The following is a 72,089-nucleotide window of genomic DNA, read 5'->3' as shown; positions in this document are numbered from 1 at the left end:
CCTTAATTACAGCATGCAACAACCTTCATTTAATCTTCTTCTCTCAATGGTCGCATGCACACATAAATCTGCTACTTTTGGGCGTTATGCCCTGGTTTATATGTAAATCTCTAAATGTACAGTCTTTCACGGACGTAGGGAGTAGGTTGAGCACTTGAGCGTGAGCGTGTGTGTTGCGTCGCGTGCTGTGTGCGGCATGGGTGCGTGAGTGTTGCGTGCGTCCATGTGTACGTGTGAGTGTTGCATGTTGCATGCATGCATGCATGAGGCTTTTACTCCCTCCCATTGACATGTTCAAATTTCAAGCTTTCTCTCTTTCCTCCATATTGTGATACTCCCTCTGTTCTCAAATACGGAGTAAAAGCCTCCCTCTGTTTCCACGGAGTATTTGTCTCTCTAGAGATTTCAACAAGTGACTACGTACGGAGCAAAATGAGTGAATCTACACTCTAAAATATGTCTACATACATCCGTATGTTGTATTCCATTTGAATGTCTAAAAAGACAATATTTAGGAACAGAGGGAGTAGCAAATAAACATTAAGTTCTCTTGTTTTCCCCTCCTTGGTCACGGTGCACAACCAAAGATGACTCATCTGGATGGAGGGAGTAGATGGTCAAAGTTTGACAAAAAATTAATGCATTGCTAAACATAATTTTTTGAGGAAAACGAGTGCATTAATTGAGCGTTTTTGCAAACTACAAAAATTATTCCACCACTCATCATCTACCTTGGTTGATGAGATTTTTGAATTGAGCCCTATAAACCGGAAAGGAGGTAGTACTAGTACTCCTACATTATTGGTGTCGGGTGCCTTGGCCAATGTTTCATCTTGTTGGACAGGATGCATCGATGCTTACATGGGGTGCTAAGCACATTAAAAACTTTAGCAACTAAAGCTCCCAATGCTTACATGTACAGGTTCTTAACTTGTTGGTGCTAAGCATCCTTTATTTAATGATTTTGTAACTAAAGTTCTTCATGTGGTGGGATTATTCCATTTAAGTCTTTTGTCTAGGTTCTCGCGCTTAGTACTGGGGTCACCACACTTATCTCTCCTCTTAATTACCTTGCCACATCAGACTTTTTGCCTACATGGCAGCCTTAGCGCCTGTACAATGCGGAGCATTGGGAGGGGACCGGGCGTACAGCATAGGGACACTGTAGATAGGAAGTCTTCGCGATCCATTACTCCCCATCTCGGTCAGAGAGAACTATTCAACTAGTCTTCACAGTGAAGTGACAATACACGCTGCAGCAGATGGGACACTTGATTAATAAGCTGAACCAGTGTGTTGGTGTTACTAAATCAACCTTACCCAGTACTGCCATCATGTTTGCCAGTGGAGCACGCTTCCGCAAATACGACTACGCACCTCTCTCCTCCATTAACTGACATATGGGCCCTCTTGAGGTAGACCCACATGTCATTGGCGTAACTATTTACACTCCGAAGGACGGTATATCCTGGTAGTAGTAGTAGAATTGAGATTTAATGCACTTTCTTCCCCGTTTTTCACTCTTCTTCCTCCTCTCTTCCCCATTGTCGGCCGCACACCATTTCCCCCCGCTCACTGCTCGCCCGCCCGCGCCATCTTCCTTAGTAGCTCGCGCGTACCATACCCCCCGCTCACTGCTCGGCCACACACGCCATCTTCTTCGCTCGCCCGCCTGAATCCACTTCCCCGCTGGCTTGCCGGCACCGAAAACCCCAGTCACTCAGTGCCCTAAAAAACCCTATGGCAGAACCGACTGACACGCAGAGCCGCGATTGGAATTCCCTCCCCGATGTTCTCTTGGAGCAGATCTGTAATCGTATGGACCTGCTCAGCACCGTCCGTCTGGCCGGATGCTCGGTGTCTTTGTACCGTCTACTCATCTGCAACCGGCCGGCTCTTTTCAAGACACCCTGCTTGCTGATGCCCGATCCTCGCAGGTGGCCCAGACACTGACTTGACGATCCTACGGAGGTTGCCGTGGTGCCCCTCGACATGCTACCACTACCCGTCCACCTGTCCTTCATGCACGGCCACTACTAGGTGGGCATGAAGGCCAACTGGATCGTCCTCATCCACCAATCCGGTAGTCCGTGGCATCTCGTTGATATCTACACCCAGCGAGAGATCACCCTTCCATCGTTGGATACCGCCGCCATCGAGCCTCGCGGCCCGTCGGACACTCCTGCCTACTACACATGAGACGCGTCGAGCTTTTGGCTCGACCTCTGTTTGCTGAAGGTTGTAATCTGCGAAGTGCCCACACCATCACAAGACTACATGGATTACAAGCTCATTGCCGTGTTCAACATGGGATTAGTCTATCTGGAATCCGGTCGCCATACTGGTTATGGCTCATCGTCGATCCTCTTCACCCAACATTTCTGTCTGATGCTATAGTGCATGATGGCATCGTTTATGCGGTCGACGCACAGATTGGCTGCCTATACTAGTGGAATCAATCATCGTGTAATTGTTCTATCTCATCTCATCTTTACCTTAAGAATACGGCTGCCTGTTCATTGTTACAAATTTAGAATATATAGTATGTCTATAACCATATCATTGCTATATGTTCCTCTCATTTCCTAGATTTTTATGACCACACATGTTATTATTAGAGTTGATATGAGAATAATTGGCATCTAATGATTGTTAGAATAGATATTATGAGTATAACCTCATGATTGCTATATATTACTATCATTTCCAGGATTTTTATAACAACGCATGTTATTGCTTAGAGTTGATATGATAACTGTAGTAAGTGCTATGGTAGAAAATGAGTAGGCCCTGTCATATCTGTTTTCCTCAAATTGTTACATGATGTTTGAACCATGATATATTGCTAGAATATGAAAGCCATTGGCTTATTTTTTTAACTTGGGGTATGATTATGACCACGACATTGCAATTCTCTCTCTATGATATGTGGCACTATTATAATAATCTTAATTCCACACATACTCTAAACATGATTGTTTATTTTTGTCCTTTTAGTCTCCAGTTTGAATTGTTGCAGCAGACACAAACGCGCTGGCCTTCATGATTCCAGGACCTGGAATCAAACCAGCCGATGCGTGGTGGTTTATCGCTTGTTCAGCTGACGGCGGTCATTTGATGCTCATTTGCACATACCAAATTGACCAAACCATTTCATCAAACCACATGCAGTACAATGCCTGGGGCGTTCGTGACATTGATGGCTATGGCTCCTTCGTGTTCGAGAAAGATCCCAGCTCCGTTGGGCCAGGCGTATTCAATTGGAGGCGGGTTTACAGCCTCGGCAACCACTCCATGTTCCTCGGGCCCAATTATCCGACCATCCAACCAATCATCGATCATATCACCGGTGATGATTACCGTGCCATGCAACTTTCATTCGCCAGGGGGAACTGTGTTTACACATCATACCATGGGTTTCATGAATCACCATATCCAGAGATTCGTTGACACAGCTTGTTGCCAGATAATCTTCAGTGTGTGAAAGGCATCAAGCTTCCATGCGATGGATGGCTTTTGCAAACCCGACATGCCGCGATGTGGTTTATGCCAACAGCAAATATGCACAACTTGATTCGTACTGATATCTAGACTGAGCCATGTGTCCTGCTGTTGTAGCATGACCCTCTTTTGTTGGATAGACCCTCTTTTGTTGGATATTATGTACTGTTGTTAGTTTGGAGCACTCCTCTGGTTAGAAGAAAAGATACCTTTCTGGGATCAAGTGCATCCTAACTCACCTGCGTAGGATGTACTGATAATGATGATGGAGATACTGTGCAGAAGCCATTATTCTAATCCCAGGATCAAAATAACTATTTGGATCACGGCTCTCTATATATAGATAGGGCCCGAAGAGGCGTTCCGAACTCTCGAAGCCACGGAGAAAAATAAAAGAAAACCCACCCAGTCCCGCACCTCCCGCGCCGCCCCCTCCCCTCCCCCGTGAACCAGCCACCGGGCCGCCACCGGTCCTAAATCCGGCCGCCTCCCTGGGACCCGGCCGCCGCGACACCACCTCCCCGGATCCGGCCACCGGACCGCCTCCTTCCCCCGGATCCGGCCGGGATTGATCCCACCGCCGCCTGCCGCCACCAAGCACTGGCGTGCGACCCCGACGCCGCCTCCCTCCATGAAGCGCCGGCGCCCGACCCTGTCACCTACCTCTGGTACGCCGTCGCGCCTCCGCTGCCACCTAGGGTGCCCCTGACGTCGCCCAGCTCCTCCTCACGCGACGACCCCCTGCGACGCACGCCTCCTCATGTTCTGCCCCGGACACGGGCGCCTCCCCGTCCACCCTCCGGCGACCGAAACCAGCTCCGCCCGCCGTAGCAGAGGACAGGCCCCGTTCGTGGCCTCCCCACCCCTCCGCCCGGGTGCGACCTTCCCTGCGCTCTGGCGTGGCCTGCCCTCCCCTCTGGTGTGACCTGCTCTCTGGTACGGCCCGCCCTCCTCCAGCGCGCCTGCACTCTGCTCCGTCGGCGCAACGACCGAGCACCAGACCTCCCTCCTCTCTCCCACTAGGACGGCAGTGCAGGTGGCTAGTGTCTAAAGTTCAGTTGTATATTCATTGTCGTGGATGACGTTTTCTGTTGTAGTAGTGTAGCCGTGGCCTACATTTAACAATAGTAGATATGTATGTACTGATCGTGCGCTAGTAGTGACCCAGATTTACTTTGTTCTATCTCCCTTTGAGGGATGAAACTGCAGAGATATATTACATTTGCTTGGAGTTCTCTGAAAATGTTCTTTGAAATGCTCTCTGAAAATGTTGTTACTTTTCCTTGCTGCTTCCTTTTACTAGACTGCGCTGAAACAATATTAGTAGTAGTATATTGTCATAGTATACGTTCAGATTTAGGCAAAAGAAATATGGTCATTTCTGCTACTGTCCTTGGGAGTGTATTTCCTCCATACCTCAAAACATGTTCATTTCTGTTCTGTATGGCACATTTGCACACCTCTCTTCATGGCACAAAATTTAAATTGTGCTTGTCTTGTATATTTGCTTGCATGCTTGTGTAAACAAAGTGAGTAGTACATGTGACCATAGATGATAAATACACATATCCTATAAGCTAAATTGAATCTTGCTACTTGTGTATGATCAGCTATAAACATGTAAACGTCCCCTCGGGCACCTGAAGAGGTAGCCAATATCGCCATGTTGTTATGATCTGCTTTGTTTGTATTGTATCTGCAATTTACATTGATCTTGTTGTCAAAGTTGGAAGTTCAGAACTTAGAATTCCATTTTTGTTTGTTGTACTCTCAAACCAGTATATTGTACGCAATATATCAAGTAAAATTCTACTCTTTTTCTACCATTATTAGAAAATATACAATTCGCTACTGTCGCCATTATAGCTTACAAACTGCAGTTTCCATTGATGACTGTTTACATGTACAGCATGAGACCATTTCTCATGTTAGTTTGCAGGAAAAATAAAAGAAACCGCTTTCTACATGCAAAAGGGCATCAAATTTTGGAAGAAGTATGGCGTTGAATGAAAAAATGAGGAAAAAAAGGATCCTCAAGCAAATCAAGCAATGGAAATCTTCCTTGGTGGAGCTAGTAATGCAAAGCTGCAAAGCTTCAGTTTTATGTAATCTTGGCTAAATTGTGATAATTTTATGTTGTTGTGAACCTCTGCTGTATTGTTAATATTGAACTTTTCACAAAGTCCTATGTTGAAGCTCCTCCTTCTGTTTTTCATTTATGTGTACTTCTATGGTTCAATTTAATGCAAACCATTTTTGTATGTGTGAACATCAAAGGTTCAGTGTTATATTCTTGCTCATTTTGGTGCTGGTAAGGATTTCATCTCAAAATCCTAGTGCCAGCCAAACATGAAATTTGGATTTGGAATTTGGATTCAGGCAAATGAAATCTTGATGGAGATTTCATTTCATTTCCACCAAATGAAATGAAATCAGGGGAGCCAAACGAGCTGTAACAGTAAAAGTTCAAGTGTGAATGTATGAGTCCTTGCATTGCATGTCCCTCCATTAGTGTGTTTCTTCTATATAAAGTGCAGTGAGCAGCTGAGTTAACTCAATCATTCATCGGCATATACGTACAGACAACTTATGCATCAACATGAGGTAAGTTGGTAGGTGTAGCCCTTTGCACTCTGTTACAGTGCGCATGTGCACTTGTTTCTTCTTCTTTTGGAGCCATGTACACGATGAAACCATTTTTGTGTTCTTCAGCACCTCAGCCTTCCCATGGATCCTGCTGTCTTGTTCTCTTCCTTTTGGTGTGAGTTTGGAATTAAAGTTCAGACATAACACCGGAAGAAAAACTTCAGAGAATTCTTTGCATGTTGTTAGATCATGATGGACTTTTCATACATGTTTATGCTAGTTCGTACTCTCTTTTGTGTTTCAAGCCTTGTGTTTCATGAAGAGAGATAGAGACATTTGTTGGCGACGATAGAACGCAAAAGTCATTATACATAGAACGCAAAAAAGGTTATGAAATACCAATGATAGAAGTTCATGTATATGAAGGTTGATGCTTCGCGTGTTGTGTGTATACACGGGAGCTCACAAGAAATCATGTTGTGCCATCATTCAGTAGCAGTTCAATAAGAAAACCTGCAGTAGTTCTATTAGTATTATTCCATCAGAAAAAATCAAGTTATGCTACTTGATGTTGACAACAACAAAAAATGCCATTTTTTGCGGCAAAATTATGCAAAAAATTACAGTGGAATACGGTGCTCTCAAAAAGTGTTAGTGGTGTCCATAAGACGCAACATTTTTTCTATTTTCCTTTCCTTTTTTGTATATATAAGAATGCATAAAACTTGAGCCGGTCAGGGACATATCGTCGAGAAGTTCATGTATAAATGGACTTGTTAACTCTGAAAGTTTAAAATTAATAAAATGGAGAGGTTAAAGAAAATGAAAAACAAAAAAGTTCAAACAATTTCCATGGATTTCAATGGATCTTTCTGATATATAAAGAAAACCAGAAGTTCAAATTAAAATAGATGAGCGGTTCTATGTTTATTACAAACCTAGAAATTTTTCCATTACTAAAAGAACTAAAATGAAGAAGTTCAAATTTTAAAAATGGAGCAGTTAGATATTATATTTGAAAACTCAGATTTTTCTGGTTACTAAAGAAAAAACCAATAAGTTCAATTCAAAATAACAAAGAAGTTCAATTGGGAAAAGCATAGCAGTTTGATATTTACTTAAAAACTCGGATTTTCTGATCACTAAAGAATAAAACCAACAGGTTCAATTGAAAATAACGAAGAAGTTCGATGTTTCTAACAAAACTCCAATTTTCCATTTCTAAAAATACACAATGAAGTTCAAATAAAAGAAAGTAGAGCGCTTCAATGTAAAACTCGGATATTTTCACGTAATCGAGAGAAGTTCAGATTGATAACTGCTAGAAGTTCACGTACTACACGGTGTGCATTTTGTATTAAAAGATAATAAAAAAGCAAAATGCTAAAAAAAAATGTTGCTAGAAGTTCAAGTGCTCGACTCGAGAAAGTTCAAAAATTCTTGTGAGAGAGGTTGAACAAAAATACGTGACAGAAGTTTAAGGTGAAAATAGCGGGGAGTTCAACTACTACACAGAATGCGTTTCAGATAAGAATATAGAAGTAGAAAACTAAAAGCTTAAAAGGTTTGTTGCAAGAAGTTCACGTGCTCCTCCTAGCATAGTTCAAAAATTCATGTGCGAGACGTCCATCGTTCATTTACATATGTCTACGGCAACGAATTTGTAACAAATGTCTACATGAAAAACTTGCCGCTATTCATAAGCTTTCCACCAGGTATATTATGTGCCACATTTCGATGAACGATTTAAAATTTTCTTGTATGCCATTTAAAACACATTTTTATGTATTCAAAAAATTCTTATCTGTTGAAAGAAGTTCATAGTGAAAACAACGAGAAGTTTAAGTACTGCAAGGAATGCATTTCACGTGATAATAAAAGTATAGAAAAATAAAAGCTTAAAAGTTTTGTTGAAATAAGTTCAAGTGCTCTGTTCGGAGAAGTTCAAAATTTCTTGCGAGAGAGGTTCACCTTGTATTTCCATGTTCGATTTTTTCCGTATAAAATCGAATACAATTTTTTACTCAAAATATAAAAAGGTGATGTTCAAATTGAAATAACAGAGAAGTTCAGAGTTTATTAAAACCTAGGACTTACCTGTTCAAAAAATAAAAAGCACAACGCCATTTTTTTGCATTTAAAGACAACTCATAAACGAAAAAATGGTTGCTAGAAGTTCAAGTGCTCGGCGAGGAAAAGTTAAAAAACTTCTTGTGAGAGAGGTTCACCGTGTATTTAGATGTCCAAAATACATAAAAAGATGTTGTTTTTTGTGTTTTCAAATAATTCGCTCAAACTAGAGAGAAGTTCCAAGTGATAACAACCGGAAGTTCACGTACTACATGGTGTGTATTTCATATAAGAAAAATACAATAAAGTGAAACAGAGTGAAGTTCAAACAGACATGCCCGAGAAGTTCAACTACTTCACGCAGTGTGTTTCCATTCGCAATGAAGGCAGAAATCATGATCTCGTCATTTCTCTAATTTACTTCAAAACGACAGGAATATCATTTGTGTAAGTTCAAGTCCTCGATCGGAAAAAGTTAAAAAAAATTGTGAGAGAGGTTTGTACAAAAAGAATATCATTTGTGTAACACTGACGAAATGGATGAGAAAATTACAAACGAAAATACGTCACAGAAGTTCAACGTGAAAACAACACGAAGTTCGACTACTATAGTGAATGAATTTGAGATGAAAAACTTTTAAAATTGTCGCGAGTATGAAAAAACGATCAACACGGGAAAGTTGTGTGTTTACAGCAGCTTTCCATCGGTATATCGCTTGCTTAATTCCGGTGAGTGGATGGAGAGCTACGAGCAGTGCATGGAGATCTACGAGCAAAAAAAGCACGTGAAAAACAGAGTGAAGTTCAAGTAGACATGCCGAGAAGTACAGGTTCTTCACGTGGTGCATTTTCGAAGGATCTGTTTCGCGATAAAGGCAGAAGAAATGATCTCGCCATTTTTGAAATTACTTTCAAACAGTTGGGAATCACAGAAAACCATCAACATGAAAAAGTTTCGCATTTTCCTTAGCTTTTCAATGGTATATTATTTGCCCCATTCCAATAAAGTTGGTAGAAATTACGGCGAAAGTACGGTTTTAGCCATTTTCAAAATTGACATAAAACAGTAAGGAATTGGGAGAAATAATATATACTAAAGAGTTTCGCATTTCCTGAAGCTTTCCAACGCCATATCATTTGCTGCATTCGGACATACGGTTAAAAAAATAGATCGAAAATACGAACTCGGTGGAACTTGTACCATTTTCTAAATTACTCTTGTGCCGTTCAAAATTTGAAAAAACTTTCTACATGAAAAAATAGCGCATTTTCATAAGCTTTCCAACGCCATATCATTTGCCTCAATTGGTTTAGCCGTTTAGAAATAATATCGAAAATACGAACTCGGCTGTTCGGTTTACGAAATTTTACGATTTTCCAAATTACACTTTAACCGTAGGGAATTAGAGAAAACTTTCAACATGTTGAAGGAGCGGTTTTGTAGCAGATTTCCAATGCCATATTATTTGCTTCATTCCGATAAACGGTTTAGAAATACGATCGAAAATACGATTCATATTTTTGTATGAAGAAAAACGGTTTTCAAAACTGCTCTTAAACCGCTTACATTTTGCCAAAAATTTAACTTGGGTCTTGATACTGGTGTCCATAGCTTTCCAACGGTATATCGCAAGCCCCATTTGAGCAATGTTGGCGGAAGTTCAACCTAGCACTGGGAGAAGTTCAGGTCGAACAACTCAGGCAGTAAAATTGCAAAAAACGCAATTTCATCACGAACCGAGAACAAAATCCGCCAACGAGCGAGATTCCTATTTAAAACCGGTATTTAGTTGCTAAAAATGTTTCTAGATTACACTAACATCATATAGAACATGACTAACAAAAATAATTCGCGGGGGAAGCCACGGTTGCGAAGATAGCCCGAAGTTCGGGTTTGTACAGAGGGAAGTTCAGGCGCGTTACTCAGGCAGTTCAGGTTGTTATCAGAATATTATTCTGATCCCGTGATCAGAATAGTGTTTATGTATATATATATATATATATATATCAATTAAGGTTCAAGTGTGTACTTGTTGGTGAAAGTGTTATCCAATGGAAATTATATTTTGTATTACTCATGTAGCCTACAAAGTCTGTCGCACAGCCTTGTAACTTCTTACCCCATTTTTAAATTTGTACTAGTCCTCTATACCGTATATTGCGCTACTCGTACTACTACCTCCCTCCTGGTTTACTGGTCCCCTTCGTAATTTGTGTCAAATTTTGACCATAAATTTCACTAACTAAATGTTAATGCATGTCACAAAAAATTATATCGTTTTATTCGTATTTGAACATAGTTTCCAATGGAATAATTTTTGGTGACATGCATTGACATTTTGTTAGTTAAACCTATGGTTAAAATGTGACACTAAATACGGCTAGTAAGTAGTACATTAGCAGTACTAGTATACGTGGGTCAAATTATTCATCATGTCCACACATTAAATTGACGTGACAACACGCTGCGCGTGAGGTGACACAAGAATCCCGGCGGTGTCTTCGGGTATTGTGGACTTCAGATTTGGAGTACCACTTATCTGTCGAAATCTTTCATCATTCACTTAAAACAGTCGATTGATCATACATTGAGTACCATATAACTGGAATTAACCGATGCAAGTCCAAGAAGGATTGGCCGGTGTTGCCAGCTGGCGTCAAGTTCGATCCCACGGATCAGGAGCTGATCGAGCACCTTGAGGCCAAAGTGACTGCTGACAGCGCGAGATCTCACCCTCTCATCGATTTATTCATACCAACCATCGACAGCGAGCACGACATATGCTACACCCATCCTGAGAAACTTCCAGGTAAGACACCGATCGGCCGTCTACTTGCACAAACATATTCCTTTGTTTATAGCTCTATTTTTCTTTTTAGACGCAAACCTAGTGAAACAATTACAATTTGACAGTTAATAAAAACAAGTGGCTACAACATGCCAAAGATGTTATGAAAATGCCAATCACGTACACTAAAACCTGTATTCGACAATACTGCATGTATCACACTGAGTGGCCTAAGCAAGCATTTATTCCAGCGCAATTCCAGGGCGTTCAAAAGGGGCACGTGGACGCGTCGCAAGATACAGTCGGAGTGCGGCATGCACGCGATGTGGCACAAGACCGGCACTACCTTGCCGGTGGTGGTCAACGGCCGGCAGACGGGCAGCAAAAAGGTTCTGGTGCTGCACACCAACAAGAACTTCGACCAGTAGAGGACCAACTAGGTGATGCACCAGTACCACCTCGGGGACCTGGAGCAAGAGAAGGAGCGGGAGCTGGTCCTCTGCAAGATTTTCTACCAGACGAACACTAGGGCCAGGAGTAAAAAGATTATAAGTTAGTTTGGTATTGGTACTTGTACTACCTTGTCGTCCGCAAGTTGTTATTGTTGTTAACGATCTTTCGGTATGAACTTGGCATTTGCTTCCAACCATCATGCCGAGGGTCCGCAAGCAGAATCATTTGTTTCGAAACGAATTTTCAGGCACTTGATTTTTATTTGATGGGTAGCATAAGCACCTGCCGTTCGAATTCCCAGTTCTCCAAATTTTCCGAAACCAGTGCATGCACTTATTATCACGATGAAAAAACAATATACCTGCTGCATCCCAGTTATCAGTCTGTACTTGCAGAATTCTCTCATTTGTTGAGCAGGTATATTGTTTTTTCAGGTCGAGCAAGTTTCAACTGGGTTGTAGACTGCCCAGGCTTGGTTTTGTCTTTAACAGGCCCAGCCCATAACGACAACGGGGCACAAAGATCCAGCAGGTATCTGATACGTCTCCATCGTATCTACTTTTCCAAACACTTTTGCCCTTGTTTTGGACTCTAACTTGCATGATTTGAATGGAACTAACCCGGACTGACGCTGTTTTCAGCAGAATTGCCATGGTGTTATTTTTGTGCAGAAACAAAAGTTCTCGGAATGACCTGAAACTTCACGGAGATTATTTTTGGAAATAATAAAAAATACTGGCGAAAGAATCAAGGCCAGGGGGCCCACACCCTGTCCACGAGGGTGGGGGCGCGCCTACCCCCCTGGGCGCGCCCCCCTGCCTCATGGGCCCCCTGGTGCTCCACCGACCTCAACTCCAACACTATATATTCGTCTCCAGAGAGAAAAAAATCAGAGAGAAGGATTCATCGCGTTTTACGATACGGAGCCTCCGCCAAGCCCTAATCTCTCTCGGGAGGGCTGATTTGGAGTCCGTTCCGGGCTCCGGAGGGAATCCGTCGCCATCGTCATCATCAACCATCCTCCATCACCAATTTCATGATGCTCACTGCCGTGCGTGAGTAATTCCATCGTAGGCTTGCTGGACGGTGATGGGTTGGATGAGATTTATCATGTAATTGAGTTAGTTTTGTTAGGGTTTGATCCCTAGTATCCACTATGTTCTGAGATTGATGTTGCTATGACTTTGCTATGCTTAATGCTTGTCACTAGGGCCCGAGTGCCATGATTTCAGATCTGAACCTATTATGTTTCCATGAATATATGTGAGTTCTTGATCCTATCTTGCAAGTCTATAGTCACCTATTATATGTTATGATCCGACAACCCCGAAGTGACAATAATCGGGACCACTCCTGGTGATGACCATAGTTTGAGGAGTTCATGTATTCACTATGTGTTAATGCTTTGGTCCGGTACTCTATTAAAAGGAGGCCTTAATATCCCTTAGTTTCCAATAGGACCCCCCTGCCACGGGAGGGTAGGACAAAAGATGTCATGCAAGTTCTTTTCCATAAGCATGTATGACTATATTCGGAATACATGCCTACATTACATTGATGACTTGGAGCTAGTTCTGTGTCACCCTATGTTATAACTGTTGCATGAATAATCGCATCCGGCATAATTATCCATCACCGATCCAATGCCTACGAGCTTTTCACATATTGTTCTTCGCTTAGTTACTTTACCGTTGCCACTGTTACAATTACTACTAAACTGCTACTGTTACTTTTGCCACCGTTACCGTTACTTCCATACTACTTTGCTAATAAATACTTTGATGCAGATACTAAGTTACCTAGGTGTGGTTGAATTGACAACTCAACTGCTAATACTTGAGAATATTCTTTGGCTCCCCTTGTGTCGAATCAATAAATTTGGGTTGAATACTCTACCCTCGAAAACTGTTGCGATCCCCTATACTTGTGGGTTATCAAGACTATTTTCTGGCGCCGTTGCCGGGGAGCATAGCTCTATTCTTTGAGTCACTTGGGATTTATATCTGCTGGTCACTATGAAGAACTTGAAAGACGAGGAAACCAAAATTTATCCCTCAACTACGAGGGGAGGTAAGGAACTGCCATCTAGCTCTGCACTTGATTCACCTTCTGTTTTGAGTAAGCTTGCGACACCTAAACCTGCTTCTGCTATTAATTCTGATATGTCGCATGTCATTGATGATGCCACTTCTGCTATGCATGATACCTATGATGAAACTACTTCTATGCTTGATACTACTGTGCCACTAGGTGAGTTTCTGGATGAACAACTTGCTAGGGCTAGAGAGAATGAAATTATTGAAACTGATAATATTGATGAAAGTGATGATGAAGATTCTCCCCCTAGATATGAATTGCCTGTTGTGCCTGAGGGTTATGTTATGTATGAAGAAACTGCTAGAGACTTTCTTGCTTGCAATGATAGGAGCGATCTTAAGAAATTATTAGCTAAGCTGAAAGAAAAAACTCTAAATGCTAGAATGAAATACTATCCTGCTTATGCTACTTCACATATCTTTGTTACTGATAAGGATTATGATTTCTCTGTTGATCCTGAGATAATTACTTTGGTTGAATCTGATCCTTTCTATGGCTATGAATCTGAAACTGTTGTGGCACATCTTACTAAATTAAATGATATAGCTACCCTATTCACTAATGATGAGAAAATTCGCTACTATTATATCCTTAAATTATTTCCGTTCTCATTAAAGGGTGATGATAAAACATGGTTTAATTCTCTTGATCCTGGTTGTGTGCGTAGTCCCCAGGATATGATTTATTACTTCTCTGCTAAATATTTCCCCGCTCATAAGAAACAAGCTGCTTTAAGGGAAATATATAATTTTGTGCAAATTGAAGAAGAGAGTCTCCCACAAGCTTGGGGGAGGCTTCTCCAATTACTTAATGCTTTGCCTGATCATCCTCTTAAGAAAAATGAAATACTTGATATATTTTATAACGGACTAACCGTTGCTTCCAGAGACCACCTGGATAGTTGTGCTGGTCGTGTTTTCAGGGAAAGAACTGTGGATCGGGATGAATTGCTATTGAATAATATGTTGACTAATGAAAATAATTGGACACTTCCGGAACCAACTCCTAAGCCAACTCCGAAGAAAAGGGGTGTTCTATTTCTCAGTCCTGAAGAAATGCAAAAGGCAAAGAAATCTATGAAAGAAAAAGGTATGAAAGCTGAAGATGTTAAGAATTTACCTCCTGTTGAAGAAATGCATGGTCTTAATTTACCGCCTGTTGAAGAAATACAGGGTGTTGATAACCCGACACAGGTAGTAAAGGTAAATTCTCTCTATAGATATGATAAAGTTGAGATCCCTCCTGCTAAGTTTGCTAGCCAATGCTTAGATGAGCTTGATAATTTTATGGTTAAGCAAGAAGATTTTAATGCTTATTTTGGTAGACAATTGAAACAAAATGCTTATATGATTGAACACTTGAGTGATTATATGGCTAGTGTTAAAGGTGAACTTAAACTCATTAGTAAACATGCTTCTATGGTTACCACTCAAGTAGAACAAGTTCTTAAAGTTCAAAATGATTTGCTCAGTCAATTAAATAGTAAGAAAAATGATAATGATGTTAGAGTTATGACTAGAGGGGGTAAAACGACTCAGGAACCTTTGTATCCTGAGGGCCACCCTAAGAGAATTGAACAAGATTCTTAGAGAACTAATGTTGATGCACCTAGTCCTTCTAAAAAGAAGAAAAAGAAAAATGATAGGACTTTGCATGCTTCTAGTGAACCTGTTGTTGACACACCTGAGAATCCCAATTATATTTCTATCTCTGATGCTGAAACACAATCTGGTGATGAACATGAACCTAGTGATAATGTTAATGATGATGTTCATGTTGATGCTCAACCTAGCAACGACAATGATGTAGTGTAACGCCCGGATAATCATGCTACAGTAATCTCACGTTAATGGTGGCACGTCACCTCTGTCACTGTAATTAGTCTCGGGTTAAATCAAAACCGTTTCAAATTTAAACCCTAGATAAGTCAAACGACAAAAGTTTTCAAATATTAAAAATAAAAATGTTCGGGAGATGCCATATTTTGCATAAGTAAATATGGTGTGGTAAACACATTTTTGTAAAATGCCTAAATAGTTTAAATTGAAATAAAACAGAAAAGAAAATAAATAAGAAGAAAATAAAATGCAACAGAGAAAACAAACAAAAAAAAGAAGAAAGAAGAAAGGAGGAACCCCCTTCCCCCACTGGACCCTGGCCCAAACTGCCCCCCCCACTGGACCCTGGCCCAACTGGGCCAAACCCCAGGCCCAGCCGGCCGCCCCACTCCTTATCCACTCCCCCCCACTCACCACCGCCGGCCACCCACTCCCCCCCGAAATATCTCCTCCTGCCTTCCCCGATCTGGATCGGGAGGAGACCACCGCTGAACCCCGTCGCCACCCGGAGCTCGCCCTCGCTGGAGCGCTGCCCCGTCGGCCTGCCTTCGCCTCCTCGCCGGCCTGCACCCCGTCACCGCGTCGCCGTCGTCCTCGCCTCCTCCCCGCGCCCCGCTGCCAGTCCCCCTACGGCCCCAGTGAGCCCCGCCGCGCCCCTCCTCTCCTTCCCTCGCCCCCACGCTCACCGTGGCCCTCGCGCCCGTTGGCCGCGCCTGGGCTCGCCCTGGTCACGCCCCCGACCGCACACACGCGCGCCCGCACGGCCATCGCCCGCGCGCGCCCCGACCGCGCGCCCACGTCGGCCACGCCCCGCCTGGCCCCCTCGTCGCGCTAACCCCCGCCGTCGCCTCGGGCCCCTGCTCGCCGTGCCCGCGCCCGCACCACGCCCGTCCGCCACCGCCGCGGCCAGAGCGTCGGGGCCGTGCCCGAGTGGCTCGGCCATGGCCTTGCCCTCCCCCGTCTCTCCCTCTGTCCCGTGGCCGCACCTGCCCCTCCGCGCCACTCCGACCGCACCGGCGCCACCCCTCGCCTCCGCCAGCCGTCGCCGGAGATGGCCGCGCCGGCGAGCCCCGCCATCGGTGCCCCGGCGTCCTCGTCCCGCCCTGCGGGTGAGCGCTCGCTCGGGTGCGCCTGCACCCGTGGACCAAACCCGCGGTGCCCCCTGGGCCACTGCCAGGTGGGCCTCGCCCCCTCTGGACCACTTCCAGGTGGGCCTCGCCCCCCCTGAGCCACTGCCCCCTGGGCCCGAACCCCGTGGCCCTATGACATATGGGGCCCAGCCCACAGAACGAAAAGAAAAAGATAAAATAAAATAAAATAATAAATAATAATAAATAATATAAATTAATAATAATAATAATAAAAATAATAAATTAATTAATAAAAAATAATAAAAATAAAAATAAAAATAAAAATAATTTTAATTAATTAATTAACTAAATTAATTAAGTTAATTAATCCTGTTTAAACTAATCTAATTAGTTAATTAATTTAACTAAACAGTAGTTAATTAGCTAACAGTCACTGACAGGTGGGACCCACCTGTCAGGTTGACCAGGTCAACGGTCAACGTTGACTGCTGACGTCAGCATGACCTCATGCTGATGTCATAAATCCATTTCGAATTAAATTAAATAATTAATTAAATTCCAGAAATTAATAAAATCTTTAGAAAATCATATCTTTTAATCCGTAACTCGGATTAAAATATTTTCAACATGAAAGTTGCTCAGAACGACGAGACGAATCCGGAAACGCAGTCCATTCGTCCACCATACCTCCCTAACCTATCGAACTCGCAACTTTCCCCCTCCGGTCCGTCTGTCCGAAAACGCGAAACATCGGGAATACTTCCCGGATGTTCCCCCCCTTCGCCGGTACCACCTACTGTCGCATTAGGACACACCTCGCACTGCTCATTGTCATGTCACGCATCGTCATGTTTATGTTTGCATTGTATTTACTGTTTCTTCCCCCCTCTTCTCTCCGGTAGACTACGAGACCGACACTGCTGCTGCCCAGTTCGACTACGGAGTTGACGACCCCTCCTACTTGCCAGAGCAACTAGGCAAGCCCCCCCCCTTGATCACCAGATATCGCCTATTCTTCTCTATACTGCTTGCATTAGAGTAGTGTAGCATGTTACTGCTTTCCGATATCCTATCCTGATGCATAGCCTATCCTTGCTACTACTGTTGTTACCTTTACCTGCAATCCGACATGCTTAGTATAGGATGCTAGTTTTCCATTAGTGGCCCTACATTCTTGTCCGTCTGCTGTGCTATACTATCGGGCCGTGATCACCTGGGCGGTGATCACGGGTATATACTTATATACTATATACATGACACATGTGGTGACTAAAGTCGGGTCGGCTCGTAGGAGTACCCGCAAGTGGATCCTTGTGGCGGAGCGACAGGGCAGGTTGAGACCGCCTAGGTGAGAGGTGGGCCTGGCCCTGGTCGGCGTCCGCGGTTACTTCGACATAACACGCTTAACGAGATCTTGGTATTTGATCTGAGTCTGGCCATTTGGTCTATACGCACTAACCATCTACGCGGGAGTAGTTATGGGTATCCCGGCGTCGTGGTATCAGCCGAAGCCTTCGTGACGTCAGCGACTGAGTGGCGCGCGCCGGATTGGACTGGAACGCCACTAGGCTAGGCCTGCTTCCGGCCGCGTACGCAACGTGCAGGTGTGCATAGGGCGATGGGCCCAGACCCTTGTGCGCATAGGGTTAGACCGGCGTGCTGACCTCTCTGTTGTGCTTAGGTGGGGCTGCGACGCGTTGATCTTACGAGGCCGGGCATGACCCAGGAAAGTGTGTGCGGCCAAATGGGATCGAGCGTGTTGGGTTATGTGGTGCACCCCTGCAGGGAAGTTTATCTATTCGAATAGCCGTGTCCCTCGGTAAAGGACGACGCAGAGTTGTACCTTGACCTTATGACAACTAGAACTGGATACTGAATAAAATACACCCTTCCAAGTGCCAGATACAACCCGGTGATCGCTCTCTAACAGGGCGATGAGGAGGGGATCGCCGGGTAGGATTATGCTATGCGATGCTACTTGGAGGACTTCAATCTACTCTCTTCTACATGCTGCAAGATGGAGATGACCAGAAGCGTAGTCTTCGACAGGACTAGCTATCCCCCTTTTATTCTGGCATTCTGCAGTTCAGTCCACTGATATGCCCCTTTACACCTATACCCATGCATATGTAGTGTAGCTCCTTGCTTGCGAGTACTTTGGATGAGTACTCATGGTTGCTTCTCTCCCTCTTTTCCCCTTTCCTTTCTATCTGGTTGTCGCAACCAGATGTTGGAGTCCAGGAGCCAGACGCCACCGTCGACGACGACACCTACGACACTGGAGGTGCCTACTACTACGTGCAGCCCGCTGACGACGATCAGGAGTAGTTAGGAGGATCCCAGGCAGGAGGCCTGCGCCTCGTTCGATCTGTATCCCAGTTTGTGCTAGCCTTCTTAAGGTAAACTTGTTTAACTTATGTCTGTTCTCAGATATTGTTGCTTCCGCTGACTCGTCTGTGATCGAGCACTTGTATTCGAGCCCTCGAGGCCCCTGGCTTGTAATATGATGCCTGTATGACTTATTTATGTTTTAGAGTTGTGTTGTGATATCTTCCCGTGAGTCCTTGATCTTGATCATACACATTTGCGTGCATGATTAGTGTACGGTCAAATCGGGGGCGTCACATGTAGAGATTGAACCTGCCATTGATCTTGATAACCCACAATGAAAGAATCAACGTTATGATAAGAGAGACTTTGTTGCTAGGAAGCACGGTAAAGAAAGAGAGCCATGGGTTCAGAAACCCATGCCTTTTCCTCCTAAACTATCCAAGAAAAAAGATGATGAGGATTTTGAGCGCTTTGGTGAAATGATTAGACCTATCTTTTTGCGTATGCGTTTGACTGATATGCTTAAAATGAATCCTTATGCCAAATATACGAAGGATATTGTTACAAATAAAAGAAAGATACCGGAAGCTGAAATTTCCACCATGCTTGCTAATTATACCTTTAAGGGTGGAATACCAAAGAAACTTGGAGATCCAGGAGTACCAACTATACCATGCTCCATTAAAATAAACTATGTTAGAACTGCTTTATGTGATCTTGGAGCCGGTGTTAGTGTTATGCCTCTCTCTTTATATCGTAGACTTGATTTGAATAAGTTGACACCTACTGAAATATCTTTGCAAATGGCCGATAAATCAACTGCTATACCTGTCGGTATTTGTGAGGACGTGCCTGTTGTGGTTGCAAACGTTACTATTTTAACGGACTTTGTTATTCTTGATATTCCTGAGGACGATAGTATGTCTATTATTCTTGGAAGACCCTTTTTGTATACTGCAGGGACTATTATTGATTGCAACAAAGGCTATGTCACTTTTCATGTTAATGGTAATGAGCATACGGTACACTTTCCGAGGAAACAACCTCAAGTTCATAGTATAAACTCTATTGGAAAAATTCCATCGATTATTATTGGAGGTTTCGAATTTCCTCTACCTACTGTCAAGAAGAAATATGATATTCTTATTGTTGGGGATGTGCATATCCCCGTTGAGGTAACATAGTGTTATTCGAAATTTCTCCGGTTCCATGTTATTCGAAATGAGTTTGTTAACAAGACCTGATCAACCTTGTTAGTGGATTCCTTTTGATGAGCATGAGATGGATGAAGTTGGAAAGCACAACCTTTTGTACCCCCCTTTTACTTTCTGTTATTTAGAATAAATAAAGCAAAAATAGTATTTTTTTTGTCTGTTTTCTGAATTATCTATGCAATAAAAAAATACCCCAAAAATAAAAGTTCTCCAAATGCCCCGAAAATGAAATATAATTTTTTCTAGAATATTTAAGAATATTTGGCACTGAGAACACAGCAGGGGGAGCAAGCACCTGGCCACGAGGGTCCAGGGCGCGCCCACCCCCTGGGCGCGCTCCCTGCCTCATGGGCCCATGGTGGCTCCCCTCCACTTATTCCAGCCACCACACACTCCTTCTTCCTCCCAAAAAAATCACCAACCAGCTCAAGCACGAGTTCTAGCTCATTTTGCTGCGATTTTCGATCTCCTAGCTCAAAGCTCCACTCACAAAACTGCTTTGGGAGATTGTTCTTCGGTATGCGACTCCTCCAATGGTCCAATTAGTTTTTGTTCTAGTGCTTTATCCATTGCAAATTTTTGCTGCTTAGGTGACCCTATTCTTGAGCTTGCATGTCAAATTTATATGGTCCCAAGTAGTTCTAATGCATGGTATAGTCTCTACGCACTTGTGGGAGTAGTTGCTATCAATTTTGTTGAGTTTGGTTCACTTTTATTTGAAGTTACTAAAAATTTCAGAAACTTTCAGAAAATGATGAAGAGATTTTTGAGGGGCTCTTCGAGCCGAAGCTCGAAGGATAAGCAAAGTGAAGAAGATAAGAGGCCTAAATATAATCTCCCTCGCACCACGGAGGTTCGGCCGTGTGAATGGCCCTGTGATGATTTCTTGAGAGCAGCGGGGATACATGATGATTTTTATGATTTGGCTGAGAATGCAGGCCTCACCAACTTCCTCCACGACCAACACGAACAATATCTCTTACTCACTAATATTTTCGTGCAAAATTTTCATTTCCATGCTAGGAGATCACCACCTTCAGTGGAATTTTATTTATATGATGAGCATAAGGAGATGCCCCTTTCTGATTTCTGCCGGGTCTGTAAGATACCCTTCACGGGCAGCATAGAGGAACCACATCGTAGTGATGTGGACGGATTTATTGATATGATTGCTGTAGGGAAAACAAGGAAAGTTTCCGATGCAAGAATTACTAGCATATACTTTCCTGTTCTACGTTACTTTGCAATATTTGCTAGTAGATGTTTAATTGGTCGCGAAAACTGTGGAAGCCTTAGTGCCCCTGATGTTGTTATTTTGTGCCATGCCTTGTTCCGTGACAACACATTTAGTATGGGCGCTATTGTGGCAAAATGTTTAAATCTGAACTGCACGAAGGGTCCCATCTTGGGAGGTATCTTCGCCTCGCGCCTCGCTACACACTTTAACATACCTATTTGGCATCATGAGAAAGAAGAAAAGTTGCTACCTCCTATTTTTCTAGACTATAAGAGTATGGTAGCACATGATTTTATTGTTAAGAATAAGAAAAAGATGCTTAACTACAGACTGTTATTCGATAAAAATCACCCTGACACTATTACTTTGCCTGCTCCTTCTTTGTTTAACTTATCTTCAGGCAAGTATCTTGTTCAGCCGAAGGCATTTCATGCCTACCAAAACCCCACACCAGCTACAGAGCCAGAGCCGGAACCACAACTTGATCTTCCACGTCAGTCTGTTTACCAGTGGGATCTGATGTCTACTACGCAACCTTCTCCTTGTAGACGTTGTTGGGCCTCCAAGTGCAGAGGTTTGTAGGACAGTAGCAAATTTCCCTCAAGTGGATGACCTAAGGTTTATCAATCCGTGGGAGGTGTAGGATGAAGATGGTCTCTCTCAAACAACCCTGCAACCAAATAACAAAGAGTCTCTTGTGTCCCCAACACACCCAATACAATGGTTAATTGTATAGGTGCACTAGTTCGGCGAAGAGATGGTGATACAAGTGCAATATGGATGGTAGATATAGGTTTTTGTAAGCTGAAAATATAAAAACAACAAGGTAACTAATGATAAAAGTGAGCGTCAACGGTATTGCAATGCTAGGAAACAAGGCCTAGGGTTCATACTTTCACTAGTGCAAGTTCTCTCAACAATAATAACATAATTGGATCATATAACTATCCCTCAACATGCAACAAAGAGTCACTCCAAAGTCACTAATAGCGGAGAACAAATGAAGAGATTATGGTAGGGTATGAAACCACCTCAAAGTTATCCTTTCTGATCGATCTATTCAAGAGTCCGTACTAAAATAACACGAAGCTATTCTTTCCGTTCAATCTATCATAGAGTTCGTACTAGAATAACACCTTAAGACACAAATCAACCAAAACCCTAATGTCACCTAGATACTCCAATGTCACCTCAAGTATCCGTGGGTATGATTATACGATATGCATCACACAATCTCATATTCATCTATTCAACCAACACAAAAGTACTTCAAAGAGTGCCCCAAAGTTTCTACCGGAGAATCAAGACGAAAACGTGTGCTAACCCCTATGCATAAGTTCATGGGCAGAACCCGCAAGTTGATCACCAAAACATACATCAAGTGGATCACGTGATATCCCATTGTCACCACAGATAAGCACGGCGAGACATACATCAAGTGTTCTTAAATCCTTAAAGACTCAATCCGATAAGATAACTTCAAAGGGAAAACTCAATCCATTACAAGAGAGTAGAGGGGGAGAAACATCATAAGATCCAACTATAATAGCAAAGCTCACGATACATCAAGATCGTATCACCTCAAGAACACGAGAGAGAGAGAGAGAGAGATCAAACACATAGCTACTGGTACATACCCTCAGCCCCGAGGGTGAACTACTCCCTCCTCGTCATGGAGAGCGCCGGGATGATGAAGATGGCCACCGGTGAGGGTTCCCCCCTCCGGCAGGGTGCCGGAACAGGGTGCCGATTGGTTTTTGGTGGCTACAGAGGCTTGCGGCGGCGGAACTCCCGATCTATTGTGTTCCCCGATGGTTTTATGGTATATGGATATATAGGCAAAAGAAGTCGGTAAGGGGAGCCACGAGGGTGGAAGGCGTGCCCAGGGGGGTGGGCGCGCCCCCCTGCCTCGTGCTCTCCTCGTTGATCCCCTGACGTGCACTCCAAGTCTCCTGGATTGCTTTCTTTCCAAAAATAACTTCTCCCGAAGGTTTCATTCCGTTTGGACTCCGTTTGATATTCCTTTTCTTCGAAACACTGAAACAAGGGAAAAAACAGGAACTGGCACTGGGCTCTGGGTTAATAGGTTAGTCCCAAAAATAATATAAAAGTGCATAGTAAAGCCCATTAAACATCCAAGATGGATAATATAATAGCATGAATACTTCATAAATTATAGATACGTTGGAGACGTATCAGCATCCCCAAGCTTAATTCCTGCTCGTCCTCGAGTAGGTAAATGATAAAATAGAGAATTTATGAAGTATGAATGCTAGCATGTGCACAAGTTTGATCAATGATAATTTCAATCACCTTTTCTAGCATCATCATATGACAGTAGCTCAACTCATAGAACTTTTCATGATCAAGTAACAAACTATTCACATGTTAAAGTATAGATCATAAACTTTCTTGAAAACTAACAAACCGTGTTATTAGTCATCAAACAATTACAATTCATCTTATTTTCAGGAAGAGTCTATGTCAGAGCTTTGATTTAGCAAACTCCACATACTCAACAATCATTTAGTCTTTCACAATTGCTAACACTCACGCGATATTTATGGGTTCAAAGTTTTAATTAGACACAGAGAAAGATAGGGGCTTATAGATTTGCCTCCCAACCTTTTACCTCAAGGGTAATGTCAACAATAATAGTTCATGATGCCTTACATCCAATTGGATATATATATCAGAATCTTTCCAACACAAGGTGCTTGCCAAAGGATAAAATGAAAAAAAGGAAAGGTGAAGATCACCATGACTCTTGCAAAGGTAAAAGACAATGGTAAAAGATAGGCCCTTCACAGAGGGAAGCAGAGGTTGCCATGCACTTTTATAGTTGGATGCACAAAATCTTAATGCGAGGGAACGTCACTTTATATTGCCACTTGTGATAGGGACCTTTATTATGCAGTCCGTCGCTTTTATTTCTTCCATATCACAATGATCATATAAAGCTTATTTTCTCCACACTAAAAGATCATACATATTTAGAGAGCAATTTTTATTGCATGCACCGATGACAACTTACTTCAAGGATCTTACTCAATCCATAGGTAGGTATGGTGGACTCTCATGGCAATACTGGTTTAAGGGATGTTTGGAAGCACAAGTAGTATCTCTACTTGGTGCAAAGAATTTGGCTAGCATGAGGGGGAAAGGCAAGCTCAACGCGTTGGGCGATCCATGACAATATACTTTATTTCGGATATAAGAAAACATAACCCATTACGTTGTCTTCCTTGTCCAACATCAACCTTTTAGCATGTCATATTTTAATGAGTGCTCACAATTGCAAAATATGTCCAAGATAGTATATTTATATGTGAAATCTCTCTTCCTTCAATATTCTTTCATGAATTGTTCAAGTGACCAATACAATGTTTGCTAACCTTCAATGAATTTACCACCTCTACTTCTTATATGTAAAGTCATTACTCCCCAGCGGTCAAAGTTATCCTTAGTTACCTAAGAGGACTAAGGAGATATTCCTAGGTTCTGGAGGTGATAAAGAGTTCATCGTAAAGAGTTACATCGATGCAAGCTTTTACACCGATCCGGATGACTCTGAGTCTCAATCTGGATACATATTGAAAGTGGGAGCAATTAGTAGAGTAGCTCCATGCAGAGCATTGTAGACATAGAAAATTTGCAAAATACATACGGCTCTGAATGTGGCAGACCCGTTGACTAAACTTATCTCACAAGCAAAACATGATCACACCTTGGTACTCTTTTGGTGTTAATCACATGGTGATGTGAACTAGATTACTAACTCTAGTAAACCCTTTGAGTATTGCTCACATGGCGATGTGAACTATGGGTATTAATCACATGGTGATGTGAACTATTGGTGTTAAATCACATGGCGATGTGAACTAGATTATTGACTCTAGTGCAAGTGGGAGACTAAAGGAAATATGCCCTAGAGGCAATAATAAAGTTATTGTTTATTTCCTTATATCATGATAAATGTTTATTATTCATGCTAGAATTGTATTAACCGGAAACTTGGTACATGTGTGAATACATAGACAAAACAGAGTGTCCCTAGTATGCCTTTACTTGACTAGCTTGTTTATCAAAGATGGTTATGTTTCCTGACCATAGACATGTGTTGCCATTTGATGAACAGGATCGCATCATTAGGAGAATGATGTGATGGACAAGGCCCATCCGTTAGCTTGGCGTAATGATCGTTTAGTTTTATTGCTATTGCTTTCTTCATGACTTATACTTGTTCCTCTAACTATGAGATTATGCAACTCCCGAATACCGGAGGAACACCTTGTGTGCTATCAAACGTCACAACGTAACTGGGTTATTATAAAGATGCTCTACAGGTGTCTCCGATGGTGTTTGTTGAGTTGGCATAGATCGATATTAGGAATTGTCACTCCGAATATCGGAGAGGTATCTCTGGGCCCTCTCGGTATGCACATCACTATAACCCTTGCAAGCAATGTGACTAATGAGTTAGTTACGGGATGATGCATTACGGAATTAGTAAAGAGACTTGCCGGTAATGAGATTGAACTAGGTATGATGATATCGATGATCGAATCTCGAGCAAGTAACATACCGTTGACAAAGGGAACAACGTATGTTGTTATGCGGTTTGACCGATAAAGATCTTCATAGAATATGTGGGAGCCAATATGAGAATCCAGGTTCCGCTATTGGTTATTGATCGGAGATGAGTCTCGGTCATGTCTACATAGTTCTCGAACCCGTAGGGTCCGCACGCTTAACGTTCGATGACGGTCGGTATTATGAGTTTATGTGTTTTGATGTACCGAAGGTAGTTCAGAGGGAGTCCCGGATGAGATCACGGACATGATGAGGAGTCTCGAAATGGTCGATACATGAAGATTGATATATTGGAAGGTTATATTCGGACACCGGAATAGTTCCGAGGTGTATCGGGTATTTTCCGGAGTACCGGGGGTTACGGGAACCCCCCGGGGGGTTATTGGGCCTCATGGGCCTAGTAGTGGAAGAGAGGAGGCAGCAGCCAGGGAAGCGCCCCCCCAAGCCCAAACTGAATTGGACTAGGGGTTGGGGGGCGGGCCCCCTTTCCTTTCTCTCCTCCTCCTCTTTCCCCCTTCTCCTAGTAGGAATATGAAAGGGGGGGATCCTACTTGGAGTAGGACTCCCCCCCCCCTTGGGCGCGCCTCCTCCTGGCCGGCCTCCTCCTCCCTCCCTCCTTTATATACGTGGGAGGGGGGCACCCCAAAGGACACCAAAGTTTCTCTTAGCCGTGTGCGGTGCCCCCCTCCACAGAAACACACCTCGGTCATATCGGCATAGTGCTTAGGCGAAGCCCTGCGCCGGTAACTTCATCATCACCGTCACCACGTTGTCGTGCTGACGGAACTCTCCCTCGTTGCATTGCACTAGGGCCCCAAGTAGGATTCCTCCTACTTGGGCGCCCCCTTGGCTGCTCCCTCTCCCTCCCACCTATATATATGAGGGGGGGAGGCGCCTAGAACACACAACATCTGTTAGCCGTGTGCGGCGCCTCCCTCCACAATTTACTCCTCCGGTCATATTCACATAGTGCTTAGGCAAAGCCCTGCGCGGATTACTTCACGATCACCGTCACCACACCGTCGTGCTGACGAAACTCTCCCTCGACACTTTGCTGGATCAAGAGTTCGAGGGACGTCATCGTGTTGAACGTGTGCAGAACTCGGAGGTGTCGTACGTTTGGTGCTTGATCGTTTGAAACGAGAAGAAGTTTGACTACATCAACCGCATTGTCAAACGCTTCCGCTTTCGGTCTACGAGGGTACGTGGACACACTCTCCCCTCTCATTTCTATGCTTCTCCTAGATAGATCTTGCGTGAGCGTAGGAATTTTTTTCAAATTGCATGCTACGTTTCCCAACATCAAATTCAACAAGGGAGGATACACGATAGCTAGTTCATCCTGATTCGTGAGGGGTGGGGTCTTGAATCTACTAGGGGATCTTCTCTGTGAGGAGGTCTTGAATCCACTTGTAGGATCTTCCCTGTGAGGAGGTCTTGAATCCACTTGGGGGATCTTCTCCTTGAGGAGGCCTCGGTCTCCAAAGGAGTAGAGGATAAATGGATGAGCAAAGCTCTATCTCAAATGAGCTATCACATTGCTAACCCTAGATGGAGCGGGGGAGGTCTATTTATAGTCTTAGTGCAAGTTGGGGCGAAGGGACGAGATACATGGGTCGGTGGCCTGCTTACTGTACGCAGACAGGGGGGCCGGATGTCCGGGCTGGCTTCGGGTGCTCTCTAGACAGAGGGGCAGATTTTCGGGCTGGCGCTGGAGCTCTGGGGCCGTCGGGGCGGATGTCCGGGCCCTGTAGCTTCTGCGCTGCTGGCCTACTGCTGTTGCTGTCTTCAGGGGCCGGATGTCCGGGGCTTGAGAGCCTTCTTCGGTTCCTTTCGTCATGTTCCTTCATCCATGTACTTGTGGGTTTGTCCATCATCCCGAGCATCACGTATTCTTCGTACCTAATCACGCATATCATCCCGGCTTTAGGTAGTAGCCATGTCTCACGTGGGTCATATGGAATATCGCTAAGGAGAGATGTCACCTTAGTCTCGAGAGCTCTTGCATGTGCTTGTGTCATCGGTTCACTTGGCACTTGAGTATGCGAAGATTGGTCCATGGGGATGACCAAAGGATGCTCCGCATCATCCCACCCTTGGGAAAGATCTGACCTCGGATCAAAAACCTCATCACCATGGTAGGGAGAGAGATCCTTGATGTTGAATATATCGCTCACGTTGTACTTGTCGCATGGTATGTCCATCTTGTATGCATTGTTGTTGTAGCGTGCGATCACCTTGAAGGGTCCACCGGCTCGAGGTAGTAGCTTGGACTTGCGTTCGTTGGGGAATCTTTCCTTGCGAAGGTGTATCCACACAATATCTCCAATGTTGAATATCATGAGTTGCTTGTCGATGTTGAGCTTGGTCGCGAGGCGGTGTACTTGGCGCTCGATTTCTTTTCCTGTATCTTCATGCACCTCTTGAGATAGCTTGCTCATGCGCTCGCGTCCTTGCTGATGCGCTCTTGTAGAGGTAGCGGTAGAATGTCCAACGGGGACAACAGGTTGAAACCATATACGACCTCGAAGGGGGACTTGTCGGTAGTTGAATGTCTTGCTCGGTTGTAGGCGTACTCGGTGATGAGTAAGCGTTCCTCCCACTCCTTGATGTTCTTCTTGATCAATACGCGGAGGAGAGTTGATAGCGTCTGGTTGGTGACCTCTGTTTGGCCGTTGGTTTGTGGATGGTAAGCCAAAGAGAAGAATAGCTTGATTCTGAGCGTGGCACATAAGGTCTTCCAAAAGTAGCTAAGGAACTTGACGTTGCGGTCCGACACAATAGTCTTGGGCACTCCATTTAGACGCAAGATTTCCCTACAAAAGACATTCACAACATGTGAAGCATCGTCTATCTTGTTACATGGAATAAAGTGTGCCAGCTTAGAGAAACGGTCCACATCAACAAATACTGAATCCTTTCCATTCCGAGTCCTAGGCAAACCAAGCACAAAGTCCATACTAATATCTTCCCATGGGTGATACGGAATAGGAAGTGTCATATAGAGATCATGGGATTGAGCTTTAGACTTAGCTTTGCGACATGTAGAGGATCGGTTGGTGTAGCGTGTGGCATCGCAAAACATCCTTGGCCAAAATTAGTTGTTGGAGAGCGTGGCATAAGTCTTGTTGCAGCCGAAGTGTCCCATAAGTCCTCCTCCATGAGCCTCTTGCAAAAGTAACAAGCGAAGAGAAGACTCGGGTATACAAAGCTTGTTAGCGCACGTAACATAACCATCATTGATATAATATCTCTCCCAAGATTTATGCATCAAGCATTTGGCATAAGGACTAGCGAAGGTAGGATTATGCTCATACAAGGCTTTAATGTGCTCAAATCCTATGACATTCAATTCAAGTTGAGTTACAAGCATGTACTTGCGGGAAAGAGCGTCCGCCACAACATTTTCCTTACCTTTGATGTACTTGATAACATAAGGAAAAGACTCAATGAACTCGCTCCATTTGGCATGTCGCTTATTCAATTTCGTTTGACCCTTAAGATATTTAAGCGTTTGATGATCCGTATGAAGAACGAATTCAGAGGACGAAGGTAATGTTCCCACACATGCAAGACTCTCACTAAAGCATATAACTCTTTGTCATAAATGGGGTAGTTAAGTTGCGCTCCAGAAAGTTTCTCGCTAAAGTATGCGATTGAGCGCTTCTCTTGCATCAACACACCTCCTATGCCATTACCACTAGCGTCGCAATGCACTTCAAAAGTTTTATCGAAATCATGCAATGCAAGGAATGGACCATGTGTAAGAAAATTCTTAAGTTCATTGAATGCAGTGTCTTGGGATGTCCCCAAACAAATGATGCATTCTTTTTACTCAATGCGTCCAATGGTGATGCAATAGTGCTAAAGTCCTTAACGAATCTACGATAGAATTCGTCTAGACCAAGGAAGCTACGCACTTGTTTCAAGTTGGTTGGTTGTGGCCAAGTTTTAATAGCATCAATTTTAGCTTCATCGACATGAACACCCTTAGAAGACACAACGAAACCCAAGAAAACAAGCTTGTCAACACCAAATGTGCATTTCTCCATTTAGTGTAAAGTCACTCATTTCTAAGAGTTTGCAAAACGGCTCTAAGATGGGTGACATGATCTTCTAGAGATTCGCTAAACACAAGTATATCATCAAAGTAGACCACAACAAATATGCCAATGTATTTGAGAAGAACGAAATGCATGACACACATGAAAGTGCTAGGTGCTTCGGATAAGCCCATAGGCATGACTAACCACTCATACAAGCCAAATTTGGTTTCGAAAGCGGTTTTCCATTCATCACCCTCTTGAATGCGAATTTGGTAATAGACACTTTTAAGATCAATTTTTGAGAAAATGGTGGCTCTGCTAAGCTCATCTAGCATATCGTCAACACGTGGAATGGGATGCCTATAGCGTATGGTGATAGCATTTATGGGGTGGCAATCGAAACACATGCGAAAACTACTATCCCTCTTAGGCACAAGAATAACTGGAACAACACAAGGGCTTAAGCTCTCACGTACATGCCCATTTTCAATGACGTGTTGTACTTGCCTTTGTGTTTCTTTAGTTTCTTCAGGGTTGACGCGGTAGGGTGCCTTGTCCGGTAAAGGTGCGCCCGGGATGAGGTCGATGCGGTGTTCGATGCCTCATAGTGGAGGTAGTCCCGGAGGTAGCTCATCGAGGAATACGTTCGCGAACTCCTTCAATAGATTAGAAAACACTAGAGGTAGATGATGAGAGGTGTTAGTCCTTGCCGCTTCGTCTTTGCAAACTAGGACATAGTGCATAACACTCGATGGGTTCTCACACACTTATCTTATGTCTCTTTGGGTGGCTAAAAGAACTAGGTTCTTCTTGTCGCTTATCGTGGAGGCACTCATTTTTGGCTTGTGGTGCTCACTCTCTTTTTGGCGGTTCACTCTCTCACTAGTCTTTCCATGATGGGTGGATGCTTGCTTGTCAGCGATCACTTGACTTGGAGACATTGGTCATGGCATGTACTCCTTTCCCTTCATCTTGAAGCTATAGTGATTGCTTCGCCCATTGTCGATGGCGCCGCGGTCAAATTGCCAAGGTCGTCCAAGTAGTAGGTGGCAAATGGACATGGGAACCACATCACATTCCAATGTGTTTTCGTATGCTCCAATCTTGAAGGAGACTTGAACGGTGTGCTCCACTTGAATGGTGCCGGAGTCGCTAAGCCATTGTACCTTGTAGGGACGAGGATGCTTCATCTTGACCAATTGTAGCTTGTCACATAGCTCTTCACTTCCCAAATTGTGGCAACTTCCTCCGTCGATGATGACCTTCACAGAATGACCATTGATGCCCGCTTTGGTGTGGAAGATGTGGCAACATTGGTTTTCGTCTTGTTGGTGTTGAAGTGTCAAGTCTTTGGAGACAACAAGACGGGGCTCGAATCATTGTCACAAAAGACTTAGTCATCTTCAGCTTCGTTCACTCACTGGTGCATATCCATGTGCTCAAGTTCTTTCATTTCTTCCTCACTTATGAAGGCGCTCTTGCCTTGGTTGAGGGTCTTCGACTGCTTGCTGCACATGCTCCGCTTGATTAGCTTGACATTGAGGACATGGGATTCTTGCACGGTTCCTCATTTCTTGGCGCTGGCTACTTGTGAACTATGTTGTGATTTCCCCGAAGAGGAGAGGATGATGCAGTATAGTATAGATAAGTACTTCCCTCAGTTAAGAACCAAGGTTATTAATCCAGTAGGAGAACCAAGCAACAACTCATTAGCAGCACCTGCACACAAACAACAAATCCTTGCAACCCAACGCGAACAAGGGGTTGTCGATCCCTTGATAGTTACGCGCAAGATTAAATTGTATAGTTTTTGATATATAGATCGGACAAAAATATAAAATAAAATAAATAAAAGAAAACACAACAAGGTATTTTTGGATTTTATATATGATGAAGGATAGACCCGGTGGCCATAGTTTTCACTAGAGGCTTCTCTCTTGAAAATAGCATACGGTGGGTAAACAAATTACTGTTGGGTAATTGAAATAAAAGGAAATAATTATGACAATATCCAAGGCAATGATCATGTATATAGGCATCACATCCGAGACAAGTAGACCGAAACACTTCTGCATCTACTACTATTACTCCACACATCGACCACTATCCAGCATGCATCTAGTGTATTAAGTTCATGAAAAAACCGGAGTAACGCCTTAAGCAAGATGACATGATGTAGACAAGATAAAATCACATATGAATAAAACCCATCTTTTTACCCTTAATATCAACAATACATATGTGTTATGTCCCCTTCTGTCACCGGGATTGAGCACCGTAAGATCGAACCCATTACAAAGCACCTCTTCCCATGGCAAGAGAAATCAATCTAGTTGGCCAAACCAAATCAATAGATCAGAGAATAAATACGAAGCTATAACAATCATGCATAAAAGAGTTCAGAGAGAACTCAACTAATATTCATGGATAGATCTGATCATAAACTCACATTTCATCGGATCCCAACAAACACACCGCAAAAAGTGATTACGGATAGAGCTCCCAGAACATCGAGGAGAACATTGTATTGAGGATAAAATAGAGAGAAGAAGCCATCTAGCTACTAACTATGGACCCTTAGGTCTGTGGTAAACTACTCACGCATCATCGGAAGGGCAGCAAGGAAGATGTAGAGCCCCTCCGTGATCGAATCCCCCTCCGGCAGAGTGCCAGAAAAGGCCTCCAGATGGGATCTTGTGGTTCTGGAACTTGCGGCGGCGGTAAAAGTATTTCGTGGACTCCTTTGTTGGTTTCATGATTTTAGATAATTTATAGAGGTAGAGTTAGGTCAAACGGAGCCAAGTGGGCTCCACAAGCCACCAGGGCGCGCCCCACCCCCTAGGCGCGCCCTGGTGCCTCGTGGGCCACTGCTCCATCTTCTCGTCCCCTCCCGAAGCTTCCAGGTCTCTAATTGCCAAAAAAATCTCCAAAAATTTTTGTGGCATTTGGACTTCGTTTGGTACTGATATTCTACAAAACCAAAAACAAGCAAAAAAACAGCAACTGGCACTGGGCACTAAGTTAATAGGTTACTCCCAAAAAATGATATATAATTGTTTGAAAGTGTATATAAAACATCCAAGATTGATAATATAATAACATGGAACAATAAAAAATATAGATACGTTGGAGACGCATCAAGCATCCCCAAGTTTAATCCCGCTCGTCCTCGAGTAGGTAAATGATAAAAACAGAACTTTTGATGTGGAATGCTACCTAACATATTCATTATATATTCCTTTCTTTTGTAGTGTGGATATTTGGACCTGAATGATTCAAAGCAATAGTCTATAATTTGACATGAAGACATCAATACTCAGGCATACTAACAAGCAACCATGTCTTTCAAAGTATCAATGCTAAAGAAAGGTATCCCTAGCCCATTATGCTCAATCATTGATCCATTCATGAAACACACCCAACATTAGCTACATCCAATGCAAAAGTATGACAATAGTGCTCTCTAGTTGGTGTTTTATAAGAGAAGATGGAGACTCCAATTAAAAATAAAAATTGCATAAAAGGAATAGGTCCTTCACAGAGGGAAGCAGAGATTTGGAAATGTGCTAGAGCTCAAGGCTTAAATTAGAGATAAAATTATTTTGAAAGGCATGCTTTTCCTGTCAACGAAAACGACCGTCAATTCTCTATATCTTCCATGCTAGACAAATTATAGGCGGTTCCCAAACCGAAAATAAAGTTTATTTCCTTTCCACCATTCTTTCACAATCCATGGTTAACCGTTCCATAGGTGTGAAAGGATCGAGATGGAACTAGGGGGGTGAATAGGTACAATTACAAATTTTAATTGTTACTTAGCAATTTTAGGCAATAATGCGGAATATGAAATTGAGCCTAACAATTGCAAGTGAGATGCTAGGAGCAAAGCAAGATAGTCAAGTAACACAACTAAATGAATAAGCAAGCACAATAGATATAAGTGAGGATTAAACGACAAGTAACCACAAGTAGAGAGTTAGGGTTAGGAATAACCGCAACTCCAAGAGATGAGGATGTATGCCGATGTTCACTTCCTTGGAGGGAAGCTAGTCACCGTTAGAGAGGTGGATGTTACCACGAAGGCACACCAATGCCACGAAGGCTCACCCTATTCTCCCTTTGAGACAACACCACGAAGGCGTTTCCCAACCACTAGTGGTAGACCTTGAGGTGGTCTCCAAACCATCACAAACTTTCCGTGGGGGGGGGGGGGGGGGGTAATCACAATGGTTGATTCCTCTCCGAATGACTCCTACCGCCTAGGAGTCTCCAACCTCCAAGAGTAACAAGATCGATGGAGAAAAAGCTCAAGACTTGCTCAAATCAAAAATTCCTTTGGTGAGAAGAAGGGGAAGGAGTGGATCTATCACTTGATTGGATAACTTCTCTCAAATGTTCCCAAATCACTTGGGGATCTAGGATTTGGTGTAGAGGATTGAGAGAGAGAGAGAGTGAAAAGTGTTCTTAGAAAGCTCAAAGTAAATGGTCAACCTTACCCCGTGGGGGGAGAAGGCTATATATAGTGGAAGTGGAAAAGTAACCGTTTGAGCAACTCAAGTGCACAGGAGACGTTGGACGTCCGGACAGGACCGGACGTCCGGTGGCACAGATAGGTCCGGACGTCCGACAGACATCGGTCGTCCGGACGCTGGAGAACCACAAGCCACGAATCAGCACTCAGCCAACGGATGTTCGAGACGTTCTGGTCGTCCGGTGACCGGACGTCCGTAGATGACCGGAAATCCGTAAAACAATGTTCTGTTGAGAAAGTGTCGGACCTCCGCAGGAAAACGGACATCCGGCGACCGGACGTCCGGAGAAGCTCGGACATCCGTGAATATCGTTCTATGAAGAAACACTGGACGACCGTGGAGAGCCGTACGTCTGGACAGCTGAGAGGGATCGGACGTCCATAGAGTACCGGACGTCCGATGAAAAATGGAGTTGGTGGGTTTTGAGCAAATCTTTCACTAGATCCAACGATCCCCTCTTAATAGTGCGGGATCCCTATACTCAAGAACAAACCGTAAACAAAGTCAACGCTATTGTCTTGTATCTCCGATCTTGAGTTATATGCATTTGTCCCTAGTCATGATCCACACATGGCCTTTGAGACATATTCGTGAGATATACTTGATAAACATGATTAGTCCCATATATGCATGTTGTCATCAACATCAAAATAAGATTAAGGGCATGATTGCACTTTCAGTCTCCCCCTTTCTGGTAGTTGATGACAACATACACGCACTTCTCAAAATAATAATAAAAACTTTGAATATCGAAAGGATTTGTTGCGGAGCTCCCCTTAACAATGTGCACAAAGACAAATAAGCATGAGAGGAGCTCCCCCTTAGTGTGATACCAACACATTCAAATCACAAGTTGCACATGATACCATTCAAATAGATTCATAAGTGGATTCATCACTCACATCATAGAACCTAAAGTAACAATGGTCTTAACAAGGTTCATGGTACGATACATATCATAGTGCAATACAAGTTAATATCACATACTACAGTACTCAATGGATAAGTGCTACTCCCCCTTGGCAGCAAGTACCCAAAAGGGGCCAAGAGGAGCAAACAGAATAGCATCATCATCATCGGAATCCTGCCTCATCATCATCCTGAGCACCACTGCCACCAGCCCCGTTAAAGAAAACAGACCACTCGGGACCCGAAGGAAATCCAAAGTCAAAAGAGGGAGGATCAGGAAGACGATCATCATCACTCACATCAAAAACTCCGGAGTCTCTCAGACGAGCCTCCAGAGCATTCTTGGAGGTGATCAGGCGAGTGACAACATCGTGATTCTGGGAGCAGTTAAAGGTAACGGCCTTCATCAAGGCAGAGTGAGCCTTCCCAAGAAAGCGAGCAATGCGACCAAAGGGTGCAGAACCGAAGGGAGCAGAATGAGGAATGCTAGCAGCAGTCCGGCGCGGATGAGCAGAAGAGGAAGAGTCCTTGGGAACATAATCATCGGCCATGTGTGCGGGAATGACCCATCGCTCATGCAAATGAGTGCGGACAATAGGAAACGGAGCGACACTCTCTATGAGTGCCTGAAGAAAGGGAGCATGAGGAAAGGCTCGCTTGTGCTGGAAAGAAGCAAGGTGAATCTCATGCCACAGAAAATGAGGCACATTGATCTTCCCTTTCGGAGCCGCATAGAGGCGATGCATGAGATTGATGCAGTAGCTACTGCAGGACCCCTTGTCACCCATCTTAGGATAAAGAGTGCGAATGACGCACTGATAAATAATGTAGAAAGGAGAGCGCCAAATAGAGACTTGGTTTAGACCTTTTTGTTTCTCCTCACTAGTCATTTCTTCTATGGGTTTGAGAAGATCAGCGCATGCATCAGTGCCCTTGGGCTTATGTTCGGGGTCATCTTTGTGAATTTTGAACCCGGTGTCAGGAAAACCAAGAGCAGCAACAAATTGAGAATAAGAAGCTGTGAGCTTTGTGTCAGAGGTCATCCAAGTAACAGTGTTATTTGGACTGAAGAAACATGTGGCATAGAATTGATGAATGGCGGCTTGGTTAAAGTCATGTTGAAATGCAAATGGAGCAGCAAGATTGGACAACTCAATGAGCTCAATAGCCCCGGAATATTTCTCCGGATGAGTACGAATATGCTCTAAATCAATGCAAAGATGCAGAGAAAGACCCTTAGGAATGATGATAGTGGTAAATATGTCAGCTTGGACATTAGTGCGAAAACGATTGTCCCGAGAGTCACGAGCAACCGTAAATTGATCAACATCACGACGCAACTTAAGATAGGAAGCAATGGGAACCTCATTGAGTCGCTTAACGTGGCGGCCGAGTGGTAAAGGAGGTTCAAGAGAGATATGACGAGCATCACCGTGAGGTTGCACCAGAGGAGGAGGAGGCATGAAGGTGGGCCGCCGAGTCCCGGGCTTGGGGGCAGTGGTGCGAACACGAACAGGCTCTCCTCTCTCCATATGAGCCAGCTCATCTTCATAGCCAGAGTCCTCCGTGGAGTCATCGCTTGGAGAACGGCGAGGCAGAGGAGCACGCTTTCGAGGGCGAGCCCGTTCTTGGGAATCGTCGGAATCACCGCGATGAGATGGACGAGAGGACCCATACGGGGCCTCCTTGCAAGCAGAGTGCTTGAACTTCACCATTCCGACCTAGAGGAGGAGGGAGACCCAAATCAACAACCTGCCACCATATATCGGAGAATCAATGGATTAGGGGAGAAGAGACAGGGGCTACCTCAGAGTAAAAAAACGTGGAGGGAGACTGCGACCGGAGCAAATCCGCAGCGGGCCACGCCGGGAACTAGGCGACCCTAGTGGTGGGGCGACGGAGAGAGGCACAGATGGCGAGCGACCGCAGCGAGGAGCCGGAAGACAGGGGCGGCGATGGTGGGGAACAGAGTAGGGGAGCAAATGAGATTTAGGGTAACTGACCCGAACCGCACCCCGCGCTATATATATGCGCCCGTGAAGAGGTCGGACGACCGGGGTTTTATGGACGTCCGAAGCCTGAGCCAGTTAAAAATTATCGGAAGACCGGATAGACCGGACGTCCGACAGTTGAGTGACAGAAGGATTTTTGCGAACGTCCGGACATCACCGGACGGCCGGCCTGAAGGATTTGTGCGGACGTCCGGACGTTACCGGACGACCGGGCTGAGGGCAACAGAAAGGTTTTTATGGACGTCCGGACAACACCGGACGACCGACACATACAGAATTTTGTCTATAAATGACAAGAGAAGTATTTTTGCCAAAAACAACGTGAGGAGATGATGACAATGATGATCTAACTCATGAGTAAGAGTGTCAACAATGAAATCAGTATGGAGTAGGAAGAATTAGCATAATGTCAAGCACATCTTGTTAGGAGGTACTGCCCAAGGAAAAGAAAAGGTGACTTCCGGATCAGGGAAACAACAATAACAACAATAGATCACACAAATAGAACCCATGTTTGAGTATACGTGACATGGCACCACACAAATTTGAACTTTGGGTGCATACTCACTACTCCATCATGTTAAAGCACCATAGTTAGAATAACATGGTAGCTTTGAGAGTGTTTGTTCTATTTATGCATTGTATAGGGTGAGACAGCTCATGAGTTGAGTATCTCCCCCTAAATACATGCCTACATCAAGACAAGACATTACGTACATGCATGAATGAGTGGTAGACTTCACATAATATTGTCAAGCTCCAAGATACCAAGTTCACGCCTAAGTTGACAAAACCTTGCTTCATCCAATGGCTTGGTGAAAATGTCTGCAAGTTGCATATCTGTGCCAACATGAGCAATGTCAATATCACCCTTCTCCACATGATCTCTCAAGACATGATACCTAATATCTATGTGCTTGGTGCGGGTATGATCTTTGGGATTCTCAGCAATGTTGATGGCACTTTCATTATCACATAGAAGAGGAACATGTCTATAGGTGATACCGTAATCCTTCAAAGTTTGCCTCATCCACAGTAATTGAATGGCACAACTGGCGGTTGCAATATATTCGGCTTCGGCGGTGGAGAGGGCAACACAATTTTGTTTCTTCGAGGACCAACTTACCAAGGAGCGGCCAAGAAATTGACATGCACCGGAGGTGGACTTACGATCCACTTTGTCTCCGGCCCAATCCGCATCCGTGTACCCAATGTGATCAAACTTTGCATCCTTGGGGTACCAAAGACCCAAATTTGGGGTGTGAACAAGGTATCTAAGAATATGCTTAACCGCCTTATGATGACTTTCCCTAGGGGAGGCTTGAAATCTAGCACACATGCATACACTAAACATGATGTCTGGTCTAGATGCACAAAGATAAAGCAGTGAACCAATCATAGAGCGGTATTTAGATGGGTCGAAAGGGATACCGTTTGTGTCTTCAGTGAGTACAATTTTGGTTGGCATGGGTGTCTTACATGGACTTGCATCAGTCATGCCGAACTTCTCGAGAATATCCTTGAGGTACTTTGCTTGAGATAAGAATATTCCTTCTTGAAATTGTTGAATTTGAAATCCGAGAAAGAACTTCAAATCCGCATTGAGTGACATTTCAAAATTCTTGGTCATGGAAGCCACAAACTTCTTGCACAAATGAATGTTAGGAGAACCAAAAATGATATCATCTACATAGATTTGGCATAAGATCAAATCACCCTTGTCCCTCTTAGTAAAAAGAGTGGGATCGATCACCCCTCTCACAAAACCATCATCGAGTAAAAACTTCTTAAGATGATCATACCAAGCACGAGGTGCTGGTTTGAGGCCATACAAAGCCTTATGAAGTTTATACACATAGTCTTTGTGATCGGGATCAACGAACCCAGGTGGTTGTGACACATATATTTCTTCTTGTAGAGGACCGTTAATGAAAGCACTCTTCACATCCATTTGATGTAATGTAAAACCATTGAAAGCAGAATAGGCAAGTAAGATGCGAATGGATTCAAGACGGGCAACGAGGGCAAAGGTCTCACCAAAGTCCAAACCTTCGACTTGTGAGTACCCTTGAGCCACTAACCTTGCCTTGTTGCGGATGATTACACCATTCTCATCTTGCTTGTTCTTGAAAATCCATTTTGTTCCAATGACATTATGTTCCGTAGTTGGCCTCTTGACTAATGACCACACTTGGTTGCGCTCAAAGCTATTCAACTCTTCTTGCATAGCAATGAGCCAATCGTTGTCCATCAACGCTTCTTGTACCTTGAGAGGCTCAACACTAGACACAAACGAGAAGTGAGCACAAAAGTTTGTCAATTGTTTACGAGTGACTCTACCTTCCGATATGCCGGTGAGGATTTTATCAACATCAACACGATCGGCTACTCGAGGCATGATGGAGGTTAAGGTTTCGCGAGGTTCAACTTCATGTCCGTCATCCACGTCCTCAACATATGGATCATTAATGTGTGGTGGAAAATCTTCTTCTTCACTTTGCATTTGTTGAGGTTCATTGTCAATGATTGCACTTTCTTGTTCTTGCCCTTAAGGATGATCTTGTTCTTGATGATTATCATGAAGAGGAACTTGATCATCATCTTGTACTTGGACTACGGGCATTGGTTGAGAAATAGGAGCTTGTGGTGGTACAAGTGTTGAAGTAGTTTGATGATGTGTGAAGCTTCCATCTTCTTCTTCATCATCATGAGGTTCTTGTTCCATTGGAAGAAGTGCACCAACACCCATGGTCAAGATATCTTGAGAAGAATCTTCCTCACCTACATCACTTAGACCAACTTGCTCCCCATGGGAACCATTAAATTCATCAAACATCATGTCACAAGTTTCTACAACACATCCATTGGATTTGTTGTAGACTCTATAGGCGTGAGAGTTTGATCCATAGCCAACAAATATGCCCTCAATGGTTTTAGATTGAAATTTTCCTAACCATTCTCTTTTGTTGAGGATGAAACATTTGCACCCAAAAACACAAAAGTACTTGAAATTTGGCTTGTTCCCAGTTAAGAGCTCATACGGAGTCTTTTCCAATATAGTGCGGAGGAAGAGCCGGTTTGATGCATGGCATGCGGTATTGACAGCCTCAGCCCAAAAACTATGTGGCGACTTGTATTCATCCAACATGGACCTTGCCATCTCCACAAGTGTGTGGTTCTTCCTTTCTGATACACCATTTTGTTGGGGAGTGTATGGAGCTGAATATTGATGCTCAATCCCTTCATCACTAAGAAATTCTTCCAAGGTGTAGTCTTGAACTCAGAGCCATTATCACTTCTTATTGCCAAGATTTCTTTGTCAAACTTGCGTTGTGCTTGCTTGGCAAAATCAATGAAGGTGATCTTTGTCTCGTCCTTGGACTTGAGGAAGAAGACCCATGTATATCTTGAGTAATCATCAACAATGACAAGTCCATACTTTTTCCCACCAAGACTATCCCATGAAGGAGGCCCAAAGAGATCCACATGAAGGAGCTCCAAAGGCCTTGAAGTAGACACAATATTCTTGGGTGGGTGCTTTGATTGATGTTGCTTCCCGGCTATGCATGCACTACACACACGATCTTTCTCAAAAGAGACATTGGTTAATCCAAGGATGTGATTACCCTCTAAGAGATCTTGAAGATTTCTCATGCCGACATGGGCTAGCCGGCGATGCCATAGCCACCCCTTGTCGGCCTTGGCCATTAGACAAGTTGCATGGAATGTGCTCTCTTTCGAGAAATCAACCGTGTAAAGGTTGCCATCCAACTCTCCAACAAAGGCCACTTCGAGAGTATCTCTCTTAAAGACTTTCACATCCGTTAGTCCAAAGAGTGTATCATAACCAACAGAAGCCAATTGGCGAACAGAAAGCAAATGGTATTTAAGGGATTGGACAAGCATGACATTTGCAAGAAACATGTCATTTGTGATAGCCACCTTGCCCAACCCAAGTACCTGTCCTTTTGATCCTCCACCAAACATAATGCTCATAAATGGTTGAATAGCTTCCATGAAGTCGTAGAGCAATTTTCTATCTCCGGTCATATGATTGGTACATCCACTATCGATCACCCATTTGACTCCACCAGAGAGATCAACCTACACACAATTATGACTTGGTTAGAGGCACCCATTTTGCAATGGGACCTCTCAAGTTAGTCACAAGGGTCTTAGGGACCCAAATAGCATAAAACCGGAATGCATTCCGAGGACCAACAAATTTTGCGTAAACCTCTCCATCATTGGTTTTACGAAGTACATAGGATGGAGGCATGAACTCTTTTGGCTTGTTGGGAGCGGGCATGTCCCTTGTGGCCTTCCCACTCACAACCTTACCTTTCTCCTTGTGCCCTTCGCGTACAAATGTTTCTTTTAGAGGAGTGGAGCACTTTTGAGAGGACGTCTTCTTCTTGCTTGTGCTTGGGTCAAACCCGAGCCCCTCTTTGGCAAACACCTCATTGTGTTGGCTTAATACCTCATGAAGGTTCTTTTTACCTTGGGCACACGTCATGAGCCCTTTCTCGAGTTGAGCCTTGAGAAAGCGATTCTCCTCAATAATAGATGCTAGGTCACCACTAGAGTTAGTAGTACAAGCATCAACATTGATAATAGGAGAAGAGTAAACTTTGGCTAGAGTTTCAAGATATGTAAACTTGAGAGTCTCAAAACTCTTTGTAAGAAGAGTGAGCTCTTCTTCCTTAGTCTTTATGGACATGGATAGAAGCTCACAATTCTTAGAGAGAGAAACATGAGACTTCTCAAGCCTACTTTTATCCTTCAACAACTCCTCACAAGAGTCCCTAGCCTTTTTTAAGGAGGCAAGTTCTTTAGCATGAACATCAATGTTTGCGCCAATTTTTAAGCATAGTTCATCATTTCGTGCTTCCTCATATTGGACTTTCCGCTCAAGGATTTCGTATTTTTCCTTTTCCTCGATGACGAGGGTTTCGAGTTCCTTAATGGTGGTGGTGTGCTTACTCACCATCTCCATAAGCATACGAAGCATAGTGAGCTTCTTTCCTTTGAGAGAGCACATGAACTTGTTAATTTAGCAAGCATAGGATCATCTAAATCATCATCATAACTATCCTCCGCATCAAGATACTCCTCGCAAGGAGTAGAAGGAGTGAAAAGAGGAGGATTTGACCGTGGGGTTACCTTGATCTTGTCCGGAGTGATTTGACTCTCTTCATCTTCTACCACGGCCTTAGCCATTAGGCACTTGTGAGCGTTGCCCTTGTAGTCTTTCATGTAGTTGTAGGTGACAACATCACCACTCTTGTTGACAAGCCTCAAGGTGTTTTGAGTATCTTGAGCAACTCCGGCAACACCACTAACATCATCCGGATCGGATTCTTCTTGAGCAACCATTGCTTTCCCATATCTCCTCTTGAGCTTGGAGTTCAACGGATTTGGCAACTTCTTCTTGGGAAAAGTCTTGGGAAACCTTGGTTTATCTTCTCTCTTCTCATAAGGGCAATCGCTGGAGAAGTGGTTGGTTTCATCACAGTTGTAGCATTTTCTTACTTTCTTCTTTTGAAATCTTCCCTTGAATTTTCCCGCGCTAAACTTCTTGACAAAGAGAGCCATGTCTTCATATGAAGGGCCCTCATCGGATTCAACCTCATCACCATCTTCATCATCATCTTCTTCTTCTTCTTCACTTCGCTCATCTTCACATACATGCTTGGCCTTCAATGCAAGATTGATCTTTGATGTTGGAGTACCATGCATGGCAAGATGTTTTGTAGCATTTGCCTTCGACTCTTCAAATAGTTGGAAAGTGGATATGATGTCATATGTAGTCATTTCCTTGAAGGCATGGTGTTGTCTTATGTCCCACACCATTTGGTGGTGTTATGGGGCAAGAGCATGAAGCAACTTGTCCACAAGGAATCGCTTAGTCATGTTGAATCCACCTTGTGTCTTGTCACACTCACATGACTCAATGTCAGCGTTGAGAGTCATGAGACGCTCAAGGAGTTGATTGGGAGTTTCACCTTTCTCCATACAAAAGTTTTGCAATTGCCCCTTGGCAATTTCATATTGAGCACCGGAGGGTGGAGGTACCGGTCTTGGATCTTACAATACTTTCCCATAGTTCCTTGGCACTTGTGATGTGTATGAAAGGTCTCCTTTGCTTTGCAACCATACCTCTTCTTATACACATGGTTGCAGTGTCATTGAGATTCTTGTCATAAATTTCTCTTGGTGTAGGATTCTTTGGATCAACCACATGGTAACCATACTCCAAGATCTCCAGCATCTCATTGTTTCCATATCGAAGATGATCCTGCATAGCAACTCTTCACAAGGCAAAATCGGAAGTGGCATCAAGTAAAGGAGGTTTTCCTTGAGGGTTATATTTCGATTTCTCAACTTGGGGTCTTGCATAAAGCCAAGGAACACTGGAGTGATCATTGCTAGGAGGTTTTCGACCAAGTGACGGAGTAGGCACAGTTGGCCTCGAAGCCGCACCACCAGAAAGTGGTGCAAGCACCGTGGACAACATGGCTAGTATCATTTGGACCAAGGCCTCAAGAGAAGCATCATGCTCCTCTTTTTGCTTAGCAAGGGCCTGTTCCGGCTCAGAAGTGAAGGACTTGACTTCTGAAGAAGCCTCGCCCTTATCCTTCGGATCTGCAACAAGGGGAGTCCCATCGGGGTTCATCTCGCTCTAGGGTGGTTAAGCCACAAGAATAGAGCACGAGGCTCTGATACCAATTGAAAGGATCGAGATGGACCTAGAGGGGGTTGAATAGGTACAATTACAAATTTTAATTGTTACTTAGCAATTTTAGGCAATAATGCGGAATATGAAATTGAGCCTAACAATTGCAAGTGAGATGCTAGGAGCACAACAAGATAGTCAAGTAACACAACTAAACGAATAAGCAAGCACAATAGATATAAGTGAGGATTAAACGACAAGTAACCACAAGTAGAGAGTTAGGGTTAAGAATAACCGCAACTCCGAGAGACGAGGATGTATGCCGATGTTCACTTCCTTGGAGGGAAGCTAGTCACCGTTAGAGAGGTGGATGTTACCACGAAGGCACACCAACGCCACGAAGGCTCACCCTATTATCCCTTTGAGACAACACCACGAAGGCGTTTCCCAACCACTAGTGGTAGACCTTGAGGTGGTCTCCAAACCTTCACAAACTTTCCGGGGGGGTAATCACAATGGTTGATTCCTCTCCGAATGACTCCTACCGCCTAGGAGTCTCCAACCTCCAAGAGTAACAAGATCGATGGAGAAAAAGCTCAAGACTTGCTCAAATCACAAATTCCTTTGGTGAGAAGAAGGGGAAGGAGTGGATCTATCACTTGATTGGAGAACTTCTCTCAAATGTTCCCAAATCACTTAGGGATCTAGGATTTGGTGTAGAGGGTTGAGAGAGAGAGTGAAAAGTGTTCTTAGCAAGCTCAAAGTAAATGGTCAACCTTACCCCGTGGGGGGAGAAGGCTATATATAGTGGAAGTGGAAAAGTAACCGTTTGAGCAACTCAAGTGCAAAGGAGACGTTGGACGTCCGGACAGGACCGGACGTCCGGTGGCACAGATAGGTCCGGACGTCCGACCGACATCGGTCGTCCGGACGCTGGAGAACCACAAGCCACGAATCAGCACTCATCCAACGGACGTCCGAGACGTTCCGGTCGTCCGGTGACCGGATGTCCATAGATGACCAGAAATCCGTAAAAAATGTTCTGTTGAGAAAGTGTCGGACCTCCGGAGGAAAACAGACATCCGGCGACCGGACGTCCGGAGAAGCTCGGACATCCGTGAATATCGTTCTGTGAAGAAACACCGGACGACCGTGGAGAGCCGGACGTCCGGACAGCTGAGAGGGATCGGACGTCCGTAGAGTACCGGACGTCCGGTGAAAAATGGAGTTGGTGGGTTTTGAGCAAATCTTTCACTAGATCCAATGATCCCCTCTTAATAGTGCGGGATCCCTATACTCAAGAACAAACCGTAAACAAAGCCAACGCTATTTTCTTGTATCTCTGATCGTGAGTTATATGCATTTGTCCCTAGTCATGATCCACACACGGCCTTTGAGACATATTCCTGAGATATACTTGATAAACATGATTAGTCCCATATATGCATGTTGTCATCAACATCAAAATAAGATTAAGGGCATGATTGCACTTTCAAGGTGCCTTCCATACCAACACTTTCCAAAAATTTATTATCATATTATTTTTTTCATTTCGGGACCGGGCATCCCTATTACCTGCCACACTATCGTGCAATGACAAATGAATAAACACTCATCATGTGAATAAAATACCTAGCATGGAAAATATTGGCTGCCCCTGCTGCTTCATGAGCGATATGGGCACACAAAATGGGAATTCATTTTGAAAAATTAGAGTTGGCACATGCAAATTTACTTGGAACGGCGTGGAAATACCGCATATAGGTAGGTATGGTGGACTCATTTGGCACAACTTTGGGCTTAAGGAGTTGGATGCACAAACATCATTCCCGCTTAGTACAAATGAATGCTAGCAATTAGATTGTCAAGCGACCAACCAAAAAGCAAAAATGGTCATAAGCATGCATTGAAAATAACTAACACTGAATAATCCACCATAAGTAGGATATAACTTCGTTGCATAACTATTGACTTTATGTGGATGCATAGGGAATCACAAACCTTAACACCAATATTCTTACTAAAGCACAATTACTCCCCAACATGACTCATATTACTATCTCCATATCGCAAAACTATTGCAAGGAATCAAGTTTATCATATCAAATGATCTATATGAAAGTTTTTATTGTATCCCCCTTGGATATCCATCACTTTGGGACCAAATTCATATCTTGTGCAAATTGTCATTGCTATTATCAACTCTCAAAATGATTTAAGTGAAGCATGAGAGTGAAAATATTTCTTCAAAATATAATCTTATCAACTCTCAAAATGATATAAGTGAAGCATGAGAGTGTACGTATTTCTTTAAAATGTAACCACCGACGTGCTCAAAAAGATATAAGTGAAGCACTAGAGCAACTGCCTAGCTCAAAAGATTTAAGTGAAGCACATAGAGTATTCTAACAAATCATGTGTGTGGCTCTCTCAAATAAGTGTGTTCGGTAGAGATGATTGTGATAACCTAAAAAGCAAACAAAACAAAGACTCAGATAATACACGACGCTCCAAGCAAAACTCATGATATGTGATGAATAAAAATATAGCTCTAAGTAAAATTACCGATAGTTGGTTGAAGAAAGAGGGGATGTGTTGGGAGGCATGGTGAAAGTTGGCAGTCTATGACAAAAAGGAAAAATGTCCGGGTTAATTATAAGCCGGAGATTTACAGTTCAAAACTAAGGTGGCGGCTTATGAAGGGGACTAATGATATATACTCAGGCACAGTGGGTTATTTAAGCCGCAGGGGCATTCAGAATAAGTTGGTTCTCTACGGCCTTACCACAGTTAAGCCGGAGGATTTTACGAAGCATGGTTTTCTTTAAGCCGGAGGATTCTACGGCGAATGATTTCTTTAAACCGGAATTGTAAGCCGCCAAGATTCAATGGTCGCAGTTTTTACTAAGTGTGGTAAAACAGGTTTCATACATCGCAGTAAAACTTTTGGATCAAAATGGTCGGTCCAAAGAAAATTTTCTAGACCTAAAATACAGACGCAGGGGAGTTCTTGAGCTCGAGGGAGGTCTTTATGCAGTGGAAAGAAGTTTGTTTGCATGTAAAATGGGTGCTAAACGTCTACCGCAGTAAGTTTATACAAATCTAAAGATCAACAGGGGCAGTAAGAAAGAAAACTACCGGAGTATGTGGCAATGGCGATGAACACGAAGAACGCGGACGAACCCTACGGTAGATCTATCCTACAGGACAAGCAAGACTTACCGGAGCTGGAGAGCCGCGGAGGTTGTCGCGTTTCTCTGGTCCGTTCAGGGTGATGCAGCGGCCTGAGCTGGTGACGACGAGAGACCCGCGGCGGCGACGGCGGCGGAGCTCGAGCAGCACGGGACAGTGAGAGGAAGAAGATGACAGAGAAGGGAGCGTGAGAAGAGCCCGACGGGCCGGCCTATTTATAAGGCGAAGCTCATAAAGCGGGCGCGAGAATCAAGGAGGCCGAGGCGTGGTTATCTCCCCCCGCAACGCCTCAATTTTCGGGATATCAGTAAAGGAAAAGATCCGTTGCGGATCTGGCGGAGTAAAAAAGGGCTTAATGGACGATGACGTCACGGCGGATTATCCGGAGTCCAGAGGATGACGTCACGCCGGGTTATGGCCTTCATATGAATGGTAAGCCGGAGATTTTTTCTGTCGGCAGAGTTGAAGATTGACATGTGCCGGCTCAAATCAATCTGGGGCCTAATGTTGAGGATATAGACCTTAGAGTCACCCGCCAGGAGGGGCCGGGTTACTCATATGGTCGTCGCCAGAAGCCCGGAGCCAAGCTTGAAGACGATGGGCCAGAGATGGGCTAAGACCCGGATATGACTTAAGGCCCATAGTTACAATCATTATTATGGTAGAACTTGTAGTGTAAGGCAAGTATAGTTGAGAGTCCGAGCCGGACACTCTTATGAGCCGGCCGGGACTCTAAGGGCTGCTGGGCGTCAGCCTCCCTATATAAAGGGACGACCCGGCAGCGATTTAGGGACAAGAACAATCTCATCGAGAGCCGGGCATAGCAGTTTAGCTCCCTGGTGATCGTAACCCTAATCAATACCACCTCAAACTGGACGTAGGCTTTTACCTTCACCGTAAGGGGCCGAACCAGTATAACCCTCGTGTTCCTTGTCCCGCATTAACCCCTTCAAGCTTCCTAGTTGTGATGGCTCCACGACTAAGTCCTAGCTCGAGGACATCTGCCGTGATAATTCCACGACAGTTGGCGCCCACCGTGGGGCCAGCGCACGGTGGATTTGAGTTCTTGAAGGGCAGCTTCGAAGGGCTCAAGGGATACGCTGTGGGCCGGATGACCAAGAGTCGTCGCGGCAAGCTCTACATCGACGATGCAAACTGGGGCCCCGACGCCGGTTCAATTGAGTACGGGTACCGGGTCCCCTTCGGCGGAATTCATGTTTTCATTGGCAAGATTGGTGAGCCGGGCCCTGAGCCGGATCTCTGCGCCGATCTCATCGAAACGGCTCAGCGCGCACGACCCGCCCGGGCCCGGCCTGCCTTAAGGCGCGCTTTTGTGGGATGCATCCATGGAGGGCCCTCTGATCCATCTGGGTCTGGTGATGAGGCGGCCGCCGGCTCTGACGGCGAGTCGGCCACCGATGAATCAAACTCGTTGTATCAACTTCAAGACGGCAGGCTCATGGGCTGTTCCGATGGTGACAGTATTCCGGACCCGTTTGAGCCGCCGAGTCAGGTTGGAGTCTTTATGGCTGGTGCGCAGCCTGTTCAAAACCCCGCTGCTGGAGCGGGAAACCCGGTGCCTTCTCCGGCTCAGGTGCTGATGGATCTCACGGACAAGATGACGGCCCTGCTAACCGCCATGGTTGACCCGGCAGATCAAGCTCAGCACGATACAGAGGTGGCATAGTTAAAATTGGATCTAATGAAAGCTAAAGAGGATCTTGCAGCGGAAGGGATCAGGCTGGCCGCGGAGAGGGCGGCTCTCGATGCCCAAAATCAGCTGATTCAGGCGCAGTCCTTCCAACTCACGATGGATCAGAACGCGGCCAATGAGGTCATGAGAAGGAGGCATCAAAAGGCCCAATCTCGACTCCCTCCGATTTACGATCCACGCAACCTCTTCAACACGCCAGGTGCAGGGTCTAGTAACCCGCCAGGGGTCATAGCGCCCGGGTCTGGACCCCTTATTCAGCCACGAGTGATGGGGCCTCCCCAGGTGCCCCCTGCCCCGCCTCAGTATGTGCCAATACCCCCGGGTCATTATAACAACCCGCTGGAGAACATGGTCGCTGCGGCAGCACGACTGGCGGCTCTCCCAGTTGACGGCGACTCTCCGACGGCTATTGAAACCCACCGGGTCAGGGAACTCCTTCAGACAACACTGGCGCAGCAAGAGGCGTACTCCTACAGCCGGGACAGGATCCACTCGACCCCTCGTCCAGGCCAGAGCCCGAGTTACAGCCGGCACATGGTCTCAGCAACCGGCTCAAGTAACGTCCGACGCCATGACCCGCCCCCTGGCCATGGCCCGGCTCATAATGGAGCCTTTTACACAGCAGACCAGGACAAAGCGCGGCAGGAGGCGGAGCAAGTGCCTCAATTGACGGCTTACCAGACCCCCCGGCTTATCCGACGACTTCCGTTGATGTGGGTATCCCTACCAGGACCGGGGGTGTCCCTTGTTTAGTGCCTGCTATCCGTAATGAACGTCTACCTAAAGACTTCAAGGGCCCTAGGAAGGTGCCTAACTACACAGCTGACTTACAACCCGCAGCCTGGATCGAGAGTTATGAGATGGCTATGGAGCTGCTGGAGGTCAGTGAGGCGGCCATGGCCAAGTATTTCACCATGATGTTAGATGGGACTGCCCGCACTTGGTTGAAAGGGCTACCACCGAATTCCATTGGGTCTTGGGCTGAGCTGAAAGCCCGGTTCATCCAAAACTTCAAAGATACATGTAGGCAGTCTATGTCAATTGTGGATTTGACTAACTGTAAGCAGCAGGAGGGTGAGTCCACGACACATTGGGTTCGCCGGGTTAAGGAGATCATACATTCGTCAGACAAGATGGATGCCGGCTCAGCGGTTTTAATGCTGGAGCAGAATTGTCGTTTTGTGCCCCTGAAGATGAAACTCGGGCGGCTTAAGGGCGACTGCAGTGATATGGGTACACTAATGGCAGCTCTTGTCAAGTACGCCGATTCTGATGGTACCAAGGATCCCCCTTCAGATGATGAAAGGACAGGGAAGGGAAAGAAGAACGGCAATGGCAAGGGTCCTCAGTTTAACCCGGGGAACCAAGGAGGAGGCAAGCGCAAGGCAGATGGCAGCCTAGAGTTTGTGGCCAACGCCAGCGCACAAGGCAATAACCAGCGACGCAAGGGGAGGCCCCCTCCCCGAGGCGGCGGGTCAGGACCTTCACTAGAGCAGCTGTTGAATGAGCCTTGTCCGAGGCACGGCTCTAGAGAGAAGCCAGCGACTCATCTATGGAAGGATTGTGCAATCATGAAGGCCTTTAAAAACTACAATGGCCCGGGCGGCGGCTCAGGTGCCGGCAGCTCAGGCGTCGGCGGTTTTCATGGCCCGGGGGGCGGCTCAAATTCTGGTCCTCAGAGCGGTCAAGGGGGCTTTAATCAACAGTCTGGCCAGGGTCATCAACAGCAGCAGGGGGTTATCAGACCAATCCAAAGCAGCTTAGCGGTGGACAATATCATGTGTTTACCACTAGTTTGTGCAAGCGAGATCAGAAGCTTCACAAGAGGGCTGTGAATGCTGTTGAGCCGGCGGTCCACGCTACTTGCGGTGGTCTGAGCAGCCTATAGTGTGGAGTAGGGAGGATCACCCTCCCCGGGTGGATAACCCGGGCCACTTGGCCTTAGTGGTGGCCCTGAAGTGGAAGGATATAAGTTTACAAAGGTGCTCATGGACGGAGGCAGCAGCATCAACATCCTCTATTATGAGACTTTTCGCCGTATGGGGTTGGTTGATAAGAACCTCAGCCAGTCAAACACTATCTTCCATGGTGTGGTACCTGGCAAGTCGGCTTATCCAGTCGGCAAGATCGAATTGGAAGTGGCTTTTGGTGATGAGAACAACTACAGGGTGGAGAAGTTGACCTTTGAGGTGGTCAAGATAAGAAGACCGTACCATGCTATATTTGGACGGCCGGCTTACGCCAAGTTCATGGCACGGCCGTGTTATGTGTACTTACAGCTCAAGATGCCGGGCCACAATGGGACCATTACGGTTCACGGCAGCCGGAAAGTGGCTCTGGAGTGTGAGGAAGGCGATGCGGCTTATGCAGAATCTGTTTGTGCTACAGAGGAGTTGAAGTTTTACAAGGACAATGTTGACCCAACAGATATGACCTCTCTAAAAAAGCCGACTACGGAGAATGAGCCGGCGATGAAATTTAAGTCGGCTGATGAGACTAAGCTTGTTGATTTTGTTCCAGGAGATTCATCTCAGCAGTTTAGCATCAGTGCCAATCTGGATCCAAAATAGGAAAGCGCGCTCATCGAGTTCATCCGTGAGAATAGGGACATCTTCGCATGGAAACCCTCTGACATGCCCGGTGTACCTAGAGAACTCGCTGAGCATACTCTCAATGTTGATCCGAAATTTAAGCCGGTCAGACAGTTCCTTCGGCGGTTTAATGAAGAGAGGCGGAAAGCTATTGGTGAAGAAGTGGCCCGGCTCTTGGCGGCCGGGTTTATCGTTGAAGTCTTTCACCCAGAGTGGTTAGCTAACCCGGTGCTCGTACTCAAGAAGAACGGCACTTGGCGAATGTGTGTGGACTACACGGACTTAAACAAGGCATGTCCGGCTGATCCTTTTGCCCTCCCCCGTATTGATCAAATCATTGATGCTACGGCAGGTTGTGCACGTTTGAGTTTCTTGGATGCTTATTCCGGTTATCATCAGATTAAGATGGCAGTTAAGGACCAGGAGAAGACAGCGTTCATCACTCCCTTTGGAGCCTTCTGCTACGTGTCTATGCCCTTTGGACTCAAGTGTGCACAGGCAACTTACCAGCGTTGTGTACAGAACTGTCTTCATAAACAGATCGGGCGCAATGTTCATGCTTACGTGGACGATATTGTGGTTAAGTCCATCAAAGAGGAAACCCTGATAGATGATTTAAGTGAAACCTTTGATAATCTCCGGGTCTATAAGATGATGCTTAATCCGGCCAAGTGTGTCTTTGGTGTTCCTGCAAGCAAACTCTTGGGCTTCTTGGTGTCTGACAGAGGCATTGAGGCTAACCCGGAGAAGATCAAGGCCATCACCTCCCTGGCTAAGCCGGCGTGTATAAATGACGTTCAGCGCTTGGCGGGTCGCATCGCTGCTTTAAGTTGGTTTATAAGCCGTTTGGGTGAGAAGGCCATGCCCTTATATCAGTTGATGAAGAAAACTGATAACTTTGTCTGGAATGATGCAGCTAATACCGCCTTTGAGGATTTGAAGAAGCAGCTGGCAGAGCCCCCAGTCCTTGCCGCTCCGGTTGATAAGGAGCCCTTACTACTGTATGTGGCGGCAAACGCCCGAGCCGTCAGTGTGGCTATTGTGGTGGAGCGCAAGGAGGAGGGTAAGGAACATCCGGTTCAGCGGCCGGTTTATTATGTCAGCGAAGTGCTCATTGAGTCCAAGCAGCGGTACCCGCATTGGCAGAAGCTTGTGTATGGTGTGTTCATGGCGAGCCGGAAACTTAAGCATTATTTTCAGGGTCATCCCATCACTGTGGTCAGCTCTGCCCCCCTTGGTGATATCATCCAAAACAGAGAGGCCACAGGGAGAATTGCTAAGTGGGCTATAGAACTTGGACCTCATGGTCTCAAATATGTGCCACGCACCGCTGTTAAATCTCAGGCCTTGGTGGATTTCATCAATGATTGGACAGAGTCACAAGTGCCTGAGCAAAAGTCGGATAACACATATTGGACTATTCACTTCGATGGGTCCAGGCAGTTGGAGGGCTCGGGGGCTGGCGTTGTATTGGCCTCTCCTAAAGGTGATAAGTTCCATTATGTGCTACAGTTGATGTTTCCTTGCACTAACAATGCGGCTGAGTACGAGGCCTTGCTCCACGGTCTTCGGATGGCTAAGGAGATGAGCTTGAGCCGGGTAAGGTGCTTCGGTGACTCAGACTTGGTGGCTCAAAAGGTATCAGGCAAGTGGGACTCTAAGGACCCTCTAATGGCGGCTTATCGCCGCGAAGTTGATGCCATTGCTGGGCACTTTCAGGGCTACCAAGTAGAGCACATTGATCGCAGGAAGAACGAGGCGGCTGATGCCTTAAGCCGGCTAGGCTCTCAGCGAAAGCCGGTGCCGCCTAACACTTTCTTGGATGTTCTGTATAGCCCTTCGGTTAAGTTGCCTACGGAGGAAGACTTGGCTGTCCCTGACCCGGAGGCACGACTGGTGGCGGCTCTCCATATCATACCAGATTGGACAATGTCATATCTGGCTTACATGACCCGGGGCGAGTTGCCTGAGGATGAAACCTTGGCCAGGCAAATAACCCGGCGGGCCAAGTCAATGATTGTTATTGATGGCGAGTTACATCATCGCAGTGTTACAGGAACGTTTCAGCGTTGTGTCTCCCCTGAGGAAGGTCAAGAGATCTTGCGTGAGATCCATGAAGGGGATTGTGGCCATCACGCCGGCTCAAAGTCTCTTGTGGCCAAGGCTTTTCGTCATGGTTTTTATTGGTTGACGGCTCATGCTGATGCAGAGGACTTGGTCAGTAAATGTGACGGTTGCCAGAGGTTCTCACGACGGGCTCATGTGCCGGCTCAGGAGCTGAGGATGATCCCAATCACTTGGCCCTTTGCGGTCTGGGGGCTTGATATGGTTGGGCCTTTTAAAAGGTCCAAGGATAAGAAGACCCACCTCTTGGTGGCAGTTGATAAGTTCACAAAGTGGGTGGAAGCTGAGCCAGTTAGCAAGTGCGATGCAGCCACGGCGGTTCAATTTATGAAAAAGGTGATTTTCCGTTTTGGTTTTCCACACAGCATCATAACTGACAATGGCACCAATCTTTCCAAAGGCGCCATGGAAGAGTTTTGTCAACGAGAGCATATCCGACTTGATGTTTCCTCAGTGGCTCATCCTCAATCCAATGGTCAAGCTGAGAGAGCTAACCAGGAGATTCTGAAAGGTATCAAGCCCCGGCTTTTGGTCCCTTTGCAACGGACGCCGGGTTGTTGGGTGGAGGAGTTGCCCTCCGTCTTATGGAGCATCAACACTACTCCTAACAGATCTACAGGCTTCACGCCTTTCTTCATGGTTTATGGAGCAGAAGCAGTCCTCCCCAGCGACATCCGTCACGACTCACCTCGCGTGGCGGCTTATGTTGAGACGGATAATGAACAGGCGCGCCAAGATGCTCTCGACTTGTTGGACGAACAGCGTGATGTGGCAGCAGCCCGGTCAGCGATTTACCAACAAGACCTGCGCCGTTATCATAGCCGCCGGGTCAAATCCCGGGTCTTCCAGGAAGGCGACCTTGTGCTCCGGCTGATCCAGGATCAAACAGATGCACACAAGTTATCCCCACCTTGGGAAGGGCCCTTTGTGGTCAGCAAGAACTTGCACAACGGGTCATATTATCTCATTGACATTCGGGAGCACAAAGATTCACGTAAGTCGGAGGAGGAGACCCGTCGGCCGTGGAACATAGCTCAGCTTCGGCCTTACTACACTTGAGCCACCGGCTCTCGTGGTGTACATATTTCTCTCAGCCATGTATATATTATGTTAAGCAATAAAGCAGGACCTCTGTCCTTTTTTCTCCTCCAAATATGCACGTGTTGTTTTTACAAGATTACATGATAACTTAAGGGAGGATCCGGCTTATGATCGTATTCGAATCTAGCCGTAAACAGTAAAATCACTTGGGGGCTTCCTGTTCAAACATGGGTCGTATTCGAACCAAAGAGAACATAGCTGTCGATACCCATTTGATTGGCAAAGTGCCGAGCTCATTGGGAGGTTACCTTTGGTCATATTTGAATCATAGTTTAACCCCTCTGAGAACCGACGTGGATCGTATTCGAATCAGCGTCGTTAAACAATTCTTAAAATCACTTGGGGGCTTCCTGTTCAAACATGGGTCGTATTCGAACCAAAGAGAACATAGCTGTCGTTACCCTCTTGATTGGCAGCGCCACACCCACTGGGGGCTATGTGATCGTATCCGAATCTTAGCTTAACCCCTTTGGGCCGGATTTCCTGGTCGTATTCGAACCGGAAGCCCCTAAGTTCTTCTGCTTTATCACAAGTCTACTCTGATTATGTCAAAATGTGTACGGCCGGGTTTCACTTTGCCGGCTTAACTCTGGTTTACAGTGTTAGTTGAACACCATGGGTGTCATTAAGACAGGTAACTCGGAGTTACGATACCAACCTTGTACCCGGGTTATCTAAACCAGAAGTATGCTTACAAGCCGCTAAGGGTGTTATTACGACTGTGTTAAGGATATAATTGAGGACCAGTCTTTTTTGATTCATATTCCGGGTTATCTATCCAAAACACCTGATTCTCAGGGCGGTAAGCCGCCTCGAAACTTGTGATTTGCCTTTCTATGCAGGATACTTAAAGGCACCTCTTTGAGGTTGAGAAAAACAAAGGGATGATTATGACCCGGACAAACATCAAAGAGACAACTTCAAAAGACCTCGGCATTCAATACGTGCACGATGGCACGGCAGAGATAGACTGTTGCACCTACTTTATTATAAAACTCATCAAATCTAACAAGGATGGAGCATTGTTTGGTAAACCGACAGCCGAGTTACAATGCCCGTTGAGTGGAATTCTCCGGCTCGTTCCTGTCCTCTCCTCCGGCTGATCCCAAGACCTGGAAGGTTGATGACTTCCAGTCGATGCCGCTGAGAGCCTCGAACTGGGCTTCCTCGTCAATTAACCCGGCCGGGTCAATCTCCGGGGCGAAGGTGTGCTGACGAGCCGGCGGGATCAGGTTGAGGGCTTCATAGCGAGGGGTTGGAATCCTCTGATTCTCCGCGTCATAACCCGGCTGGTACTTGGTCAGATCTGTGTCATTCCCGATGAGGGTGGCCACCGGGCGTACAGCCTTCACGCACGCCGCGAAGTCCTTCTGATCGAAAGCTGAGCCGTCTTCCTTCAGGCTTGGATAGCCAAGGGCGATGTCCGAGGGGTCTAACTCCGGCAGGAATGCCTTGGCCCGGCTCAGCGCGGCGATCGCTCCGGCTCTCGCAGAAGCCCGTCGCAACTCTTGGATCCGCTGAGGCAGAACGGCGAGCCGGCGCAGGACTTCTGCCAGGTGAGTCGGCACCTCGTTGGATAGGGCCACCACAGCTAAGGCACGCTGTGACCCGGTGTAGAGCTGCTCCACCAGGGTATACACGGCCTTTAGCTTGGTGACCACGCTCTGGTTGAGGTTGGCACTTCTGGGACCTGTTTAACAGAATCAGGTAAGTCGGCGACAAGGATGAATCATAAGATATAAACATTCTAACATTGATGAAAGCCCGGGAGGCGACTTACCGACGATGGCGGCCACCATTTGGGAAACCTGGCGCTTTAGGCCGGAAAGCTCGGCGGTCTTCTCAGAGAGAGCCTTTTCCGCCTGTTCCGCCCGGGTCACCAGTGCGGCCTTCTCTTTGGCCCAGGCTTTTCGCTCAGCATCAAATTCTGTCTTCAGCTTCTCTTGAGCAGCGATGCTGGATACAAACTTGGCGTTTGCCTTCCGGGTTTCCATCTCCTGCGTCTTCAGCCGGCTCTTGAGATCTGCAAGGTCTGCCTCTAGCTTCTTACCAACAGCCTGCATAAATTTCCGGGTTATTAACAGTCATTATAAAAGTCCCAAGCGTTTTCCAAGCAAAGACACTTGGCACTTGGGGGCTAATGCATATTGAACGTATCTATCTACATACTGCCGGCTCAATTGAGTAAGCCGGAACCTAAGTCTACAACATATTCAAATCATAAGTCGTCGACTTGGGGGCTAGCATGGCAAAGGTAACTATGCAGTAAGTAAGAAGATAGCGGAAGGATACCTCAGATTTTTGCTGGATCTGGTTTACCATGGCGACCTCGGCGTCCCGGCTCTTGTGTACTTGGCTGATGTAGCCAGAGACGAGCTCTCCAATGCTCAGGTTGCTGTAGTTGGAGAGGTCCAGATTCGCCCGGTGAGGCTGCAGCAACTCCCCCTTAGCGGAGCACTTGGCCAACACGGTCGGTCTCCCCGGCTCAACATACTCCGTCCGGGTGATTACCACGTCCGGGTCGTCTGCTGGTGGAGCTGAGCCGGAGGCCTCCGGGTTAACCGAAGCTTCGATCGTTGCCTTGGTAGTTGGGACGGTGGCTTCAGGGGCCGTGTCCATTGGAGTGGTGGCTTCGGGGGCGGAGGCAGCTGGCGGTTCTTGGACTGTCACCGCCCGCTCAGGCAAATCCGGCACTCCGGCCGACTTGGTTTTCTTCACCCTCTTGGTGAGCTTTGCCTGGGCACTGAAAGAACAACAAAGGTTAGTACAAAGAATATGAGTAAAGATCAGAACAACATGAGATGATTGTTGTTACCCGGGCGCGGTCTTGAAAGCCGGCAGATTTGACTGCATGGAGTCACCCGAAGAGGGGGAGGTCTCCTGGTAATTGGAGTCAGAAGAGTTGAGTGGCTGACGGATAACACCCGCCAACGGGTGAAAAGGGTACAAGTGGGAAATAACCTCAGTTCGGCGCTTCCTTGTTGCGTCGGGTAACCCGGCGGAGAGGTCGGTGTCCTTGTTGGTCCGGGTGTGACGCCGGCTTTCGTGAACCTGTCGCTTCAAAAGAAATTGAGGGTCTTGATGAGCTAAAGGATGTGAAAAACTTACTTTCCAGGTTACCCTTCGGACTTTCAGCTGTGGCAAGGGCTCCGAGTCGGAGGAAAGTGACATTACCTTTTCAACCACCGGGTTACTTGCGCCGGTGTCATCCTGTCAATAAGCAAGTATTGATAAGGCGGATAGCAGCAAACAGTGAATATAGTAAGGACTTAAATGCTCAGGAGTTACCTCTGACTCGGAGCTGTCGCTTAATTGCATCAGCTCCGAAGCAGTAGGCCTGCTTCCTTTTTGCGAGGGGCGGCTTTCTTGGCGGCTTTCTTCGCCTTCCTGGCTTTCTTGGCCGCCTCATGGTCATATTTGACCCGCCAGAACTTATCATCGGCCTGAAATATACAATGATGAATTCTTAAAATGGTTCAGATGAAGGTTATATGCAGACGAAGATAAAAAGTTAAAGTCAGCGGCTTACCGCTGGGGCTGGATTGGTCTTGCAGAAGGGGGCTAACCCGGTCCTTCCGCAGTCTGCCAGGCTCTCGTTTAAAAGAGCCTTGGTCTCCTCCTCTGCAACGTCTTCTGGAAGATCATTGCGGCTGTGCCTCTGAGGGTCATCCTTTCGCCCTGTGTACTCACACATTAAGCCGGGGCGGCGGCTCAATGGGATCACCCGCCATGAGATCCAGACCCGGACCAAGTCGATTCCGTTCAGACCGTTGCCCAGGAGGGCCTTGATTTTGTTGATAGTAGGAAGCAGAGGCTGGCGCTCCGCTTGAGTCAGCTTGTCCGACAGTGGGTGAGTCGATTCTAGACGTGTTAGGCGAAAGCCGGGCAGCGGGCTTTCATCAGCCGGGGACGTATCTTGGCAGTAGAACCAAATCATGTTCCAGTCCTTGGGGTGGCTCGGCGGCTCTGCGTAAGGGAAAAGACAGTCCCTACGCCGCTGGATGGAAATGCCACCTAATTCCAGACTTGGCCCGTTGGCGCACTCATTCTGGCGGTTTAAGTAAAAAAGCTCTCTGAAGAGCAGCAGACTAGGTTCTTCTCCTAGGTAAACCTCGCAGAAGACTTGAAAATTGCAGATGTTGGATACGGAGTTGGGTCCTATATCTTGAGGCCGCAAGTCGAAGAAGTTGAGCACGTCCCTAAAAAACTTTGAGCCGGGCGGTGCGAAGCCCCGGCTCATATGATCTGCGAAAATCACTACCTCCCCGTCCTTTGGCTGTGGTCTCTCTTCTGACGGGTCAGGGGCACGGTAGGACATGATTTCCTTCTTAGGAAGATATCCGGACTTAACAAAATTGGCTAGGGTCTCGTTGGTGACGTTGGACCTCATCCAGTTGCAAGTAATGGGAGCCTTGGGAGGCATGGTGAAAGTTGGCAGTCTATGACAAAAAGGAAAAATGTCCGGGTTAATTATAAGCCGGAGATTTACAGTTCAAAACTAAGGTGGCGGCTTATGAAGGGGACTAATGATATATACTCAGGCACAGTGGGTTATTTAAGCCGCAGAGGCATTCAGAATAAGTTGGTTCTCTACGGCCTTACCACAGTTAAGCCGGAGGATTTTACGAAGCATGGTTTTCTTTAAGCCGGAGGATTCTACGGCGAATGATTTCTTTAAACCGGAATTGTAAGCCGCCAAGATTCAATGGTCGCAGTTTTTACTAAGTGTGGTAAAACAGGTTTCATACATCGCAGTAAAACTTTTGGATCAAAATGGTCGGTCCAAAGAAAATTTTCTAGACCTAAAATACAGACACAGGGGAGTTCTTGAGCTCGAGGGAGGTCTTTATGCAGTGGAAAGAAGTTTGTTTGCATGTAAAATGGGTGCTAAACGTCTACCGCAGTAAGTTTATACAAATCTAAAGATCAACAGGGGCAGTAAGAAAGAAAACTACCGGAGTATGTGGCAATGGCGATGAACACGAAGAACGCGGACGAACCCTACGGTAGATCTATCCTACAGGACAAGCAAGACTTACCGGAGCTGGAGAGCCGCAGAGGTTGTCGCGTTTCTCTGGTCCGTTCAGGGTGATGCAGCGGCCTGAGCTGGTGACGACGAGAGACCCGCGGCGGCGACGGCGGCGGAGCTCGAGCAGCACGGGACAGTGAGAGGAAGAAGATGACAGAGAAGGGAGCGTGAGAAGAGCACGACGGGCCGGCCTATTTATAAGGCGAAGCTCATAAAGCGGGCGCGAGAATCAAGGAGGCCGAGGCGTGGTTATCTCCCCCCGCAACGCCTCGATTTTCGGGATATCAGTAAAGGAAAAGATCCGTTGCGGATCTGGCGGAGTAAAAAAGGGCTTAATGGACGATGACGTCACGGCGGATTATCCGGAGTCCAGAGGATGACGTCACGCCGGGTTATGGCCTTCATATGAATGGTAAGCCGGAGATTTTTTCTGTCGGCAGAGTTGAAGATTGACATGTGCCGGCTCAAATCAATCTGGGGCCTAATGTTGAGGATATAGACCTTAGAGTCACCCGCCAGGAGGGGCCGGGTTACTCATATGGTCGTCGCCAGAAGCCCGGAGCCAAGCTTGAAGACGATGGGCCAGAGATGGGCTAAGACCCGGATATGACTTAAGGCCCGTAGTTACAATCATTATTATGGTAGAACTTGTAGTGTAAGGCAAGTATAGTTGAGAGTCCGAGCCGGACACTCTTATGAGCCGGCCGGGACTCTAAGGGCTGCTGGGCGTCAGCCTCCCTATATAAAGGGACGACCCGACAGCGATTTAGGGACAAGAACAATCTCATCGAGAGCCGGGCATAGCAGTTTAGCTCCCTGGTGATCGTAACCCTAATCAATACCACCTCAAACTGGACGTAGGCTTTTACCTTCACCGTAAGGGGCCGAATCAGTATAACCCTCGTGTTCCTTGTCCCGCATTAACCCCTTCAAGCTTCCTAGTTGCGATGGCTCCACGACTAAGTCCTAGCTCGAGGACATCTGCCGTGATAATTCCACGACAGGATGCGTTTCGAGGCATCCCTAAGCTTAGTCGCTTGGGAGTCCTAGAATATTACCTTGGGGTGCCTCGGGCATCCCCAAGTTTAGGCTCTTGCCACTCCTTATTCCTAGAAGGCCCAAACCTGAGTAGCCCCCTTGTGTGAACTCCCTTCTGGCACTTTTGGCCATATTCACCACCCTACCGAGGGCACTCCCAGTAGGCAGGTACTCCAACATCCTTTATATGAGCAATTATTTCCTTCGATCCTAAATAAAGGGCGTGCATGGTGCTTCACCCTACCAAGACAAACCAAAAATCACCCGTCGTGCTAATGTCCACTCACTCATCTTATCTTGTAACTGGTCCAAATCACAATAGGCCTTGGTTTCAGAGAAAAGTGGGAGAAAGTTATATGCCCTCTTTTGGGAGATAGAGGTTGTTTAGTTTTGGTTCTAGCAAAACTACTGTCAACTAAGGCCCTGTTTGATAACAGAGTATTTTCTAAGTTTTTTTATAATACTATAATTTTTGAGATTATCATAATTTTATTTACAATGAGCTGTTTGATTGCCCTAAAAACGGTGGTTTTAATACTACAAACCAAACTATAGTTTTTTCTCTGCATAGAAAAAAAGAACCTCACACCTCTTTTTGAAAAACTGAGCAACCGAAGAGAAGGGACCGGCGTCATTATCTTCTTTCCCGTTGTGCTCAACAACTCGGGTCTTGCTATCTGCAAAGGACGGATCCTTATTTCCTCCTACTCCTACTAGTTCTCATTATCCATGAGCTATTTACTCCGCCGTGGTTGCTGCTGCTAATCATCATTAGTTTAATCAATCCATATATTCTAGTACTCCACCACGGTGGTACTTCCATCTACTATTTTTCATCTACTGCTGTTCGTTCTTGCTGCCGAACTCATTGCTACCTGCCTGTGCCTCCGGTGAAGAAGACTTCATTTTTGTTTTTTGGTGTAGCCAAACAGGCCCTCTGTATTGTAAGTACTCTGAAAAAACGTTGTTATATTAAACCATGGTATTTTCTACCTACAGGTTAAATCTCTACCTAATAAAGGGACTATTGCTTCTGATGGTACCTCACAAAAATTGCCCTCAAAATAGTTATAAATTACTCACTATGCCACCCATAAGTGAAGAAAAACGATTCGTTTTTTATTTCAAAGTCGCGCCCGGATTCATTGTTCTCATATACTGATACACTTACATAACATGAGCACCTGAGCAGCGCAATGGCTGGGTCAGGTGCTAGCCATCTTCTATTTCCATACCTGGTTTTTACCCCCTTTTTCATCTCCTTTTTTCCTCTCATTCTCCTACACGCGGTTATGGGCCGGCCCATTTGCAGGCCGTAGCGCCCCCTGTTTTCTATTTTGTTTTTTGCTTTTTACTTTCTCATTTCTGTTTTAGTTCTTCCTACATTAAATTAATTCAGGATCTCCAAAAGAACCAAATTCCAAAGTGAGTTTTAAAAAATATTGAGAAATCATAAACTGTTTGTGAATTCAGATCATTATTTCAAAACATTGTTTGCACATTATATTTTTTTCACAATTTCAAATAAATGTTCATGAAATAGAAAATGTTCATGATTTTTAAAGAAGATCCAGTATTCAAAACACTTTTGGGAATATCTAAAAAAAATGTCCAGGAAATTTTAGAATATATTCACAAAAATTAAAACAGATCCGTAAATAATGAAAAAACGAACCGTCGCTTACGTAGACGCTTCATTAGGGGGTCTGTAGATGTCGTTTTATGATTTTATTTAGTCCCTCGAATCGGGTAAAAAAGGTTTCCGTGTCTTGTACAACTTTGAGCCCACAAAAAATTGACACTACTTCTTATGGGTTAGTTTTTGTAAGCTATAAAATGACTAAATTTCTATTTTGCCTCCATACACAGCTAAGTTTATTTTGGTACCACAGTACTGATTATAATAAACATGGCTACGCTAGGTCAAAGCGAGACACATCATTCATCAGTCTAGTTCAGGCAGGGTCCATCAATGTAGTTTGCTCAGCCAAAAAAATATTTCGTTATGCCGCGTTAGGAAATCAAGTCGTGATGAGACCATCACATTTTTAGTTTCTGAAGTGACTTTTTAAAAGTCTCTTATCTCGTCATGACATGACTTAAACATAGTTTGTGAAATGACATTTTAAAAGTCCTTATCTCATCCTGGCATTTGATCCAGACTTTTTTTCTGCATGATCTAATAATTTTCTCTCGTTGCAACGCACAGGCATATTTGCTAGTTACTGTAGTTTTTGATACTTTTTTTATAGTACTTTGCTAAGCACAAATCGGCTAAAAAACTGAAGGAGAAAGTTTAGTTTTGGCTAGTTCTACATGATAAAATCAATACGAGTAGTCCTCTGCAAAGGGAGAAAAACATGCACCTTCTGCATCTCCTTTGGGACAACCCCATTCTCCATCTCTGGGACTGCCCTTCTGCAGAACAATGTGGAATATTTTCTGACCCTTAATAAACAGAGGCATCTCTCATATTGATGAAATTTACAATCTCAACTTTCTCAAGCCCCCTTTTCCAATGGAAATCATCATTCTTGCAATCTGGAGGATCTGGAAAACTAGAAACGGTCTCATTTTCAGAATGAAAAACCTTCTTTGGATGATGTTGGAAGCACAGGGTAGAAGTAGATATTACCATGGTCCTCTGAGCAAATTACCTCTTTCCGAATGGCTTCAGCACTCCATAATGCTCCCTTTTTACCACAAGTATTTCCTTGTAGCTTCTTAGCTTTTTCCAGATGTGCATGAAACTTTTTTTTTACTTGATACAAAATTGCAGTAGCAAACTCTTTACTGTTTTTGGGTAAACAAAATTAGCAGAACCTTGCCACACCTTGTCTACTAAGTTGTCAAAAGCCACAAATGGCTCGGTGAAATTGGTGGTTGTAACCGTGGCAAGATTTGAGTCTACGGCATGTGAAGCGACTTAAGAAAGTGTGACATGCCATAGTTGTGGCAATGACACAAACAATAGCCATAGACAGTAGTCACACTTGTATGGCAAAGTTTAACCCTGAAAATGTGTTTAATGGCATGGTAGATTAAGAGGCTGTAAAGTGCAGGAAGGTATGGCTGAAAAAGACAGTAACAAGATGAGAGTACTCAAAACTTGTAGCGTCAACGTCAAATCATGTTTCCAGATCATTAGGGCATAAAAGATCTTCAATCAAGATGATGTCTTGATTATGAGTCACGATAATAAAATGAAGATGGAAAATGACATCTAAAATTCACGGGAAGTTTGGAGGTTTGCCACATGGAGTGATAGATATCTAAAATAGCCAAAAATTATCTAGTGCTGAACTCTAGGGTGCAGTCGCCATCAGATTTGTGTACAGCTGCGACTAATAGAAAGCAAAAATGTAGAAAGAAGAAGGTTGGCCAAAGTATCCTTCTAATCTCGAGCTCAAATGCTCCTGCCATGAACAATAAAATAAAATAAAAGCAAAAAAAAAATCTGATTTTCTTTTATGGCAAACTTTAAGAAATGTTCGAAGTGCATGCAAATTTTCATCACGAAATCACATTGGAGCAAGTCATGGCAAAAAAAATATCAGCGCCCAAAATGCATTTGAAAGTAACATTTTCATAGTATCGATTTTGTTTTCTACCACGCCTTGCACTGATGTGATTTTGTGATGAATTTTCGCATGCACTCCAACATTCTTTAAAGTTTGCCACAAAAAAAATTCAGAATTTTTTGAATTTTTTTCGATTTTTTTTCAAATTTACTGTTCACACGGGAGCATTTGAGCTCGAGCTTAAAAACTTCACATCTGTACATGTACCGATGTATATTACTAGCCTGCTATACAAAACTGAACATTCATAGTTCACGTTTCGGCGTTATCAGGAAAGCTTAGCTGCATCAACGCTGCTCAATTCTGCAGCTTCATAGTTAAGTAGCTTGTGCAGCGGAAGGAAATATGGTGCTATTGATGCCAGCACAATGCAAATTAATGCTGCAGTTCCCACCCACCAGGCAAAAAGTGGGATCCCCAGCAAAAGTTCGTCGCAAACTGCACAACAATGGAAATCACACACATTGTATTAGACATGCTGTTTAGGTGCTTGCATCAAACTATCAGTCTAATCTATACAAGGGCCAGGCAATGATGGCCAAGAGCAAAGAAATGGATAACCAGATCTAAATAATTTGACAAATTCAAAGAGAATGACTGGAACTATTTTCAGTGAAGCTCATGCTATACAATTTTCTAAATTCCTTCCGTGAGATGAGGACGGTGAATGATTTATAATAGAAACCACTGAATATGCGCAAGCCACAGTTTACCAGACAGGTTTGGGCCTACTTATTGATGTCATCAGATGGTCTCACAGTAAATAAGCTGCACATTTCTGCTTTGTGAATACGGGAACTTACTACTTATAGTTAGTGTTGCTTATGTGTACAGTATCACTGCACCTACTCATTTATGCTAAATTGCTAATTCACATGTCCTTGGAGTAACCAAGCTTACCTGTATAAAAAAATTAATCGCAAGGACAAAAACGAGGAATCGTGAACCTAAATCGAAGATTCCAAGGTCTGTGTATAGAACCAACATGCAAGAGCCCGTTTTAGATATTTCCAACTGAGAATTGCTTCTGTCGGAATTCATAATGTATAAACCCAAGATCTCTACCAGGGCCAACTTCTCAAGACCACTCTCGATTTTTTATCCATTAAAGCCAGTGACCTATGAATGTCTATATCATTTGGTTACTTTTGGTGGCTTATGTCCATATCATTTAAATTTTCAGGCTGCAGATCATCTCCTTCACCCATACAATTAATCATACACATTAGTATTACAGGTTAACTAGTAGTATAAATTAGTATGTCAGGCTATCCTTCACAAAAAGTCTGTGCTCGGAGTGATTATAACAAATGATAATTTGGCGAAACACACTTGGAAGGGAGGCAAGCATATTGCTTTTGTAAAAAAGAACTGATGCCACATCTATTCTTCACATGCCCCTTTGCTCAATTAGTGTGGTGAGAGATTTTTGTGGCTTTGAACCTTGTGCCGCGTAGAAGTATTTCTAATATGTTCGGGAATTGACTTTTGGGTATTGATAGACCACTTAAGACGCAAGTTCTTGTGGGAGTGTGTGCTCATTGTTAGTGGATATGGACGAGTTTAGCTAAGCACAGGGTTTATTTCCCCAATATGGATGGCGGCTTAGCAGTAGACTTTTGATGCATGAGTTGTAGCATGGGTGTATTGCTTCAGTCTTTATGATGAGATAATTTTGTATTAAACTCAACCAATAAATAAAGAGACAGGGTGCATTGCTCGATGCCGAGGCCAGGGGTGCAACCTCCTATTCGAAGAAGAAAAGGTACAAAATCGGTAAATTATTTTGTTGTGTGAAAGGTGTTATCCAAATTTCAAGCACTTATTAAGCCTGTTAGGATTGACCTTTTCTTCCTAGTTAAACCGGGTAACATACATTGAGCAATGAGTAGGGTCAGCCAAGATTTCAAACAAATGATGTTGCTGAAAACTAAGATTCATTCTATGGGATTGCACAAAAATGACCAAACTACATACCAGACCAACCTAGTGGTAAGCTTGCTCAGCATGGTCACTACAGTTACTAAATTTCTGTCCTAGTTAGACTAATTGGATATGAATGAATATCAGCGGAAACAGGAAACATATATAAACACTACTATTAGCATACCAATGACTATTCAGTTCTGAATATCACTAGGGAAAATGAACTGTAAGAAACAGCACTAGCATACCAATGTTGAACAGGGCAAGCTCTCGCTCTGGCACATTTGGCTTTGCAACCACACCCTCAGGCTCCACCATGACAAGAACATAAACCTAAATTCTCGATCACAAACAGACATTGTAAAATCATCGTTGCAGCCTAACAACAGATCTGGTTAAAGAGTTACTGAATACCAACCGGCCTGGTGCTCTCAGCCTTGAAAAGTATCTTCTCCGTGTTGAGCAACCTCCTGTTCTTACTCCCCAAATCCTCAACGGCATTAGGATCGTTCACGAGGCGAATGGAGAAGCTGGACGGTATCTATAAACACAAGCATAGCCTTCAGCTGCCAGAAGCTGCAACTGACTGGTGAAAAAGGTTCCTTATCTTCTTTTTTTTCAGTCGATGGGAAGGGCGGGATCGTACGGAGGTCGGGTAGGAGATCTTGATTTCGTACCACGCGGGCGGCCGTAGCCCGGCGAGCCTGTAGAGCCTCCGGCCGTAGCGAAGCGGGATGGTCTCGCCCACCAGCTCATCGCCGACGCTAAGGGCCCTGGCCTCCTCCTCCAGGCTGCTGCGGGGAACAGAAGGGGGAGGCGTTGACGCACAGTACCAGGAAAAGCAGCGGATGGAGGCAGCGAAAGAAGCGCACCTGCGCGCGGAGGAGAGCATGAAGAGGATGGTCAGGAGGAAGCACAGGCGGCGGCATAGCGATGAGAGTGAAGGCGGCGGAGATGGCATTCGTACGGCGGGGCACTCTTCGGCGACGGCGAGATGTCTTCTGTTTTTCTTTTTTATAGGATTATTGAATAAATTCTTCTTACTCCTTCTCGGCAGTCGACTGCAGTGGGCATTGCCGCATCTAAGGCTCGCTCAATCTGGTAGATAATTTGATGGTTCGTGTATCTTGATACATTTTTATCCTCTGATGTTAAAATTGGGCTTTGCTTTCTTGTGTCGAATCTTACTTTAGTTGTGTTAAATTTATGTATCATTGCAGACACTAATTTTTTTTTTTAAATAGTTGCAGGCACTATTGGTTACAGGTGTCGACGTATCACCTTCGTTTTCCATTGCCCAGTAGGTCGGCTGTGCGAGCCACGTCCAACCCCAACTGTAATATATGCATACAACTGTAAGTTAATTTGGCTACTTGGCTTACTTTTCAAGTGTATTTGAATTTTATAATTTCTTTGCACTGAATTATAAATTGTTTAGGCATGATAATTTGAATTTTTCCACATGAATTATGGTGATATATTTGGTTATACGTGGCAAAAACAAGGCTTTAAGCTTTTGAAGAATTCCCTATGAAATTTTGAATACACACTCTTCAGATCCTAGGCCGGCCCCTGAATAGACAGTCGAGAAGTCGTCGTGCTAAGGCCTCATAGGACCAGCGCACGAGGACAACAACCGTAGTCGTTGAAGAATAGCGTAGATATGAAAGATCCTAGCTGAAGACACACGAACATAGACAAACTACGACCAGATCCTAACAAATCCACCAAGGACAGATTCACCGGAGACACCTTCACAGGCCTACCGACGATGTTAGACCCACCACCGAGACGAGGGCTACACGGGGAGAGTCGCCATCTCATCTTCCTGAGAAGGACACAAAGCCTAGCAAAACTCGAAGGAACATCTAAAAATAAAACTTTCCTGCCGGCAAGGGTCAGGATCCACCGCGCCATCATGACCCTATGGCCACCGAAGACGAGGCGGTCCGGCGACGGCGCCAATGAAAAAAAAGTGACTCGATCAAACACTAAAGAAAAAGAAAAAGGAACAAAGAAAATATCCATGCGAATCTTTGTGTAAAAATAATGATATAGGATTTAGATGTGCAATACTTTGTTCTTGAGAAAAATTAATATCTTGGTTTGAGTTCTTCCTCTTAAGGCTATCATCTTTTTTGCAAACTAAAGGCTATCACCCTTGATGATGTATGTTTTTATTAATTCAACTCCCAATTTGTTCATTTGTAAGAATTGTGACATCATTTATAACGAGAGGGATTACTTCCCAGGGGCATCATCCATCCAAACATTTGAAGGAGAGTATCTAGCTAGCTTTGCTACCTCATGTGCAATCTGATTACTCTCTCTATTACAGAACTCATAGATATCATGCATGAAGTTCAAGGACATTGATAGCAGCCGTCAAAAACAGCACTTGTCACCAACGAAGACCTCCCTCCATGCATCGTAGATATCACCTCAGACCTTGATGGTGTATGTTGATTTTTTGCCTCGCTTGCTTTAGATATCAGGAAATAAGTTTTGCCTCCCTTTATATACAAAGAGAAACCAACACATTATAGAGGAGCCGAAGAAAAAGGTAAAAAGGTAAAAAGAAATGGTTAATTGAATGAATTCAACCATATAACCAGCACATAAAGCATTCTTTTCATGATCTACAAGCATATAAATTTTATTACTCTCCACATAAGCAAATTTCTTCTCATGAATACTAGTGGGAGCAAACTCAACAAAATAACTATCATGTAAAGCACAATCCAATTGAAAATTAAAATCATGATGACAAGTTCCATGGCTATCTTTATTCTTTATAGCATATGTGTCATCACAATAATCATCATAAATAGGAGGCATGCTTTCATCATAATAAATTTACTCATCAAAACTTGGGGGACAAAAAATATCATCTTCATCAAACATAGCATCCCCAAGCTTGTGGCTTTGCATATCATTAGCATCATGGGTATTCAAAGAATTCATACTAACAACATTGCAATCATGCTCATCATTCACATATTTTATGCCAAGCATTCTATGTAATTCTTCTTCTAGTACTTGAGCACAATTTTCCATCCCATCATTTTCACGAAAGACATTAAAAAGATGAAGCATATGAGGCACCCTTAATTCCATTTTTTTCTAGTTTTCTTTTATAGACTAACTAGTGATAAAACAAGAAACAAAAAGATTCGATTGCAAGATCTAAAGATATACCTTCAAGCACTCACCTCCCCGGGAACGGCGCCAGAAAAGAGCTTGATGTCTACTACACAACCTTCTTCTTGTAGACGTTGTTGGGCCTCCAAGTGTAGAGGTTTGTAGGACAGTAGCAAATTTTCCTCAAGTGGATGACCTAAGGTTTATCAATCCGTGGGAGGCGTAGGTTGAAGATGGTCTCTCTCAAGCAACCCTGCAACCAAATAACAAAGAGTCTCTTGTGTCCCCAACACACCCAATACAATGGTAATTGTATAGGTGCACTAGTTCGGCGAAGAGATGGTGATACAAGTACAATATGGATGGTAGATATAGGTATTTGTAATCTGAAAATATAAAAACAGCAAGGTAACTAATGATAAAAGTGAGCATAAACGTTATTGCAATGCTAGGAAATAAGGCCTAGGGTTCATACTTTCACTAGTGCAAGTTCTCTCAACAATAATAATATAATTGGATCATATAACTATCCCTCAACATGCAACAAAGAGTCACTCCAAAGTCACTAATAGCGGAGAACAAACGAAGATATTATTGTAGGGTACGAAACCACCTCAAAGTTATTCTTTCTGATCGATCAATTCAAGAGTCCGTAGTAAAATAACATGAAGATATTCTTTCCGTTCGATCTATCATAGAGTTCGTACTAGAATAACACCTTAAGACACAAATCAACCAAAACCCTAATGTCACCTAGATACTCCAATGTCACCTCAAGTATCCGTGGGTATGATTATACGATATGCATCACACAATCTCAGGTTCATCTATTCAACCAACACAAAAGTACTTCAAAGAGTGCCCCAAAGTTTCTACCGGAGAGTCAAGACGAAAAGGTGTGCCAACCCCTATGCATAAGTTCACAATGTTACGGAACCCGCAAGTTGATCACCAAAACATACATCAAGTGGATCACATGAATATCCCATTGTCACCACAGATAAGCACATGCAAGACATACATCAAGTGTTCTCAAATCCTCAAAGACTCTATCCGATAAGATAACTTCAAAGGGAAAACTCAATCCATTACGAGAGAGTAGAGGGGGAGAAACATCATAAGATCCAACTATAATAGCAAAGCTCATGATACATCAAGATCGTGCCACCTCAAGAACACGAGAGAGAGAGATAGATCAAACACATAGCTACTGGTACATACCCTCAGCCCCGAGGGTGAACTACTCCCTCCTCGTCATGGAGAGCGCCGAGATGATGAAGATGGCCACCGGTGAGGGATCCCCCCTCCGGCAGGGTGCCGGAACAGGGTCCTGATTGGTTTTTGGTGGCTACAGAGGCTTGCGACGGCGGAACTCCCGATCTATTCTGTTCCCCGATGTTTTTAGGGTATATGGGTATATATAGGCGAAAGAAGTCGGTCAGGGGAGCCACGAGGGTGGGGGCGCGCCCAGGGGGGCAGGCGCGCCTTCCTGCCTCGTGGCCACCTCGTTGCTTTCCTGACGTACACTCCAAGTCTCCTGGATTGCTTCCGTTCCAAAAATAACTTCTCCCGAAGGTTTCATTCCGTTTGATATTCCTTTTCTTCGAAACACTGAAACAAGGGAAAAACAGAAACTGGCACAGGGCTCTGGGTTAATAGGTTAGTCCCAAAAATAATATAAAAGTGCATAATAAAGCCCATAAACATCCAAAACAGATAATATAATAGCATGGAACAATCAAAAATTATAGATACGTTGGAGACGTATCAACCCTCAACAAAGAAAAGTAGCATTTTTTAATTTCTTCAAGTTAAGGTGGAGTTTTAGCACAAGTTTAAACATTCACAATACATTTCAAGCAAGCATGGCAAGAGTATATGAGCAGCGGAAAGAAGGCATGCAAGTTGCAAGAAAGTAAAGGGATGGGATTGGAGTGTGCAAACGTAATTGGAGACACGGATATTTATGGCGTGGTTCCGATAGGTGGTGCTATCGTACATCCACGTTGGTAGAGACTTCAACCCACGAAGGGTAACAGTTGCTGGAGTCCACAGAGGGCTCCACCCACGAAGGATCCACGAAGAAGCAACCTTGTCTATCCCACCATGGCCATCGCCCACGAAGGACTTGCCTCACTTGGGTAGATCTTCACGAAGTAGGCGATCTCCTTGCCCTTACAAAATCCTTGGTTCAACTCCACAATCTTGACGGAGGCTCCCAAGTGACACCTAACCAATCTAGGAGACACCACTCTCCAAAAGGTAATAGATGGTGTGTTGATGATGAACTCCTTGCTCTTGTGCTTCAAATGATAGTCTCCCCAACAGTCAACTCTCTCTCACAGATTTGGATATGGTGGAAAGATGATTTGAGTGGAAAGCAACTTGGGGAAGGCTAGAGATCAAGATTCTTGTGGTTGGATTGGAATATCTTGGTCTCAACACATGAGTAGGTGGTTCTCTCTTAGAAAATGAATGCTGGAAGTGTAGGCACGTTCTGATGGCTCTCTCCATAAATGGAGGAAGGGTGGAGGAGTATATATAGCCTCCACACAAAATCTAACCGTTACACACAATTTACCAAACTCGGTGGGGCCGAATAGTGAAACTCGGTCAGACCGTTTCGGTTCAAAATGTGAACGTTAGGATTTTCGGTGGGACCGACATGATCAACTCG

At 44.8% G+C, this 72,089-nt stretch overlaps 2 protein-coding genes and 1 long non-coding RNA gene across 5 annotated transcripts; 1 reads left to right on the top strand and 2 right to left on the bottom strand.

Annotated features, from left to right (window-relative positions):
- The first annotated feature begins 3,310 nt into the window (after window positions 1-3,310).
- Window positions 3,311-5,762, top strand: LOC109756363 (uncharacterized). 2 transcript variants are annotated; one of them, XR_002231231.4, is made up of 2 exons: window positions 3,311-4,537; window positions 5,434-5,762. It is a non-coding gene; the product is annotated as an uncharacterized lncRNA (long non-coding RNA). The 2 variants fall into 2 exon arrangements; XR_002231232.4 differs by having other exon boundaries at window positions 5,411-5,762.
- Window positions 5,763-28,237: 22,475 nt separating this feature from the next.
- On the bottom strand, window positions 28,238-57,803 carry LOC141026049 (uncharacterized). The gene is made up of 4 exons (XM_073502000.1): window positions 56,990-57,803; window positions 56,478-56,754; window positions 29,118-29,214; window positions 28,238-28,616 (listed from the first exon to the last, which is right to left on the bottom strand). Exons 1-4 carry the CDS (start codon window positions 57,314-57,316, stop codon window positions 28,238-28,240), a joined length of 1,080 nt encoding a protein of 359 aa, XP_073358101.1. The 5' UTR covers window positions 57,317-57,803.
- A 6,122-nt stretch (window positions 57,804-63,925) lies between these two features.
- On the bottom strand, window positions 63,926-67,360 carry LOC109756361 (uncharacterized). 2 transcript variants are annotated; one of them, XM_020315211.4, is made up of 5 exons: window positions 67,144-67,360; window positions 66,918-67,065; window positions 66,690-66,812; window positions 66,520-66,604; window positions 63,926-64,783 (listed from the first exon to the last, which is right to left on the bottom strand). In XM_020315211.4, exons 1-5 carry the CDS (start codon window positions 67,230-67,232, stop codon window positions 64,614-64,616), a joined length of 615 nt encoding a protein of 204 aa, XP_020170800.1. In that variant the 5' UTR covers window positions 67,233-67,360; the 3' UTR covers window positions 63,926-64,613. The 2 variants fall into 2 exon arrangements, with proteins under 2 accessions (XP_020170800.1, XP_020170801.1); XM_020315212.4 differs by having other exon boundaries at window positions 66,918-67,062.
- Window positions 67,361-72,089: the final 4,729 nt, after the last annotated feature.

Source organism: Aegilops tauschii, chromosome 6, assembly GCF_002575655.3.
Source record: "Aegilops tauschii subsp. strangulata cultivar AL8/78 chromosome 6, Aet v6.0, whole genome shotgun sequence".
Classification (NCBI taxonomy): domain Eukaryota; kingdom Viridiplantae; phylum Streptophyta; class Magnoliopsida; order Poales; family Poaceae; genus Aegilops; species Aegilops tauschii.
Note: the sequence above shows the minus strand (reverse complement) of the source record. Positions and strands in the feature narration are given on the sequence as shown.

Coding starts and splice junctions, on each gene's coding strand:
- LOC141026049 (XM_073502000.1), bottom strand. CDS start 57,316: ATGGACACGGCCCCTGAAGCCACCGTCCCAACTACCAAGGCAACGATC. Junction 56,755..56,989: donor AGATCCAGCAAAAATCTGAG/GTATCCTTCCGC, acceptor AAATTTATGCAG/GCTGTTGGTAAGAAGCTAGA. Junction 29,215..56,477: donor AATGGTGGCCGCCATCGTCG/GTAAGTCGCCTC, acceptor AGTACATCAAAG/GTAAGGAAAATGTTGTGGCG.
- LOC109756361 (XM_020315211.4), bottom strand. CDS start 67,232: ATGCCATCTCCGCCGCCTTCACTCTCATCGCTATGCCGCCGCCTGTGC. Junction 67,066..67,143: donor ATGCTCTCCTCCGCGCGCAG/GTGCGCTTCTTT, acceptor TGTTCCCCGCAG/CAGCCTGGAGGAGGAGGCCA. Junction 64,784..66,519: donor GCTTGCCCTGTTCAACATTG/GTATGCTAGTGC, acceptor ATTGTTGTGCAG/TTTGCGACGAACTTTTGCTG.